Here is a 72,089-nt window from a genome sequence, read left to right on the forward strand (position 1 = left end):
CATTCATGTGTCACCATAAAGCATTTAGAGGTTGTTTTTTATTTATTTATTTATTAATTTTTTAATTTAGATGTTGCTTACCAGAGCTTTACCCACAATGTATGCTCTTACAAGCATGTTGTGTAAAATATCGATTCAAAGGCAGCTATCCTTCACCTAATATTGTAGTGGTTGTGCAGTCATTAAAGAAGTGGAGAGCTGAACATTGAAGGTTCAGTCTCCCATTAAGGGTCTGGCCTTTGTGACATTGCATGACCTTGATTTAACCCCAGATGGTTTCATGGGAACTATCTCTCTAAAACTATTTGGACAAATATATTAATAATTGATGGGAAAAAAAAATAATAATAATTGATTAGGTCAGTTGTATATCTTTTAAGGACATTGATCTCTTTCTAACGTGAAACACTTTTCACAATAAGGATGGAATTTGAAGAATTTGAAGCGATGTCATGTAATATTATTCATTAACATATACATATTCAACTTTTGCTTTAATGACAACAACAGCATTTAAACTGAAATTAACAAAATCTGGGGCCTGTTTCATAAAACAAGTTTACCAAATAATCCAGGTTTATTTCAGTAAGTCTGATTTGTTGCCAGTTGATTTGGTTCAAAAAAATAAACTAACTGAAATAAGCCTAGCTTATTTGGTAAACTTGTTTTATGAAACAGGCCCCTGGTGGTGATGTTCTCAATATTTTTTATAAACGTTTTTTCCAGAATCAATCAATCAATCAATCAATCAATCAATCAATCAATCAATCCATTTTTAATGTGGTCTTGAACCCAACTGTACATGATCTACTGTAACTAACTTGACAAAATGCTTTATATATATATATATATATATATATATATATATATATATATATATATATATATATATATATATAGAAATATTAATTGGATGCAGTTCCCAATAAGTGCTTCTTAGGTGTACTAGATTTGCACATTATACTGCAGACCTGTAAAATGTGCAGTTTTCACAAACCATTGGAGTAAAGGCATTTCTCAACTCAGTTGTCTGCCCTCTTGTTACCTATCCCTAAGTGGCACAAATAAATAGAGACATTACTCATACAAATAAGCCTTTTTTTTTTTTTTTTTCTTGATTTGCAAAACATTACTTTAGCAAATCTCTACGCTCAAGCTTGAATCCTTAAAAGCTCCATGGACCCATCGGATGCTGATCATTTGCTGCTGCGTCTGCAGTCAGTGTTCTTTCATATAAGAGCTTAAAAAATTAAAGAGGCAATGCATTGACTCTCTTGTTTCCATTTGGTTCCATTATTGTGAGACATTGTTTCTCTCTGTTGTTGACAGAGAATGTAACAGTTCATGATCGGAGCCGTTCTGCAGAAGTCACGGTGATCACACTGACGAGTACATGCAGCGGCCATTACAGAACTTGTCTGCTCGCTTTCTTTGCATAGCCTGACAAATGGAAGTGGCCAAAAAGTATAAGGACACCCTGCCTTCAGACGGCAATTCCATTAGAGGACATGAACGTTGGGTGAAGTGTATAAAATGGATTTGGAAGATGGTTCACTAAGTGCAGCGAAAACCTTCTCGGCTGCCTTGTCTCATTTTGTAACTCCTCACACATAGTGAGTGGGTTGTCAAAGAATATCAAACTTGTTGGGGGGATTCTTGTGTGCAGAGAGTTCAAACTAGCATTGTGCCTAGTGCTTAAAAAGATTGAACAGGTATTGTTTTATCTTTTAAGGTGATGCCGGAGAGTGTCAACTTTTGTCAACAGTGATGTCCACCTGCACTTTGAAGGTAGAGTTCAGACAAAGTATGCAGTAACATAATGGCAAAAGTCAGCACTTTGATATGCATAAAACACATGATTCCCTTTTAAGCAAATTCAGACTTCTTTGGGTTAATGTCAAAGCAAAGGGGATATTGTTAGTCAAGTCAGGTGTAAAAAATTACATTGCAATTTATATAAGTTTATTAAACTTAATTTTTAGAGAGAATAATTAACACGTTATATAGTTCTAACCAATCTAACCAATACAATTTGGTTACAATCAATATTATACATATTTTTTTTTTTTAGAAAACGTCTCGGTTACGTATGTAACCCTCGTTCCCTGAAGGAGGGAACGGAGACGTACGTCAGTAGTGACCGACGAATTGGGGATATCGCTAGAGAGCCCCTATCAGCTTCGAGAAAACTAAAACAAGCCAATGAACATTGGCGTGCGATATTTGCATAACGCACCCCTCCCCATCCGGGGCATATAAAAGGGAGAGGAGATGCAATCGCACTCTGTTTTTCGCTGAGGAGACAACTGGTGTCCGCACTGCAGCGAGGGTACAGAAACTGTGGCGACGGGACGTACGTCTCCGTTCCCTCCTTCAGGGAACGAGGGTTACATACGTAACCGAGACGTTCCCTTTCAGTCGGTCACGTTCGACGTACGTCAGTAGTGACCGACGAATTGGGATCCCAAATAAAACGCCACAGTTACGAACCCCTTCCAGTGCCCAGCACAAGCTCTAGCCACCCGTCGCACCAGGGGGACGGAGAAGGGGGCGAGCTTACGCCGGGAAGTCTACTGCTGTTCCGAAATACCCACTAAGTAAACTAGACTACACTGGGAAAGCGAACCCAAAGGGGACGCTGCGGAGCCACTACCCACCCAGAGGGGAAGGAATTTACGTGGAACATATGGCCTGGCCCGAAGGGCAGAACGCATACATGTCCCTGGGATGGCCCCACCTAAGTAGGGGGAGACTCATCTGACAGGTGACAACAGAACTCTGCTAAGGGAAGACACGGACTCACCGTAGGGAGTAACCGTGGACCATGCACATATGGAATCACTCGCTTAGAGGGATTACAACATATGGAACCCAACCAACAGACAACACCGAAGGTGGATGTTGGTCTGGCATCAGACACTCCGCAATGTCCGAGCCGAAGGGGAGGCGGAGGAACTCAACAGGGTTCACCGATCGGGGAACACGACTGGAGTCAAAAATGCACGTATCCAGCCCAGAGAGCGGGAATGGCATTGCAAGCCGACACAGAGAACAGGTTCAACGCGTCTACCGGCTAGTGGAAGCGAGTACACGGGAAGAAACCGGTTCCACACGTAAGCTATAAAACCTAGCAAACGTGTTTGGTGTCGCCCAGCCCGCAGCTCTACAGATATCTGTCAGCGAGGCGCCCTGAGCCAACGCCCAGGAAGAGGCCACCCCTCTGGTGGAGTGGGCTCTCAACCCGAACGGGCAAGGCACGCCCTGGGAATCATAAGCCAGGGCGATGGCATCCACAATCCAGTGGGCCATCCTCTGCTTGGAGACAGCCTTCCCTTTCTGCTGGCCTCCATAACAGACAAAGAGCTGATCTGAGGTCCTAAAGCTTCGAGTTCTATCCACGTAAACGCGCAGAGCGCGGACTGGACAGAGCAAAGCCAGGGCTGGGTCTGCCTCCTCCGAAGGCAGCGCTTGCAGGTTCACTCGCTGATCTCTGAAGGGAGTGGTAGGAACCTTGGGCACATATCCAGGCCGGGGTCTCAGGATAACGTGAGAGTCACCAGGTCCGAATTCCAGGCACGATTCGTCGACCGAAAATGCGTGCAGGTCCCCTACCCTCTTGAGCGAGGCCAATGCAACCAGGAGGACGGTCTTAAGGGACAGTACTTTTAACTCAACTGATTGCAAGGGCTCGAAGGGATGATGCCGAAGGGATGAAAGAACTACGGAAAGATCCCAAGAGGGTATGGAGGGGGGACGAGGCGGATTCAGTCTCCTCGCTCCCCTCAGGAACCTGACGACCAGATCGTGCTTCCCCAAGGACTTCCCATCAACTGCATTGTGATGTGCGGCAATGGCGGCAACATACACTTTGAGGGTGGAGGGAGACAGCCTTCGCTCCAGACCCTCCTGCAGAAAGGAAAGCACGGATCTGACCGAGCATGATCGGGGGTCTTCTCGGAGAGAAGAGCACCACTCAACGAACAGGTTCCACTTCAACGCATAGAGGCTCCTAGTGGAAGGAGCTCTAGCGGAAGTGATAGTGTCTACAACCGCCTGCGGGAGATCATTTAGAACCTCCGCATCCCGTCCAGAGACCACACGTGGAGGTTCCACAGGTCGGGATGCGGGTGCCAGAGGGTGCCCCCTCTCTGAGTCAGAAGATCCTTCCTCAGAGGAATGGGCCAGGGAGGGGCTGCCGTGAGGAGCATGAGGTCCGAAAACCATGTCCGGGTGGGCCAATAAGGGGCCACCAACAAGACCTGCTCCCCATCCTCCCTGACTTTGCACAAGAGTTGAGCAAGAAGGCTCACTGGGGGAAACGCATACTTGCGAAGACCCCGGGGCCAACTGTGTGCCAGTGCATCCGTGCCGAGAGTACCTGCGGTCAGGGAATAGAACCACTGGCACTGAGCATTCTCCTGGGAGGCAAACAGATCTATCTGAGCCTCGCCGAAGTAATGCCAAATCAGCTGGACTACCTGGGGATGGAGTCTCCATTCGCCCGCAAGTGGAGGCTGCCGTGAAAGCTCGTCGGCTGCACGGTTGAGCACACCTGGGACATGACTGGCACGAAGCGACCTCAGATGCTTCTGACTCCATAACAAGAGATGGCGGGCGAGTTGCGACATGCGGCGGGAGCGTAGACCACCTTGATGATTGATGTACGCTACGGTCGCAATGCTGTCTGAGCGGACTAGAACGTGCTTGCCTGTCAACAGCTCCTTGAAGCGGCCCAGCGCAAGACGAACTGCCAGCAACTCGAGGCAATTGATATGCCAATGCAGCTGAGGCCCCGTCCAAAGACCTGAGGCTGCATGCCCGTTGTACGTGGCGCCCCAGCCTAAGGTCGAGGCATCTGTGTGAACCACAGCGTGCCTGGACACCTGTTCGAGGGGAACTCCTGCCCGCAGGAACGAGGGGTCTGACCATCGAGTGAGGGCACGGCGACAGCTCGGTGTCACAGGAACACGGAACGTGCCGCGTTGCCACGCCCATCTCGGGACCCGGCCGTGGAGCCAGTGTTGGAGCGGCCTCATATGAAGCAATCCGAGCGGCGTGACCGCGGCTGCGGATGCCATATGCCCCAGGAGCCTCTGAAACATTTTCAGTGGGGCCGCTGTCCTGCACTTGAGCGTACTCAGGCAGTTCAACACTGACTGGACGCGCTCCTCTGTGAGTTGCGCAGTCAGGGCGACCGAGTCCAGTTCCATACCGAGATAAGAGATCCTCTGCCCGGGGGAGAGTTTGCTCTTGTCCCAGTTGACCCGAAGACCCAACCGGCTGAGGTGTGCCAACACCAGATCCCTGTGTTCGCACAACTGCTCCCGCGAACTGGCTAGAATAAGCCAGTCGTCGAGATAGTTGAGAATACGAACGCCTTGTTCCTTGAGGGGAACAATGGCCGCCTCCGCAACCTTCGTAAAGACGCGGGGAGACAGGGCCAGCCCGAAGGGCAGGACTTTGTACTGATATGCCCGACCCTCGAACGCAAACCGTAGGAAGGGTCTGTGACGAGGCAGAATCGAGACATGAAAGTACGCGTCCTTCAGGTCTATAGCTGCGAACCAATCTTGGGGACGGATGCATTGAAAAATGCGTTTCTGCGTCAACATCTTGAATGGCAGCCTGTGAAGGGACTGATTCAGGACTCGCAGATCCAAGATTGGCCGTAACCCACCTCCTTTCTTCGGTACAATGAAGTAGGGACTGTAAAACCCTGACTTCATATCGGCTGGAGGGACCGGCTCGATTGCATCCTTCGCCAGGAGGACAGCAATCTCCGCCCGAAGAACAGGAGCACTGTCCAGTGACACCTGAGTGTAGTGGACACCTCTGAACACCGGGGGACGCCGGGCGAACTGAATCGCATAGCCGAGCCTGATAGTGCGGATGAGCCAGCGGGACGGGCTGGGAAGCGTTAACCAGGCTTCCAGACGCCGAACGAGCGGGACCAAGGGCACCACAGGCGCACCGGGAGTGGGGCAGCGAGGCAGAATACTGGGACTCGACTCGGACAGCACAGCGGCCCGAAGTGGAGTCAGATTCTGCGGGGTGACAGCAACGATGGGAGACGGTACACGTGGTACGGCCTGCACCATCGGGGCGCCCCCTACTGGCGAAATGAGAGGGGGCTGCGGACACCAAGGCAGAGCCCCGGGTCCTGACAACCGCGCCCTCTTGTGACCTGGAGGATGAAAGGGAAACAGCTCTTTCTGTGAAAAGGTGGGTACCGCTGGACTCCGGAGAGCCAGCGGCGGAACACATACAACAAGTTTCTCCCGGCCCTCCCCCGGGAGTGGAGGGGCAGATGGAATCCCCCCCTGAAGAGCTGCTACTTCCTCCTCCAGGTCGCCCGCTTCAGGATCGCGACTTCCTCGACCTCTTACCACCTGGCTTGGCTTGAGCGGGCTGGGCGCCCCGGCCGGCGCCGGCTCCCTGCTGTTTGGCTGGTGGAGGCTGCTGCTTGGCCAACTTAGCGGGAGCGGAGGACGACGCGGCCGGGCGCCCTCGGCGACGAGCAGGCTGAGGTTGCGCCGCCGGCGGGGTGGAGGCAGCAGCGGGCCGGCGGGGCAAGACATGTTTAATGGCCTCAGCCTGCTTCTGGGCAGCAGAGAACTGTTGGGCGAAGCTCTCTACTGCGTCGCCGAATAGGCCAGCCTGGGACACGGGGGAGTCCAGGAACCGATATTTATCGGTCTCCCTCATGTCAGCCAGGTTTAGCCATAGATGGCGCTGCTGGACTACCATAGTAGCCATCGCTTGACCAACGGAGCGTGCTGTCACTTTAGTCGCCCGTAGGGCGAGATCGGTGGCAGCTCGCAACTCCCCCAACAGATGCTGGTCAAGACCACCCTGTGGCATTTCCGATAACGCTTTTGCCTGATACACTTGCAAAAGGGCCATGGCATGCAGGGCGGAGGCGGCCTGCCCACAAGCTCTATAAGCCTTCTCCGTCAGAGAGGAAGAAAACTTACAGGCTCGGGACGGAAGGCGCGGGTCACCACGCCAGCCGGCGGCCGTAGGGCACAACTGCATCGCTACAGACCGTTCGACTGGAGGGATTCCCGTATAGCCTTTAGCCTCTCCGCCATCCAGGGTGGTGAAGGCGGACGAGGGGCCTGGCCTCGAACGAACACTATACGGCGTCCGCCAAGACCTGGTCACCTCGTCGTGCACCTCCGGGAAGAAAGGCATCGGGGCGGGACGCTGAGGACCAGCGCGACCCGCCCCGAGGTACCAATCGTCAAGCCGAGAGGGGCCGGGACAGGGTGGAGGGTTCCACACGAGCCCGACGCTCTCGGCAGCCCGGGAAAGCACAGCCATCAACTCAGGATCCGACTCGGCCACAGCCGCCACCCCGTGAGACGGGGGCTCAGCCGAGTCATCCTCTCCCGAGGACTCATGCTCGCCTTCCGATACCGTGATCGACATCTGGTCCTCCGCAGGTGCACCGAAGGACAATACCGGACGCTCCGAAGAGGGTCCGGCGTGACACGGCGGTAACACCACTGGCTGCAGTGCTGCAGAGGCGGCAGGGGCCCGCGGAGCAACACTCGGCGGGGAAGCCCTAACCGTGACCCTCAAGTCACCCTGCCTACACGCCGACGAACCGTCACCCCGACCGGAGCCAGAGAAAACGGCCGCACGGGGCATAGGGGAGGGGACCCCCGCTCCCTGAGAACCAAGGAACGAGAGTCTCGACCTCAGCACCGCGATAGTCATGTTCCCACAATGAGAACATGAACCATCTACAAACGCGGCCTCAGCGTGCTGAACGCCCAAGCACGTGATACAGCGATTGTGCCCATCAGCAGGGACCAGGGAACGACCACACCCAGTAGCGCACAGACGAAATGCCATCTCCCCAGATGCAGGGTTCGTCTGTAAAGTCTAATAGAGGGGGAAACTCACAGCTCTTTTGTGAATGAGACACACAGGGAGTGTCACGAAGTGTGGTAAACACACACACACGGGACCCGGCCAAATCGCAGACCAAACAATTGGAATTACAGCGGAACGCTGTTTCACAGCCGATGTTGCCGCCCGGACCCGGAAGCTCGTGGACTCACTGCAGTGTCGTTGCGCCAAACACGGTAAGAACGCTGTTTCTTCTTGTTTTAAAGATCTTCTTAGCTGTAGGACACCAAAGCTTGGCTCCGAAGCGAAAGACAGAGTGCGATTGCATCTCCTCCCCCTTTTATATGCCCCGGATGGGGAGGGGTGCGTTATGCAAATATCGCACGCCAATGTTCATTGGCTTGTTTTAGTTTTCTCGAAGCTGATAGGGGCTCTCTAGCGATATCCCCAATTCGTCGGTCACTACTGACGTACGTCGAACGTGACCGACTGAAAGGGAACACATTTTTAAATGTTATCAATGCATTCCATTCGTATTTGTGCAATAGAAATAAAATGAAACCTGTTGGTCCTATGTTTCCAGCTTATGCCCCATCTCTTTATTTGCTCCTTATTTTGCATGCTTTCTTTTTCACCAATTTGTGAAGCTTTGCCAAAAATTTGCTCACAAAATGACTTTCTACATTCCAAGTCCTCTGAAATTTCTTTTTAATTGAAGAGTTGATATCAGGTTTAGGGAAAATGCATGTTTGGAATTTGAACACTAATTTGTATTAATTGTTCATTTAATTGGCACAATTGGAATCACATTCAGAACTTTTTTTTTTTTTTTTCCAGCTGATGAATGATAAACACATTGACAGCCAATCAAAATCCATCCTGCTTTAAAAAGCTTGAGCATTCAAAGTGATAGAAATCAAAACTGCAGCACACGCTTAGAATAAACAGAGCATTATCATCCACCATTGTAGCCGTTAATATAGTTATAGTTATTTTAGGAGACATGAAAATGCTCCCCTGATTTACCAAGGAAAATTGCAGCATCTCTACAGATAAATGGATTTGATCCCATGATCACAGTTTTGTCCTCAGTTAAAGATAGAATGTTCTTATCAATTAACTGGTTAGGTCACTTGATGCATTTCACCTTGCAGGAACTGTCCCACCAGAGACGGATTGGATTTGCCCTTTCTCTGTTTCTACTCACCTCTCTCACCCCTTTTTACCCTATCATTTCACACCAAATTTCTTTTCCTATCCATTCTCTCTTCACTTTAAACTTTGATTTCCTATTGTTAGCCTAGAAGCAAAAGTCTTCTCTGTTAGATAGAACCATTTGTATCCTTGGTAACAATTATGTTTTTTTTTTTTTAAAGAAACCAGCAAGACACAAGTTATACTGTGAATCAATAAATTCTTTGTCGACTCTACCATCGCTTTTATAAAAGTGTAGGGGAAAAAAGCAATACTTGCTCATGTTAAATGCATCATGAAGGACGACAGTATATTCAGCCTTGTAAAATTGAATTTGAGCAACATGTGGGCAGTGATCGTAACATCTTTCGATGAGGCTCCCGCAGAGGGCAACATGCTTCTCCAACGCATCTCCACTTCTAAAACAAATTTAGCTTACAACACCACTTGGGAAGTCATGGACTCCTATTCCATGCAAATACAGAGGTGAACACCCATAAATATTTCAACGTTGACATCAGATTATCTTCTCTCCGTGTTAAAAAATGGATTCATTCAGGGGGTTTTTGAAGTGAGCAGAGGATAGAATAACAAGGCCTCTGAGGATGATGTTTTCTCATGTTCTTCAGCTTTAATAAAACGTTAGGTCCTATCACATCTGCACCTTTCAGAGCACTAACACTTGCTTACCACTGCCTAACCTTTTTCCCCCCCTCTCCTTCACAAGGAGAAATTCAAACTAGCATTGCTAAAAGATTTACAGGATCATGCAAGTTTTACAATGGTGAGTGCTGTAATGGGTTTTAACCGCAAAACTCTGCGTCCTTGTGCATGTCAAAAAAGAGAGAGAGGCTGTGCCACATATAGGAAACAAGGACTCAGGTTTCTATAAAAGTTGATGGTATGGAATAATGACACAGTGTACAATACATTTTCACTCAGTGAAAGGTTGATTGCCATGTGAATAGTCTAGTTATGCATATCAAAAATGACCATTCCATATGAGTAAGACCATTAATATATGAATAATACAATTAACAACAACACATTACACAGGATAGTAAGTGGTCCAGTCTCTCTACCAACAAAGCTCAGAATAATTCAACTACCTTCAGGTGTCATTATGTAGTATGGCTACAGAATTAATCCAGTTTTCATTCCTGGACAATGAATTGTGAATTTTCAGTTATAATACCTGCTCAATATAAAAATAAACAAATACAAATCCTAAATATTCAATTCCATTCAAATGTATTTGTCGATTTTCACAAAATAAATCAGTCCAACACAGCTTTAAAGGCAATATAATGGTGCCTTACAAAATGAGCAAGCCAAAGGCACTATAGTCTGTGGCAATCAATCAATCAATTAATCAATCAATCAATAAAACAACACATCAATAAGCAAGCCTCCTTTCAATAACTATGACTAGCTGTGAAGTGAACTTTGGCAGGTGAACAGAAAAAAGTATATGACTCTAACCATGTTGCCATATATACTTATATATTGCCAATATTATATATTTATACATGCATTGCGACATCCTCTGTGTGGAGGAAAAATGCTATGTTATGGTTTTATTTATTTATGATTGCCATAAATGATTTGCAGTACTAGTGGAACCAATAATTTTAGTGACGAGTAGCCTACAGCTAACTACAGCAAAGTATCAAGCCTGCAGGCAAAATCATCGGTGGTCTGATTGTCTTGGTTGGTTTCTACAGACAACTTGTGATGGTTCTGAACAAGTACTGCTCTCCACTCAGAATTTTCAATCAAGCATCAAACCATCCTTCAGTCTCGCCCTTCCAATCCTGCCCAACTACTTCTGAAAAAAAAGTTTTTCTTTTGAAAGCATCACAGTTTCCAGCACAACTGTTTTCAACATTGATAATAATAAGAAATGTTTCTTGAGCACCACAAGCTTTGCCAGTACTGGAATAAATATAATTTTATATTATAGAAATTGTAACAACAATACCTTGCAGCATTACTCTTTTGTATTTTTTGATTAAATAAATGCAGCTTTGGTGAGCATTTATATGTATTATTAGAAAATTAGAAAAGTATGTGAAATAATGTGTGTAAAACATCATTGTGGAACACCAAAAAGCATATAATTATACTTGCCAAACACAATACCTCTAGTTCTGATTATGAAGAAGGCCTAAACTCTCGGTGCACGACACAAAATCAATTCCTGACTCCTTCGCCTAAAAATATCCTGGACTAACCTTCTTGTAAGAGCAAAAACTGGTCCGAGATCAGTTTGTGGAGTCATTTTTTCTGAGCCATTTCAGCAGCACCTTAGAAGGAGCCAATAAATCACCTGACACCCTCGCGCCACGTAGCCACATATTCCTGCACTGATTAGCAGGAAAGACTGTGGCAGAGCGCCGGACAGTGGGATATCAAACCGAGCCAGGAGAGTCTGTGTGTTTGTTTTCGGATTCGCTCAACCATTTTACCATGTCTGCTTGTGTGTCTGTGTGTCCGTATCCACTTGTTTGTCCCATTATCCAGACTTCCGGAGTTCTGTGTGACAAAGTGGGCATGTCAGCCAGAAAGATGGCAGTGAACACAAATGTTTCAGTCAATTAATAATGCAACAAATTGCACTAGAGAAAGCCAAGTAGGGCAAAATAAAAATATCAGCCAGTGAAAAATATCAATTCAATCCGACAGCCCTTCATGTACATTTTATGTGTGTGATAAATGAGAAGGTCGTGTTTTAATTCCATACGGGTGTCCGTTGCAGATATCTGGTGTCAGCTTTTCTGGCAGACAGTTTGTAAGTTTGTTTTTGACAGACACTACCAAAGCACTTAAAATGTCAACATAGATGATGTGTACATCCGCCCATTTATCAAAAGTCTGACTTCTTTGAAAATGGACAGTGTAGATTCTGTCGGATTAGTGGGTGGACACAAGTCACATGTCCAGATAGCACTCTGAGGTCACATTTTTGACTTTGCTCAGAGGAGAAACTAGTGGGATGAAAAATAATCAGGTCATGACTCCTTGTGAGGCAGAAAATGGCACATGTCCATTACAAAGAAGCAATCCATCACCTACTACTCATTTAAGCAATTTCCCTCTCTGTTGTCTAACACACCCTTAGGGTGTTTACACACTAAAGAAAGCTTTGACGGAGAGTCTGATGGATAGGACTGCTTAAGACGTGCTTAGATGGTGTGGTAGCAGCCGGGTCAGTTTGAAATCAAGTGGGAATAAAACAAATTGTATTGGGAAGCACAACTGGACCTGCCTGTCTCAAATTCTGAGTAAGTACCATCCCCATTGAAATCAATGAAGTTATAGGGTTATCGGACCAGTGTCGGCACAAGGATGAAGGTGCATTTGAAATCTATAATGCAGACCCTGTCAATGCCTCATCATAAACTCTCATTGGTCCCTAAAGCTGTAGCTATTACATTTGATTAATATGTTTGTTTGTTTGTTTGTTTGTTTTTAGTGACAGCACTAGTGCAGTAAGAAGCTTGTGTAAAAAAAAAAAAAAAAAACCACATTATTCTTTTTTCAGAAGTCTTGATTTTATTTGAATGTTCACATTTTCCAAAGGACAAAAAAACTGAGCATTAAAATGAAAGAACATCAGAAAAAAATGAAGGCCATTACTTCTAAAAATACTTTTACATGGTAACTTTACATTTACAACAAAACATTTTCTCCTATATATATGTAATTACTTTTCTGTGAATAGGAGAAGCACACTTTATATCAGTGGTTCTCAACCGTTCTGCATATAATCATACGTGGTTATGGGATGCAATCTCCAATTTATTTTTGTCCTCTATCTCCATCCTGAAGCAAAACCATTTGAGAAGCATAGATTTATGTCACTGTTAAATGTTTACTGATTGCTTATCTTTTGGCATTGTGTTCATGATGTCGAGACACGGTTTGAGTCAAGAATAATAGATAACTGTGTATTTATTCAAATGTTTATACAATTAAAAGTGAAACGTGTTATTTCTGCACCCTTACCAGCTCCACACAGAATTGACCCTTCGCAAAGACCCACTGTTTTCATGGCGCTCTCACGTCACACATACAAATACAAACACACAAAAATACGTCATGGAGCAAAGAGGACAATGACAATATGCTGACAGATAAGACAGAGGCAGTTACTTTAAGTATAAAAGAAAGGCTTAGCTTTCAAAATTTGTCTTTAAAAAAAAAGAACGAAATTCAAACAAATACCATTTTGTGCCTCTTTAATTTGTTGTGACAGATAGCTTTAGCACCTCAGTTCAAGCGACAAATAAACCGATAATTTCTTCCTAGTTTTTTTTTTTAGGAAAAAAAAAAAAAACATGAATGAACATCAGAAGTTATGTTGTTTCAATACACACCATTTTTCAAGTTCAAGTCCACCGACATTAAATCTACTAACTCTCCTGTCAGGTTTATGGCAGATTCTGCATTATGATTGGTCAGGTCATCTGTCAATCATACTCCAGGCGAAGGGTGAATTGCAAAAATGGTGACTGGTATCAAAATGGACAAGAAAACAACAGTGAAAGCTCCATAGATTTTACATTTTGATTTTCAAGAAATCAACCTATGAATGGCTTACTATACATATATCAAGCTCTTTTAGGTGAAAAACTTTCCATTAATGGACTGTTCCCTCCTCCTATACTATCTCTTGTCAAACCCAGCACTATTTATCTTGCCACAAACTTTCATGCATGACATCACTGCTTGTGGAAGGGGACTTATCTCATAGTTCCTAGACAATAAGCCTAAAGAAATAAATTATGCCACAGTTCCCAGCATAAGTCAATGTGGAAGTGCAGGAGGAAAATTAATCTAAATTAATCTAATGGGAAAGGCATTTCATTCTCTGCTTAAATAGTGTATAAAACAGATAATTAATACATGCACATGATAGTCTCTCAGAGCTCTCCCTCTCTCTCCTTCACTCCCTTGTTGGAAATATTTGTCTCCCAGATGGTATAAAGTTACTAAGCAACAGGCAGCTGGGCAAAGGATGGTTAATTTCTTTTAAGTGATTATCTTCACAAAGCTCTTCTTCTCTTAGGGAGGACGCAAAGGACATGGCATGAGATTGAATCATTCACCCTTCTGTTTGCAGTTGTTACACACGGTTTATCCATATTGATGTTGTGGGTAAAGGATCAGTATTTCTCTCAAGACAAAAAAAGGTGATAAAGCAGTTTAACTTAGCCATTGCTTAAGTGAGATTCAGCCAAAATGGAATAATATTTTAACAACAACCGAATAAAACTTAATCATAGCTCAAATTTGAAAAACTGCCAATGGCATAAGTTCATTCTGGCTTTGCTCCAGACCCTCATATTAAGAAATATTCCATAATAAGTGCATAATGTTCACATTGTTGATGTTATAACCAATTCAAAGGCACTGCAACCTTTATAACCTCTGTCATGGTCAGAAATGCTAGATCCCCTGCCAACAAGATGGAGAAGCTAATGATGCTAAAGAGGAAACAGTGCGAGTACTGCAAATACCAACATATAGGGTTATTGGGAAAACATGCCTCTAACTACATTTTTGCAAAACTCCAAAAACCTTCCTGTAAATACAATTCAATGCAGGTCCCAGTTGAAATGAAACTAATGGCAATAAAACACCAACAACTTTTATTCCGTTTCACACAAATTATCATTACAGTGGCAGACTACTGATTAAAAGAGACTTGTTTTCACACGGTTCCTTGCACAATACTATGTGTTATGACCTCAAAACACTTCTACCATAAGTGTATGATTGCTTGGTTGTTTCAGCAAATGTGTTTCAATCTCACATTTAGTTTTGTTAACACTATCGGATAGGTTTAGAGTAAGATTTAGTGTAGGTGGTAGATTAATGGTTAATGACAGAGCATTAACCTTTTAGTGCCACTCACCGGACATTTCATTTCCGATCTGCTGCGATAGTTATACTACAATCGTAATAAAACATGGCCACATTCACCAGTTTAGAAAAGTGAATGCGCACTCTCACATGACATTTCACTTTGAAATGCTGTAAAATTTGAAAGAAGCAACACCATATCGTTTTGCACAAATGTCGCCACAGGCACGTTTTTCCAATGAGCCTATGTTGGCAAGAGACTATCATTCAGGATGCTATCATTGAACATTTCCTAATCAGAACAGCTGAAAAAGAGAGGTAAAAACAGCCACAGAACAACTACTCACACCAGACACTGAGCTGCCATTGAGCCTAGCCTGCAGCAATGGTGTGTACGCGGAAGTTTTCGAATAGTACTCTAACAGTGGTAAATGTCACTCCCACTGCTGATACACTCTCAGCGTGTTATGCCACTCACAACAGGTTGCACATACAAACTCTATTTTAACCACCATCGGCTCATTAACTGGCCTTCCTGGTGCAATAACACTTTAGATTTCCCATATACTGGCTGCAGGTTGTATGGGAGTCAAGGATGTGTTCACCTCCAAACAACCTTATACACCTTATTCAGTGACCACAGAGAGCAGTGAAGGGATGATCAGCTGAGGTTTAAACGCCTGGGGCAACCTGCGACCTGGAAGCACTTCTGAATGAGAGGAAGAGGTGCCTTAAGGGCAGACGATAACGAGGAACCAAGACACAAATAGAGGTAGCTGAGGGTGATGGGGGTAAGGTTGCCTACAGGAGGACCATGTAGGACAGGCAGTGTGAAGAACATGAAATGTGAAAAGTACATTGCCAAGCCCTGACCCTGTGCTCCATCATTCCTTGGACCCTCTTTAGGGTTCATCTATGAGTTACACATCATCTACTGCTGGATACTACATTTGGAAAAGAGGTGAACACTGTATGAGTCCTTTAATACAACCCAAGACAAGCTAAGGACAGTGCAGGTGGACATTTCTGACAGGTGGACACCATCTAACCTGGAGGCCACAATTTGTACAGCTGCAGAACTGTGTGTCTGAGCTGCTTGTAAGTATTATTGTTGCTCCTGTGTACAATCTCCACACCTGATTTTTTAAGTATAATTCTGAGAAATACCATCTGTAGAAGCTTCCGGATGGCTCTGCAATCACTCTGAGGGAGAGGAGGAGGTATAAAGGGGTTTGGTTTTCAATTTGTGTTGAGTGTTGTCAGCTCAACCAGCTCAAGAAAGTCTACATACTGTACATGGGGTGAACACTAATGTCCAAGAAGGCCAGAGCTAACTCTATTTGCAGGTTCCTTGACCTTCTGTACTTCATGGGGCAGTAAGACAGGGGGATCCCAATACATGCGATCTCATCAGACAGGCTGTCTCGCTTGTTGAAATGCGGCCCAACAGATTTAACCCACAGACATGGTGGCTGAAGGAAGAAAGTCTGCCAAGCAATTCAATTAATATCTCCCATTCTCCTCATATGACCAATATTGCAGTGTAAATAACCAAATCTTAAGCTGATTGTAAATATGGATAATAAAGTTGTAAATATGGATATTTTTCTTACAAAAACACATTGCTTTGCTTCAGAAGGCCTTTATTAAGACCATGTAGTTGTATGGATTACTTTTTTTATGGATAGATGCATTATTTTTGTCTTCACCCCATTCTCAACCATTATAAACCTTGGAGGACTAAGGATATTTTTAAATATATCTCCAATTGTGTTCGTCTGAAAGAAGATAGTCATATACACCTAGGATGGCTTGAGGGTGAGTAAATCATGGGATAATTTTCATTTTTGGGTGAACTATCCCTTTAACACTTTTACTAGTAAAGACATAATGTTACTCACAACAGATTTCTAAAATGCTGCTCTTTTTAAATATACGGTTTCCAAAAAGTATTAAGCAGCACAACACACAATAATAATAAATAATAAGACATTTTTATTGAGATGCAAAACAGCATATTAGAATGATTTCTGAAGGATCATGTGACACTGAAGACTGGAGTAATGAAGCTGAAATTTCAGCTTTGATCACAAGAATAAATTTCATTTTACTTATTTAAATTCAATATTTTTTTTACTGTTTTACTGTTGTATTCGTTACCAATCCCCAACATTTTCAATGGTAGTGTATGTTTCAAAAAAATGTTTTGGTAACACTTTACAATAAGTTTCATTAGTAAAACATTAGTTAATGTATTAACTAACATGAACTAACCATGAGCAATACATTTGTTACTGTATTTACTAATATTTGTTAACTTTATTTAATGAAAATACAGTTGTTCATTGTTTGTTACTTCACAGTGTATTAACTAATATTAACATGATTTTTAATAACGTAGTAAATGTTGAAATTAACATTAACAAAGATTAATAAATTCTGTATAACTGCAATTCATTCATGTTCACTAATGTAGATAACTAATGTTAACTAATGAACCTTATTGTAAAGTGTTACCAAAGTTTTTGTTTGATATGGTATGCCACTACTTTGTGTAAAGGTGATTCGGATATTTAAAAAAAGCTGTCTATTTAGGTGGATCAACATATTTTTGTGTTTTTGGCATTAACCTGTTTGTAAACCTCTTGTGTGTTACACTACGTGTTATTTCCACTGATTTAATGTCTGTAAATTTAATTGTGGAGTGGGCTGGGGGTGGTAATGTAAACTATAGGGACAATTTGAGCTACTGAAATATTGTCTGAAATGATGGAGAGCTGCCGGGCATCAGAGTAGCCTCTGGCAACATATTACTTTTTTTTGGATGTCTTAGTAGTCAAAGCAACTTCATATTTGTGCTGAAGGGAAAGCAATATTTTGACTGCTGGCTTTTTTTTGGCACATGTAATTTCAATAATAAAATCACACATGCGTCCAATCATAATATATCTGACAGTGATTAGTAGTGACAGATTAAACGGCATATGATCACAGTCTGTCTAATCACTGTCTGTTTACAGAGCCATGTCAACTAGCAGCCGCAGGCTAGTGCTTAGTATAGGTTCTCTCTCCCCACCCCCAGAAAAGCTGACTGAAATTACTAAATAAGATAAGATTTATAATAGTATAAATGTGTTTTGAAAATATACTATGATGGTTTTAGGATGTGCTTGTTACAAGCAAGGTTCTTTTGTGTGTGTGTGTGTGTGTGTTTTTTTTTTTTGTTTTTTTTTTTAAAGAACACAGCTCCATTAATCCATTTTAACTTCTAAAAAAGCTTTAGACAGAGGTGTTAAAGGATTAGTTCACCCAAAAATGAAAATGATGTCATTAATGACTCACCCTCATTTATTCCAAACCTGTAAGACTTCCGTTCATCTTCGGAACACAGTATGAGATATTTTAGGTTTAGTCCGAGAGCTTTCTGTCCCTCCATTGAAAATGTATGTATGGTATACTGTCCATGTCCAGAAAGGTAATAAAAACATCATCAAAGTAGTCCATGTGACATCAGTGGGTTAGTTAGAATTTTTTGAAGCATCGAAAATACATTTTGGTCCAAAAATAACAAAAACTACGACTTTATTCAGCATTGTATTCTTTTCCAGAATCCTTTCCATTGAATTGATTCCATTGAATTGATTCCATTGAATCCTTTCATCTGTCAGCGTTGGTAATGCACTTTTACGCCACCGTGGTTGTTTTTGACATCCGCGACATGCACACTTATGCACCATTTAAAAAATATAGCAATACCAAAATACAAACAATGTAGAATAGCTTGAATACAGCGTGCGTCTCCCTCAGACTGTAAACGAAGCTCGGGCGCACCGGATAACACGTCAGCAGCGTCTTACATCAGCAGCGTCACTGCGGAGTCGTGAACCACACTCCGGAGCAGAAGGGGGCGGTAATGCACCAATAAGCTGGATGCCAACTGCCGTAAAACAGGAAAGAAGAAGAAGAGTCGTCGTGAACGCGGATTGGCAACAGGCCCGGAAGAGAAGACAATGCTGCATAAAGTCGTAGTTTTTGTTATTTTTGGACCAAAATGTATTTTCGATGCTTCAAAATGTTGCGGATGTCCTAATCGCCAAAATCAACCACGGCGACGTGAAAGTGCATTACCAACGCCAACAGATGAAATGATTCAATGGAATCAATTCAATGAAAATGATTAAGTCATAGTTTTTGTTATTTTTGGACCAAAATGTATTTTCGATGCTTCAACAAATTCTAACTGACCCTCTGATGTCACATGGACTACTTTGATGATGTTTTTATTACCTTTCTGGACATGGACATGTACATACATTTTCAATGGAGGGACAGAAAGCTCTCGGGCTAAATCTAAAATATCTTGATGAACGGAGGTCTTATGGGTTTGGAACGACATGAGGGTGAGTCATTAATGACATAATTTTCATTTTTGGGTGAACTAACCCTTTAATCTAGTCCATGGTAAAATTCCTCTTTTTTTTCATTCACATCATAGACCTACACCTAAGAGTATACTATAGTGCATTTACAAAATAAAAGTCCTCTAAAATGCTGTTAATATGAAACAAAAGTTTCATCTGAGTTTACTACTGTATTGAGGATTATTTCAGAGTGAAACGGTTTATCGAAGAAGAAAAACAAATGGGACAGGACTTGATTTCAAATATCAATTGCTTACTGGAATGGAGGCATATGAATGCAACTACCTTAAAGGGGTCATATTCTACAAAGGCCCTCCTTCCGAAAAGCCCAGTGTGTTCTGATTGGCCAGCTGAGATAGTGTGTATTGATTGGCTAAACGCCTCAAGCATGTATCAGAAATGTGGCCACCTATTATAATCGCGAGCTTGGGCGGGCAGTATGTTTATATTTGACATTGTGACATAGACATTTACTGAAGTAATCACTGTGTTTTAGGATGGTCTTTTTGTTCTCTTTTGTGGGAAACTTTGTAACCTTGCAGATATGCACAAACAGATACATTACAAACTAAAGAACAACATTAAAAAAGACATTAAAAGGGACCTATAATGACCCTTTTACAAGATGTAATATAAGTCTCTGGTCTCCCCAGAATGAGTCTGTGAAGTTTCAGCTCAAAATACCCCACAGATCATTTATTAAACACTGTAAAAAAAAAAAAATCTGTTAAATTTACGGTAAAATAACGTATTTCATTAACTGATATAATGTTAATTTACCAACCTAATGAAGTACTAATATCTGTTTTGTACCTTTATAATACACTGACAGTCAACAAACACAGTGGTGATAAGAGTCACATGATGAATCAAAGTTCAACACAAGCAGATTTTACACAAGCTGAGAAGGACAACACTAACATATAGAAGGTGCACACAGTGTCATTCACACACACACACACACACACACACACACACACACACACACACACTAAACACCATCATGGTAACATGCATGAAATTTTAAAAATGCAATAAACATTAATTTAACAACATTAGATGTAACATAAAACCCTAATGTACATAACTGATTAGAAAAAAAATAGAAAAACTAAGAAGAAATTTCAATGAAAATATATTAAAGGGCACCTATTATGCAAAATTCACTTTTACATGGTGTTTGACCATAAATGTGTTTTGGCAGTGTGTGAGCAAAACCACCCTATAATGAGAAAAATCCACCCAGTGTTTTTTTTTTAAATCTCAATAATTCATAAGCACTGTCTCAGAACGCCCTGTTCTAAGATTGTTCTCACTGTAACGTAGAATTGCGCTAAGCCCCACCCACGTGGTTTGATTGACAGTCTGGTTTTGGCATAGACCCCGCCGTCGGTGATCTGTCAACCATCCTCCATTGTTTCAACGACAGCCGGTAATGTCTCTTAAGAAACATAAGTGTTCTGTTGTGGGATGTAATAATGAACATAGTAGTTTTCACTTACTTCCGACATCAGAGCCACTGAAAACGCAGTGGATGAATTTTATTTACGAAGGAAAGGCGCCACTCAAAATCCCAAAATACATTTATGTTTGCGCGAATCATTTTTTGACTGACTGTTTTGAGAACGAGGGTCAATTCAATGCAGGTCTTGCTTCAAAGTTAATCCTCAAGTGTGGATCGTTGCCTACTGTTCGCGATCCAGCGTCACCTCCAGAAGAAGTAAGTGTATTTAATGTTTTTTGAGCAAATAGTCATTTCAGTCGATGTCAGCCAATTCAATAACAAATGCGTCTAAAGTTGTTGTCGTTGTCGTAGAATGTCTGTGTATATAATTTAAACCTTGTTTGTATAGTGTATCTAACGTACTTAGCAAACGTTATCACAGTATTTGTGTTTGTAGTTTCAAAAAATTGTGCGAACGTTATCACAGTGTGTGTGTGTGTGTGTGTGTGTGTGTGTGTGTGTTGCACATCCATAATTGCAAAGGGGACGCGATTAAAACTCTATAAGTACATAAATGTATCAAATAACCATTCAGAGATGTCCTGCTCCATTTTCAATTGTGTTTCTTCTGCCGGAGTCTCTTCATCATCTGGGTCTGATTCCGGTTCAAACATGTACGGCTGAATGCCATACAAAACTGCGGGTCTCTCATTCTCAGCCATTCTGCTTCTACCGACTGTTTATTGCCATAGGTATGCAAGTTACGCCCTCATCCAAAGGCAGGGCGGGGATATGCAGCTCATTTATATTTAAGGTGGTACACACCAAAACAGCTCTTTTTAAAACAGGCCCCAAAAATGACAGTTTCAAATGGTTATAATAAATTAACTATGGGATATTTTGTGCTGAAACTTCACAAATACATTCTGGGGACACCCAAGACCAATATTACATCTTGTAAAAAGGGGCATAATAGGTGCCCTTTAAATGTGAAGTGTCACGCAGGGAATTGTGGGAATGTCAATTTACGGTTTTTCACTGTACATTTTACAATGAATTGTTATATTTCACTTCCAAAAACTGTGAATTTAACGGTATTTTACCATAAAATTACATTAAATGTACCGTTACAGTTATTCACTGTATAGTACGGAAACTTTATGTAAACCAATTGACAGTTTTTCACCACAGCATTTTTATAGTATTTTACTGTTAAAATCACGGTCATTTTTTACAGACAAATTTGCCTCCATTTTGGTGTGAACAAAAACATGCTGTTTTTTTGTGTGTGCCTTTAAATGCAAATTAGTTGCTGCTCCCCACCCCTATCCAGAAGAGGGCGGAGCTTTACAACATCAAAGCTGGAGATTCTCACCCAGCCAAAATGACAATCGTCAGTTACGGTGTTCAGCCTTACATTGTTCAAACCGGATTCGGACACTGATGGAGAGAATGAATGGTTAGTGGATAAATTTATGTAGTTGCTGTGGAGTTGATTCAACTCATCGACTAGCATGTGCCGTTATGTTAATCTTTTGTGCAACTCCAGCATTACATTGACCCTCATTTGTGAAGCAGTCCAGCGTAAAATTATGACATGGTAACAACACTCTACTACAACATCTCTTCCTCTTCTCTAAAACTGCAACATTACACACTAACTAAAGTTAGAAATGTGAAATCATAATTAACCACCCCTTTAAATTGCAAATATTGAAAAGCACTATATCCTCCTGAGACCCTGTCCATTGACTTGTCTCCTCTGTAGTGGACCCAATGTTGTCATGAATGTTCTTTGAATTTTTTGAGCTACTCTGTCAATTCCTGCTGTACTGTACAGAGGACATCCTGGGCTTTCTAGTGATATGTCATTTGATTGGCTGGTGTGCTAGGAACTACACTGCATCCAAAATGGCCGGCATACGAACAAGCACATTTTATGGAAAGGAGAGAGGTATGTAAAATATTGCTATTTAAATGTTTTTATTACTATTATTATCACATATTTTTGTTTATTATATTTTTGATTTGTTTATTAAAGTGACAGGAATAATACATTTAGTTTTCAAAGCAATTGTTTGTGTTTCAAAATATTATCCTTTTTTATGAATGTCAATTATAGTGGACACCAGGACCATCTTAATGTTCTTAATGACTGCATGTTGTAGGAGACAGAACTGAAGCAGAGAGGATTCTTTATAAGATAGATGAGGGAGATTCAGACTTAGAGCTGTCAGATGAGGATAGAATTGAGGATAAATTTGAACCTAACGTAGAAGAAGATGCAGGAGACTCAGGTGAGCTGACTGATACATACACAGAGACAGAAAGGGATGACCAGGAAAGACGTCGCCCTCTGTGGACCAGGAGTTACACGTATTAATTAATTCTTATTTATTTAGTTCCAGGATAAGTTATTCAGTTCTACCAGTTAGCCACTGTTATAAGTGTAGTGTCCATGCACACACACACACACGCACAAACACACTTTATCAGTGAGGCTTGAAGATTATCCATATGGGATCATGAAATATGCAACATGGTTATAAAAATGCAAAGTTTGTACTTACAAGTGTTCAGTAAGAGACCTTATCACACCCATAACACAGAGAATTAAATAGATTTGTTTGAGGTTTAATTATTATTCCCATTAACTTCCATTTATTGGTGTTTTTCCCCATCATAATAGATTCACACTTGTGCTACCTGAGCGTCCCGACTGTAAAGTACTTTTCCCAGTACAATGACAACACAATTTTCGAGAATTTGGCTGAATTTACAAATCAAAGAGAGCTACAAACTAGAGGAGAACCTCTAAATATTACTCCACAAGAAAGGAGGATTTTCTTTGGCATTTCGATCCACATGGCCTGCTTAGGATATCCCAGAATTAAAATGTTTTGGTGCCAAAAGTGCCAGTTATCAGCAGCAAAATAACAAGGGATAGGTTTTTCAAGCTGAGAAACTCACTCAAGACTGTGGATGACCTGGCTATAACAGAGGAAACAAAGAAGGCAGATATTCTTTGGAAAGTCAGGCCATTACTTGACCGTGTGAGGCAAGGCTGCCTCAACCTCGCAAAGACACAGAATGTCTGCATTGATGAGCAAATCATCCCTTTCACAGGCCACTGTCCTGTCAGGCAATATGTTCCAGGCAAGCTAAACCCTACTAGCCTAAAGGTCTTTGTCCTTGCTTCTCCAAATGGTCTGATGCTGGATTTTGAAGTGTACCAAGGCAAGAATACATTCACTGACCAAAGACTGGGAGTCAGACCAGCAGCAGTCCTACGCATGGTTGAATCTGTGCCCACTGGAAATCATCTATTTTTCGACTGATACTTCACAACAATCAATCTCATGGATGCATTGCTGGCAAAAGGCCTTCCAGCAACAGGAACCATAACGAATAACCGAGTCCCAAAGCAGAGCAAACTGCCAAGTGACAAGGTGATACAAAAAGAAGGGGAGAGGAGCATCACTGTCTCTGGTCAGAAAGAGTCCTGAGCTGGCAATCACAAAATAGTATGACAACAAATCAGTGCTAATGGCTTCCACAGTTCATAGGAAATAACCTTGAGGATGTCTGAAACAAATGGAGAAAAAAAAAAGAAAAAGTCCATATCCCGGTGAGAAGACCTGCAGTGATCAAGGAATATAATGACAACATGGGTGGCGTGGACTTGTGTGACCGCATGCTGAGCTTTTATGGCATGTCAAATGGGTCAAAGAAATGGACATTGTGTGTAATTACTTTGATGTTGCCATCACAAACGTATGGATCCAATAATAGTCTGACAGCAAAGCACTCGACAAACCAGCAAAGAACACCAAACAGTACCTGGACTTTAAATTGCACCTCGCTGAAGTGTTGTTGGAATGTCCAGAACTTGATGATAGCAGCGAAAAAAGTGAAGAAGAGTATGAGCCACCAGCTAAAATGAGGTTCCCCCAACTCAAACCATCTGCATCCGCAGACTAGGAGCCACCCATGTCAGAGATGGTAGATATCAACCATGCAGAAAGGTGCAGAAATAAGGGCTGCAAAAGCAAGACGTACATGAGGTGTACCAAATGCAAGATGTTTCTCTGCATTACCAAAAAGAGAAAATGCTTCCAGGAGTATCACCAGAATGACAATTAGTTTTCATTTGTTTTTATGTTGAATTTATTCTTGGATTAATATCACTCTACAGCCATATTCTGTTCTTTTTTTTTTTTCTGTCTTTTCAAACCAAACTGTTCCAGGACTTTCACTGCTAAGCAAGCAGTACAGAATGAAAAATGTTCTTTTGTTTTCTTTTTATGTTATGTTAATGTTGGATTAATATCATTCTACAGCCATATTTTGTTCATTTTTGTTTTCTGAGTTTGGCTGTCTTTTCGAACCACTACAGAGGACATGCTGTAAAATTAAAAATAATATTTAAAAACTCTGTGGAATTTTTTTCAACCCAAAAGAAGTAAGAAATCACACAATTAAAAAAAAAAAAAAAAATGATGACACTTTTTTCCCTCGGTTCTCAGGAGGATATGACACCTTTAACTGCACCACACCCATACATAAAACAGAGAGTGAGTCGTATCATTGTAAGTGTGAGTCATTAAATTTGTTAAAAATAACAAGAAAAAACCTGACTACCTCCAAAAGTGTTTTGTGATTAGATCATAAAACTGTTTGGACCCTGTTTATGCATGGATATAGCACTGACCTCTTGTGATCACCTGAGACAGATGATAATACCAGGTGTAAACGGTTAGGAAGACAATATGCTTTACAATGCTTGAGCCTGACTTCTGAGATCAAAACAGAGAAATTTGCCTGTTTTTGTTTATTTTTTGCTGTCATGTGTACATCAGCACCCAGTTGAAGTGAGACAATAAAGGCTGAACTCTGCTCTTTAAATGAGACATTTCTCATCCTCCAATTTCATCTCCTAAACTGGCGGTGTGTATTACACATTGTGTGTGGACCCATTAACAACTTGTTTCAAAGGAGTTTTCTAAATGCCATGTCTAAGGCTCAACTGCATTACAGAGGTTTTGTTGTCTTTGTCATAGATGGGCACTGCCAAACAGTGTGGCTGACCAGGACTGGCAACACATAGCATGACTGCAGTGAATCTATACTGCAACGCCAAATGTTTGAAGCTACTAGAAAGACAAATTTTCAAAAGCCAGAACAAAAAATACCTCATTATATGATTTTTTATCTGGTGATCATTTAATAAATGAATCTGAAGCAGACTTGCTCAAAGCATGGTGCCTGAAAAACATCACTGTTCTTATACAAGAGCCAACAATAAAAGACATAATGCTTCCTGATGGTTTAAAAGTTGGAAAAGTGCTGCCAAAATCGGCACAGTAACAAACCTGTCCTACTTTATTAAGTATTAACCCAGTGGCAGCCACTGTGAATAGCTCAATATAATGTCCAATAGAACTTTCAATGCTATTCCTCGGATTTGTAAAGCCTCTCTTAATTATGATGAATTAGACTATTTCGAGTAACAGCTTGCCCAGACTCACTGTTCCTTGATGTGAATAGGCTATTGACCTATAGGTAAAACAATAAATCTTGCCTTTCATAGCAAAAGGCCACTCTCTGCGCTGCATCAAATATAATTAATACACCTCTTTCTGCTATATCATTGCAATCTTTTTATTGTTATGGACTGAGGGCCTCACAAACAATCTGTCAATATACAAGCCCACCTGAAAAATTCCCTTCTTCACAATTTCTGTCAGACAGGTTTGGAACAACTGCTACTTTCAGATGTCATACAAAACATTACAAAGCTGTATATCAAGACAACAGTACCTTTCTCAGGATATGAAGTGATGCTTGCCATAGCTGGTGTGTTATAGCCCTGACAAATACTAGGGGTGAAAAATAAGCTTCTGTTGTAACAAAAAAAGGATGAAAACATTCATTATCCACCTGCTGAGGCAATCACAAGAACACAATGCATGCACTTTCTCACAAGTTGCTTTGCTATGACAGAAATTAATTGAAATAAATGTTTCTTGGTCAGTCACTCAATCAGTGAAGTTTCTACATTTAGGAGAACTGCAATCATTCCAGAAGAAATAAGAATAGTACTGGCTTGATTGAGCAATTTAAAACCACTTTTTAAGGTGTCTTTTTTTTTTTTTAAGTTAAATGTGCGCTCAGTGATTTTTTGAGTTTTGCTCATTAAAAAAGAATAGTATTGAAAAGGGACTTAAACATGTTTGATATGCACTCAATCTCCATATCTATCCCTTAGAAAAAGTGGCTTTGTGAAACATTGACTTATTTAGGGTAATTAATATCACATCACAACAAGAAGTATTGCATGATTGTGTGATTGTTCAAGTATGTAAACCAGTGTTTCCCAATGTTTTTCTTGCCACAGCACAGTTTTGATAAGTAAAAACTCCCACAGCCACCACTATGCACTAAACCAAAAAATTGCACAAACATGCATTGCTTCAAATGGCATAACAATGCTGCATCCCAATTTGCATACTATCTGTCCTAAATAGTATTCAAAATTAAAATACATTTTGGCGTGCATTACTGGAAACCCCCACAAAAACCTCATATCTCTTTACACCATGGGAAAAACGAACTATTCAAATTAACGCATGTAGACTTTGTTAGTGTTACGGGTGGCTGGTAGAGAGATGAGGCAGATACGGATTTCCACGATAATAGAGACTTTACTTCAAACAATGGCAATGAACAACAGACAGACACCTTAACAAAACAGAGAACGGACGAGGAGTGAAGGGAGTGAGTGCAATATAAAGGGAGTGCTAACAATAGAGTCCAGGTGCAGGTGATGAGTGATGATGAGGAACTGACGAGGGAAGTGAGTGCAGGTGTGGAGAACAGGAGGATTCTGGGAAATGGAGTCCAGGGAAACAAGGGATCTGTAACAGTACCTCCCCCTCCCGGTAGGCGCGTCCTCGCGCCGTAGATGTAACAACCGGGAGGGGGGCGGGCGCCCTGGAGACCTCAAACCGGAGCAGGGGAAGGAGTAAACTGGAGTGGAGGTCTCCAGGGCAGGTCCAAAAACCATGGCGGGTCAGGAGCCGTGGGCAGCCATGGCGGGTCAGGGGTTGAAGGCAGCCTTGGCGGGTCAGGAGCCGTGGGCAGCCATGGCGGGTCAGGAGCCGAAGGCAGCCATGGCGGGTCAGGTGCAGCGGGCAGCCATGGCGGGTCAGGTGCAGCGGGCAGACATGCAGCGGGCATACATGGCGGGTCAGGTGCAGCGGGCAGCCATGGCGGGTCAGGTGCAGCGGGCAGCCATGGCGGGTCAGGAGCCGAAGCCTTCGAGGCGTTGAGCCCAGGCGTCGCTGAAGGACTGGCGGGTGATGGCGGAACCGAAGGCTCCGCCGACCGAAGCGCAGCCGGGGCTCCAGAAGGCCGCAGTGCAAGCAGAAGGACAGCCAACAAAACGAACACCGGGGGGAGTGAGGAGGCCAACTGAATCCGAGGGACGGAGTGACGGAGCGGAGACGGAGGAGTGAAGTCCAGAGGGGAGGGCAGGCTGATGAATGACCAAGGTGTGAGTGGAGGCAGGATGGAGACTGGTGAAGCTGGAGGACTGATGGGCAACGGTGGAGCAGAGGGAGGTTGGAGCCGGGGTGAAGGTAATCGCCCAGAGGTCCGAGGTGGAGATCTGGGCGAGGGGGCTTGAGGTGGAGGTGCAGTATAGACATGACTTGGAGGAGGCGGGAGTGGGAGGCAGGGTGGGAAAACAGTCTTTGGGCTGGAGAGTTCAATCACAGAGACCATACTAGGAGCGGCTGGCTCGGCGGCGGCGGCTGGAGCGGCAGGCTCGGCGGCGGCGGCTGGAGCGGCTGGCTCGGCGGCGGCGGCTGGAGCGGCAGGCTCGGCGGCGGCGGCTGGAGCGGCAGGCTCGGCGGCGGCGGCTGGAGCGGCTGGCTCGGCGGCGGCGGCTGGAGCTGAGGGCTCGGCGGCGGCGGCTGGAGCTGAGGGCTCGTAGGCGGCGGAGACTGGAGAACTTTGCTCGGCGGCGGAGACTGGAGAACTTTGCTCGGCGGCGGAGACTGGAGAACTTTGCTCGGCGGCGGAGACTGGAGAACTTTGCTCGGCGGCGGAGACTGGAGAACTTGGCTCGGAGGCGGAGACTGGAGAACTTGGCTCGGAGGCGGAGACTGGAGAACTTGGCTCGGAGGCGGAGACTGGAGAACTTTGCTCGGCGGCGGAGACTGGAGAACTTGGCTCGGCGGAGGAGACTGGAGAACTTGGCTCGGAGGAGACTGGAGAACTTGGCTCGGAGGAGACTGGAGAACTTGGCTCGGAGGAGACTGGAGAACTTGGCTCGGAGGAGACTGGAGAACTTGGCTCGGAGGAGACTGGAGAACTTGGCTCGGAGGAGACTGGAGAACTTGGCTCGGAGGAGACTGGAGAACTTGGCTCGGCGGAGACTGGGGTTGAGGGCCATTTCATCCCCTCAAATACAATTAAAATCCCCACAGGCACTGGAGCTGGCTCTGTGGGGACTGGAGCTGGCTCTGGAGATACTGGAGCGGGCTCTGGAGATACTGGAGCGGGCTCTGGAGATACTGGAGCGGGCTCTGGAGATACTGGAGCGGGCTCTGGAGATACTGGAGCGGGCTCTGGAGATACTGGAGCGGGCTCTGGAGATACTGGAGCGGGCTCTGGAGATACTGGAGCGGGCTCTGGAGATACTGGAGCGGGCTCTGGAGATACTGGAGCGGGCTCCGGAGACATTGGGGCCGCTTTCTTCCTCCTCCTCCGCTTACTGGGCCCAGTAGCGGAATATGGGTCCAGCCTGGGGCAGGCAGGGAGTTCGCTGGAGCGGTATGCGGAGGAAGCCGGAGGTTGACTGACTGGCCCGGCCAACCGTGTTTCTGGATGGACCGGACGACAACACTGATCCTGAACCTCTTTCACTAAGAATTTGGAGCCATTCAACCACAAAATTAAATTGATAGTTTCGCTTAAGGAGAAACAAAAAACAGGTTCATCAAAACGGATAGTGTCGTCATCCAATCCATCCAAAAACAGGGAGATCAACTGAGCGTCGGGCCAGTTAGACAAGTAAGCAAGCTCAACGAACTCCTCCACATACCTCTCCAGCGAACGTCCTACCTGCAGGAGCCCGATAATGCGTTCGCTGGCTGTTAGGGTGAGAGGCGATGGAGGAGCTGGATCCAGGGAGCTGGGGAAAGTCTCCATTTTTTTTTCGTGGAAAATCCGGTCGGTTTAGGTCCGTTCTTCTGTTACGGGTGGCTGGTAGAGAGATGAGGCAGATACGGATTTCCACGATAATAGAGACTTTACTTCAAACAATGGCAATGAACAACAGACAGACACCTTAACAAAACAGAGAACGGACGAGGAGTGAAGGGAGTGAGTGCAATATAAAGGGAGTGCTAACAATAGAGTCCAGGTGCAGGTGATGAGTGATGATGAGGAACTGACGAGGGAAGTGAGTGCAGGTGTGGAGAACAGGAGGATTCTGGGAAATGGAGTCCAGGGAAACAAGGGATCTGTAACAGTTAGGTGCTTGATCTTTACTCCTTGATCTTTACTCTTTTATTTCCGAATAAAAAGTGTTAAAAAACTACAAACATGGTGGATGTGCGAGTCCCCCACTATCAGTTGACTATAGGCAAGACTTGACGAATCTGATTCGACTATGTCAAACCGTAGTCTGGGACACCCCTAATTTAATGTGTAGTATATCATTGAACACAGCACATTTAGTGACATATTTACCATTTGGCTGGACCTCATGTATGCCAAAATATCCTTCTTGATTGCTTAGCCAAAAAGGGAATGCATGTGGAGCATAGCACCAGCTGAAGTACTGGTACAGTACTCAAGGCTTACTTCGATGATCAACTGTTTTGAAATGAAAATTGTTCATTCGAAGAAGCTGGAAAACAGGTGGGGATCGGTTGCTCCTGTTATCAGCAATGCATACCAGTTATAGTTCATTAAAACTGTGTTATTTCCTATAACATTATGCATTTCCATGGTCACCTACTGCACAGTCTTTCTATTAAAAAAGATATATGCACATAGCATATCAATACTTTGAAAAATTCAAGAAAATTCACACAGCAGTTACCTACTCCAGGTACAAGAACTGGACTACAGTAAAATAATTAATTGCTTGTCACCCATCTGGCACAATTACGTAGCTCTCCAAAGGCTGGGGCGGGAGACCATCTGATGTTCAGATTGTGAGGAACTCTGATTTCCTATCCTCCAGGTACCACCAAGCTGGAGATTAGGTCAGAGTTTAACTTGAAATGTTGTGTTGTGTACTGTACACAGTGTACAGTAGTCAATCTTTTCATAGTATCATTACTATATATTTGTTAACTTTAACTCCCTATTTTTACAGAAATCATTTCAAGACATGTAGTCCACATGTTGTATTAGGCTAAATTCCCATATGTTTTGATGGAATATATCTGTGTAGTGTCCTTATCTTAGTTATATTTTGTCATTTCAGATTCGTGCCGACAGAGATTTCACTCTATAGGATGACTTCACTGTTCTGGGTGCACAATTTATAACGCCATCTTTCACAAGGGGGAAAAAACAGTTGTCAGCACAAGATGTGGCAAATTCTCGTCAGAATTCACAATGGTAAGTACTGTTGAGTCAGTAGTCTGTTCTCCAGTTCATGAATGCTTAAGGAATCAGACATTAGGTATTATATTACTTTTTATAGTTTTATTGGATCTAAAGTAACAATGAAGGTGTAATAACAGATATATAATAATATTATTATTATTTATTTATTTATTTATTTATTATTTTTTTTTTCTGCAGAGAGAGTGATAGTTGCCTTGAAGAACTGGTACCACATTCTGGATGGCCCACTTCCTCTGCACCTGGTGAAGAACATGAAGGATGAGAGAGACAACAAGCAGAGGCAATAAATGACCGGATTGTACATGTTTGCAGGCATTAATGAACATGTCTGGCAGTGTTATGTACAACAGAGATTAAATCTTAAAGGTGCCCTAGAACCAGTTTTAACAAGATGCAATATAAGTTTAAGGTGTCCCCTGAACGTGTCTGTTAAGTTTCAGCTCAAAATACCCCATAGATTTTTTTTTTTTATTATTAATTTTTTTAACTGCCTATTTTGAGCCATAATTATATATGCACCGATTCAGTGTGCGGTCCCTTTAAATCTCACGCTCCCCCGCCCCGAGCTCTTGACTGCCTTAACCAGCATAAACAAAGTTTACACAGCTAATATAACCCTCAAAATGGATCTTTACAAAGTGTTCGTCATTTATACTGCATGCATGCATCGATTCCTGTGAGTATAGTATTTATTTGGATGTTTACATTTGATTCTGAATGAGTTTGTGGCTGTGCTCCGTGGCTAATGGGCTAAAGCTAACATTACACACTACTGGAGAGATTTATAAAGAATGAAGTTGTGTTTATGAATTATATAGTCTGCAAGAGTTTAATAATGAAAATAGCGACGGCTCTCTTGTCTCTGTGAATACAGTAAGAAACGATGGTAACGATGGTAACGATGCTAACGAAACATTTAGAAAGATAATTTACAAATATCACTAAAAATATCATGATATCATGGATCATGTCAGTTATTATTGCTCCATCTGCCATTTTTCGCTGTTGTCCTTACTTGCTTACCTAGTCTGATGATTCTGCTGTGCACAGATCCAGATGTTAATACTGGCTGCCCTTGTGTAATGCCTTGAACATGGGCTGGCATATGCAAATATTGGGGGCGTACATATTAATGATCCCGACTGTTACGTCACAGTCGGTGTTATGTTGAGATTTGCCTGTTTTTTGGAGGTCTTTTAAACAAATGAGATTTACACTAGAAGGAGGAAAAAATAGTATTTGAGACTCACTGTATGTCATTTCCATGTACTGAACTCGTGTTATTCATCTATGCTGAGGTAAATTCAATTTTTCATTCGATGGCACCTTTAAAGTAAGGGTGCAATTAGTCTCGTGTAGCCCGACCTTCAGACTGACGACAGAAGGTCTGGACTTTCATTGGCCAAGGACTGCCCAAGAGGACGTTTGACTGAGACATAACACAACCAATCACAGTTTGTTTTGTTCTGCGTCATGTTTAGGAGCGTGAAAATGTAAAGTCGATGTCCCAACAATAACAGACCGGCGTGCATTTAATAAATTATTCACTCAAGAATGTTGTGTGAGTTTACTGCAACGATGGAGCCGCAAACTTCATATACTTTTAGACCATTTAGCTGATCCTGGTAAGCGTTCATTTTAACAGGTGTAAACACGACAACATTCTTTTTCCATGAGGGGGCTTGGCATCACGCCATTTTCCGAGGTGGACCATTAAAGACACACATGTCTCCCAGACATCCTATAGAATTCAACCAATCAGATGACGACTTCGAAAGTGTTTCCAGTTAAGTGTGCCATATGCATCAAACGTTCAGCCAGCGATCCGTGGGTGTGACGTCTTAGGCTGAGACTAGGGTGCAATAAATGTTTCATAATTGAATAACAACAGAAATAGTAATAGTAATTTAATTGGCTGTTCCTTAGGGCTAAATACATTGTGTTATTTTCAAAATACAATTTTTTTTTACACAAAAACTGATTGTTGCATTCTGAATGTACTCTAACTGTTGACTGATTTACTTCAGTCCTGCTCTACTGATGCACACCATATCACACCACCTCTGCTGCCTGATGTAGTTTCTCCTCTGTCTGATGTCTCACCTCCTCTGCTGCCTGATGTACCTCCTCTACTGCTTGTACTACTATATGCACTGCTACCACCTGGACTGTATTTTGCCTCCTTGGCCCCAACATGTACATATGTTAACATTGTCTGTGTTGTACAGTTTTATGAGCACACTTTTTTAAATCCCTAAAACTATTGGTAAGAAGTTACAAGTTTTACATAGTTGTTAATATTGTAACAAGGTGTTAAAGTATGTGTTACAAATAACCAATGTGTTTTGGCTTAGAAATCGCCTAGTACTGCCAGGCCCCATTACATACGCTGTGAGCCCACAATGTTGAATATAAATATATGCGTCTAATTTAAAAAGAACAACAGCCACATGGGAACACGACTCACCCAAACTGAAAGAAAAATATAAACAGTAGTTATGGAAATACAACGTATGAAACATATCAAGCTTAATATTCATATGCACTCCAGATAGGCTACACCACTTACCCTGCCATACAGTCGCAATGTCCTGACATTACAGTTCTGTCCCCCTGCACCGCAACCCAGGTCTGATGGGGCTTTTCAGTAACCCTCCAAGAAGGCTTCACATCACAATGAAATAAATAAATGTTGCTCCCTGATATTGTGTGATGTAAAACCACTCCCACAAAGCCACTGGTGAAAAAAACTGTGAGCCTCCAGGGACCTGTAATTCTTCATGTTGCTCTGCGAGTAGATTCCTGTGTGATATAGCACATCTCTGAATATAGGCTTAATAGCACTGAGTAACGTCGCTACTACAGTCACAACCGTACATTGAATGTATTCATTTAACATGCGAAGACATACTAGTCTTTTATATCATTAACAGCTTTAATGAACATAGGATAACAATATAGACTATTGAATGACCCTGGGATACTGATATTACAGTCAGATTGAATAATCTAAGATTAGCTGTCTCTTACCTGGAGACACAATCAGGTAACATAAAATGTCAGGAAACACACCTCCGTCATTCCGTTTGTCCAGTCACAGATACTGTACGGACAATCCAACCCAATACGACTCAGTTTTTCTATGTATCTTACTCTGTTGAGCAGCAGAAGTGATTCTGCGTAAGCCATACCGTGTTAACACATTGCTTTTACAGTCAGGGGAAAGGATTGTTTTCCCCCACTCCACGCCCCCAGCTATGACTAGACACCGACCAAGTCTATTAGTGTGTCCTAAATCTTATGGTGATGATACACGTGGCAAATTTTTGAGCAATGTTGCTGGGCGATGTTGCCATCAATGGGCAACCTGGTGAGACACAGGGCAACTAATTAGGGCAACGGACAGTTAGCAGCAACCAATCAGAGAGGAGCAAATCTACTGCCAACCCAATAAATACTTTATTATAAACACTTGTTCGGCACTTTGTTTTTATTAAATATAAATGCCTTTCCAATCTGATTTGAGAAGAGAGAGTTCGGCAAAAGGCGGATTTGCCATATGCATTACAGCCTACACCAAATGTTAAATGTCTTTTTAGTATTTAACTGAAAACATTCAATGATTAAAATTACACCTGTTGGTATTTTAAGCATTACATGAGGTAAATTCCCTGTTTTGGGTTGACACATGACAACATACCAGCGTAAAAAGATATAAGTTCACTCTCCTTTTCTTCGCTCCACTGCCGCTGAGAGGCCGCCATCTTGTTTTATTTTTTTTCTGAAATCGGCTGCTAGCATTCTGATTGGAGGATCTCAAAAAATTGCAGGATCTCAAAAAGTATCCAGATATAAATTTGTTGCTCATTCTTAAAGGTAAAGTGCCCAAGCAACATTGCTCGGCAACACTGCCAGAAACACTGCTCAAAAAGTTGCCCCGTGTATCATCACCTTTAGAATGTTAAAATGAGTATTCCAAAGATACCTGGATGGTCTTTTTCCGCTTAGAATCCAAAGTGTAGATCCATGCACACTCCAACAGCTAATATTGCTCACAAGGATTTGATTAGAACTACAAACAAGAATAAAAAAAATTGTTAAAAAAAAATACAAACATGGTGGATGTGCGAGTCTGAAAGTTTCAAGTAGACAGGTTTAGATAAAGGGGTTTGAGTGATTTTAATAATCAGTACATCTAATCTGACAAAAAGATGTTTATTTAATGTTATCTACATTTTCTTTCATCTGCAACAGCATTGTAAACTTTTATAAAGATACGTTTGGTCATTAACTTTTAAATGCATCATTATGCAAACTGCAAACACATGAGGAGAGTTCTCTGCATGAAAGACCCATGACTGGCAGATATACACACTCAAAAGTATGAGCTTTTTCTTTACAAAAACAGTGCATACTTTTAGGGCATAGTGTATTTGTTCCTGATCCCAACGAATCTTTTGACTAAGACTCGCTTATAAAGACAGTCACTTGCTGCAATACCTACTTGCATAAAGCTTTAACCTACAGAAAGAGTCTTTTATTTCACTTATACTCTGCTTTTACTATTGATTTCCAAGATCCTATAAGTAAATGTTAAAAATGTTTGTTTTCCCCTCTGCTATGTCAGGAGATTTTTAGTTCAGCTTTACACACATTAGCATGGCCATGCATAAGCAAATGCCTTCCTGTTTACTTTGAAAGCTTGAAAAAATGCCACCCTAGCAAAATAATTAGCAACCAATGTGTGCGAGCGTGAGAGTGCATTTTTGTGTGTTTGCTTAATTAATACTACAGAGATCCTAGCCCTGGACAGAGATGCTCAAGCCTTTTTAGCATTTTTGTAAAGTTGTGCACAACATCACATTATTATTGTTTGCATGCTGCTGAATTCTCAAGATTTTAACTCTCTGGAATACTGCAATAAGCAAGTTATTTGTGAGTTTATTTGGAGATTTTCTTGTTTGCTTGATGTCATAAACACCAAAGGTACAAGCAGAACATAGAAAGACTTTAATGACTTTTATTTGTTTTTAGGATACCTCAATGTCAGTGATACCTCAAAGAAGTGATACACTTAGTGTAAACAGCTTTTACAGTCTTTCAACTACAGAATATAGTAGCAATAAATACTTTTTTAGAATTAAAAGTGGGCTAGTATTCACATCACTGTCACTTGAGATGTCTGCAAAGGATATAGCAGAAAGGACTGAACAAGATATGGAAATAAAATTATCAACTGACAAAAAGTAATTTTCCAATAAGTTACCAGACATTGAAAATTGCTCAATTTGGAAGAATCTCAGTTAACATACTATAAATAAAGATGTGAAAACCACCTGTATTCTTCTCTTAATTGTTTGAGGAACCTAAACTCTTATTCTTTCAGGATTACAAAGGTAAAAAAAAAAAAAAAAAGTCTGCATGGATGCCATTGGGCTAAGTGTCTGAAGCCAGCATAGAAATCAAACACTCAGAGAAGAAGTTGTAGTTCACAACACTTTGGTAAAAGCACATGCCAAAATATGCTACAATTTCAACTAGACAGATGGAGATTTTGAGAACTCAACATTTCATTTGATACACTTTCTGTGTGGAACGTTAATCACAGAAATTCTTTGATGATGAGTGATGCTTGGAATGAGTTTTTGCTGAGACAGATTTTCTACAGTTCTTTCCGACAGCAGAAGGATGTAAAATGACATAAGATATTAAGTCTTGATTTCAAAGAAATCCAGTGAAGTTTAGTGAGGTGAATACTGAAAACAAGAAGAAACTAGCAGTGGGCAAGAAAAATGATCTTAATTCAAAGGATAAACAAGTTTACTTTTCTTAATCTATAGGCAAATTTTGTTTGAGGCAAGACTTGATATATTATGACATTTTCTTCTCAAGTAAATTTAACTTGTTTTAATAATGTTGGTGAACACAAAAATACTGAGTAAGAAAATTATTTACAGTGTATATGATATTTTCTTTTGAATGTCATGGTAAATGTCCATCCATCCATCCATCCATCCATCCATCCATCCATCCATCCATCCATCCATCCCATCCATCATCTGTCCATCCCTTCATCTATGGTAAATGTCCATCCATCCATCCATCCATCCATCCATCCATCCATCCATCCATCCATCCATCCATCCTTCCATCCATCCATCCATCCATCCATCCATCCATCCATCCATCCATCCTTTCATCCATCCATCCTTCCTTCCTTCCATCCATCCATCCATCCATCCATCCATCCATCCATCCATCCATCCATCCATCCATCCATCCATCCATCCATCCATCCATCCATCCATCCATCCTCCAAAACGCTTTTCCTCTCTATGGTCGCAAAATAGTGACAGAGCATTTTGTTTGTATTCCCTTACATCTACCATCTTTTCTGGTTTAAATATGACTAGAAATGTTACTTTTGTATCCTGGAATGTCAGTGTGTGTGGGAATCCCATTATGAGATACCATCTTCTCTCAAAATGTCTTCTCTCAAAATAAATAAATAAAATAAAATAAAATAAAATAAAATAAAAATTTAGAAATACCCAAGGCATTAATTAATGCACTCAATCAGGTGAACCATACTTTTTTTATAGGACATGTATTTTGGGGGACTGTTTCATTCATTCAATCAATCAATCAATCAATCAATCAATCAATCAATCAATCAATCAATCAATCAATCAATCAATCAATCAATCACATTATTCAGATCACATTATTCAGATCGTTATGCTCTGTTCTGTTGAGCTGGTGCCATTTTTTATTTTCATTTTTTATTTTTTACCTTCAGAACTGCAAAACATCAAACTAATCCAGAAACAATGCATATGATTGCCATCTCCACTTATTCCCCTCAAAATTAATAACAACAATAATACATACATAAAATATTCATCCACAGAGGAGAACCTATCAGCACATCATTAAATCCATCTCCAATGTTCTCCAAGACCATCTTGTAGTTCCACAAATCTGATCTCCCTCCTAAATCTAACAATTCTTTTTCCATTTATCAGGCCCTTATGACCTAATCAGAGAGTAATTATGAATTTGAAAATAGAGAAATGGGAATAAAATTGGTAATAAGCATGATTAACATTTTGACAGTGGCCTGTGATAGCAATATTGGAGCATTCCCATTCGTCATGGATAACTCAATCATCTTCTTTATGTGTTCAGAAAATGGAGTCATTTGCATATATACCAGCTTCAATTTGCTCAAATAGATCATTTCCAGTTGCTCTTCTGTTTGTCCTTAGTGTCTGTTCGAGGTTAGAATCTAATAGACATTTATTGTGGTGAACATCTATCAGTAACATCAGCCGGCATCCTTGTAGGCCTATATGTAAATACACAATCTCTGTCTCATGTCAGCTGGACATTACTTAAACCCAGCTGATTTATACCTGAAGATGAACTAATGATAAATGCCACAACAATACTGTATGTTGTTACAGTTGAGTCAAATAGCTATTAGACGAAGAGAAAGATGAAATGGATCACCCAAATGTTGCAGTAAGCTACAGTAGTATTTCATTCTGGACACAACCCATGGTCACAACAAAACCATAGATAGTATGTTTATCTACTTGTCTACATTTGGGTTGTGAGAGATATCCTTCTTGACTTTCTGGCTCTACAGTGAAGGTTAAGCATGGAATTGTCCATTCACTGCTGCTCAAGTGTGAAAAGTATCTGTTTAGATATACTGGAAGTGTGAAGTGGGTCACTGCGCTTCATGCCTGGCCCAGGTCTGGCGATTAGTTAGGACTGCCTTTCTCTGGGGTCCTTGGATGGTAATGAATGTTTCTTCATGCTTGCCACTCAGTGCGTCGACATTCGTGCCATTTGATCTGTCTTCTGCTCTTTCTCAGTGCTGGTGTGCTCAAGCAGAAAACCTGAGCACATTAGCTCTTTCACTAGGCCATGTGATATCAACTGAAGAAAATAAATAAATAAATAAACATGAATGTCATGGACAATGTTCTTTTTATGCACGTTGCACATTACCTCATTTCTCAAAGAGTCTGAAAACGCTTCATTCGAAGATACAGTCTTTCTAAGTCCTCCTAATCTGCTCTGATTGGCCAGATGGCTCAGTCTGTTGTGATTGGTCAACCGCTTACAGCGCGTGTCAGAAATTAAACGCCTACTACCACACCTGAATTCCAGCACCGGAGGCTTCTTCAGCATATGATACACAGTGATACAAACAGTAACAATGGCATATTTTTTCAGTATCAATTCCAGCGTGAGTCCTCATTCTTTGGAAATGCATGCAAAGTGGATTTGCAGAGCTGAAAACAGCATCTTCTCGACATGTCAACAACATGAACCAAACTCTTCCAAGCCTCAGCTACAACTAAAGTGTTTGAAGGCGAGTCAAAGTAGATGTTGTTCGATGGCAACCAATGTAAACCATTGGTTGGCATTATGCAAATTTGTTATATTGTTACATAGGCATTTAACAGGAAGTGAGACTGGATTTGCTGACAACTCGTTTCAGCAGTTCAGAATCAATTCTTTATTTTTAGAGAGTACTCAGACACAAATAATCTGAAATACGAGTTTAATTTATAGAATGCAAACGTGGACTTTTTTGCAGAATTTAATTTGTGAAGCGTTTATGCTATCTACTCTGTGCATCACTGATAGCACTGTTGTTCCTCACTCAGTTTGTTTCCTCAATTGCTTGAGTGAGTAACACTAAAAGTAATTACAGTATAGGGGGCGCTGATTACATGTTTGCTTGTGATTTCTAAGTCAGACACGATTCAGACCATTGAGTTTTGCAGAGCTAATGATGCTGCTAATTAATTCATTAAGCCAAACAGCATTGTGCAAAATCTAACACAAACAGACGCCTTGGGGAACTGCATTATTAAATGCGAGAAACCGTCCTATCCGGGTTCGAGCAGAGGTGAGGCCCGTGAGCTGGAGCAAGAGTCGAAACAAGGTTTAAGATCAAGGGTCTTGGCTGATGGAGCTATGGGGATTGTTGGGGGATAGAGAGGAACTCTGATCTAGAATGGTACATTGGGTGAGTTTGCTGTATTGCCGGAGGCAAGGGGAGGGAAGAATTGGAGGTCGTGTGACCCTGAACACTGACTTTCTCGGCCTGTGGTGTCCTGATTGGGTCAAAGTCAGAGAGGCAATCAGGAAAGCACACAGTCAGCAGATGAGAGGCTGAGTTCATCGGCATGGTGTCTGCCTGAAGACTCCATGGAAGAGGTGAGCAATCATGTCAGAGAGGAGAGAATAGGAAGGTAAAGAGACAAGAATGAAATGTGACATGTAATACTCTTCTGGGTGATATATAATCATCACTCTTGGTACACTGCAATATTTTAGCAGATGAAAGTGTAAAATATCACTAAATGCTCTTGCACTGTTTGCTTAAGTAACATAATAGACTTTCTGCATGATTATGTTCACTGAATGCATTTCAATGGAGCAAAAGATGATGTTCATTGGACAAAAGGCTTTAAATTTCATTGGAAATGAAGAGCATCACGAGGGCTTCAGATTCAGATTTGTTCACTCCTACTCTTACTATGTGCACATTGAGCAAATTTTGCGTATGCATGGTATGCATCTGTATATTCTACAGAATTCATAACATCAGAGTACTTAATCTCTACTGTAATGGATGAACTGTAAGTAAAACTATGGAAGATTGTTTCTTCCATAGAATTAAATAAATAAAAAAAATCAATATATAAAAAAAAAAAAAAAAAAAGTCATCGCAGCTTTTTAAATTCCGGGTTTATAAATTGTGATTCAGACTTTATTTTTCACAATTCTGAGGAAAAAAGTCTGAATTAAGAATATATATATATGATTTTTTTATCTTTTTTTACTCATAATTTGACTGGACTGATAAGAGTTAAGACATTATATGATTTTACACAAAACTGAATTTATATATATGAATTCAAAAGAAGACACTTGTCAGATTATTGTAGATGTGAAATAAATTATGAAAGTGAAATAAATAAAAAAAGTCATAGAAGTTTAAGTTTATGAAAATGTAAAAATATAATTGTTTATATTTTATAGTAATATATTACAAAACATGTTTTACTCTTAAACTGCAAGAAAATAAAATCCAAAAATGTCAACATTCCAAATTTAAGGTTGGAATATTTAAAAAAAAATAGCTTTCAGTAAGATTTTGTTTGGGCGTAGTACCAAACTTTTTCACTATATGACACCCAAGCTCCATATCTGACCATTTAAGAGCGCCTCCATTTATTTGAGTGATCTGAACCATATATTTCCATATTTTCATACATTTTATGAAGTAGACATCCTATTCAGAAGTAGTACGGGTAGTTTGGCAGTATATGATTTGAATTCAACCTCTAATAAACACATAATCAGAACATGTGTGTTCATTATAGCTCCATTGTTCTCTTGTGTTCTGCCTTCTCACGATAACATTGCATTAATACACCTTCATTCTACATGTTATATGGTTAATTTGTACGTTGTAGTGTTTTTTTTTTTTTTTTTTTTTTTACCTCCGCTGGGTGTGTTCTTAAACAGTAACGTTAAGGCGGGAACACACCAGTTTTTGTTCGTTGGCCGACTAAGTTTTCTCAGTGTGTTCCGCACCGTCGGCTGAAATTGGTCCTCGTCTGCTTTTTTTTGCCCGTTTCGAAATGTTGAATCGCCGTCGGAGCTCGTCGGTCCGTCCGGCCATCTGATCATTCTGATTGGCTGTTCTGATACTGCAATCTGCTGGTTCGGAAAGGCATTTCATCTCACGCAGGCGCAGAACTGACATGCTACTTGGCCGTCAGCTGTCTAGCGTTGGTTTGGTGTGTCAGGGCAACTTTGGACACAGACACTGCCGACGTGACGTGAGCCAACCCCGCAGTCTGCTTTCGTCGCCACTAGCTCGTCGGCGTCGGCTTGGTGTGTTTCAGCCTTTAGAGAAAGACAGTCTTGCCAGTTGCCACTATAAATCGCTATTTTTCTGCACTTAACAGGTGAATTTTGCCAAGATATTTTCAGAGATGATAGACAGGATGTTATAGAATGATAATATAATGAATACCCAATTTTGACAAAAAAAAAAAAAAAAAAAAAAGACATTTGACCTATTTTTTGACTTTACTAAAAACGTTCCATCACGACATCCGACGGGTTTTCCCAGACCGCATCACGTACATATATATATATATATATATATATATATATATATATATATATATATATATATGTCACAGAACATGTATGAACACTCACAATGAGGAGAAAAGCACAAATGTAGACTTCAATGACGAAATAAACAGGAATCAGTATAGTTGAACTATTATTTCCCAAGGTGCACAATATGCATGTCCATATAGGCTCCTTGTAATTCAAATTATTGTATGGTCATCTGTCATTTTTACACATTCATAAACTGGGCATAATGCTCTGCAGACACCTATAAAACCTATCTTAGTGCTACACTCAATTCATTGCATCTGCTTTCACCCCTTTTCTCCACTTGTCCTACTGAAATGAACAAATGGCATGCTCCCATTAATTCAGCCACTGTCAATCAGCAGACCTTCATTCACACTCAACTTGTCCAGTCAGTGTAATTATGTGCTTCTTCTGAAGTCAGTCCAGAAGGCATGGAAAGGCCACCAGAGGAGTCGAAATGGAGTCACGTGCATGCAAGCAAGTAGCTTGAAATTTGATAAAAAATATTTCTCACACAACAATTTTTGTTTATGACCAAAATGCCACTTTTGTTAAAGTGCAACAGAAATGATTAATGACTGTTTAGGTTTGTTTATTGGATTATGCAGACGGTGAATTAATACAGCAGTTTGTAGTGATGTCTTTCTTTATAGTCGAGCTTTCCTCTTTCTAGGTCAATGTTTGAGAATTGCCTAAATTTCATGTCAGTTGTATTGCCCAGCAAACATCATATCATGTTTTCCAGTTTATAAACAGATTTTAGGTCACGGATGATGGCTCCAAACAGAAAGAGAGTAAAATGAAGCTCTAATGAAGCGTAGATAGCGACTGCATGCTTCAGCGCACAGATTCATACAGCACTGAGATTAGCTGACAAAAACAGCCACATTCATATAGAAACACTTTCATATTGTTTTATATATGCATAAATATGTATACTTCATCATTTTCACTTACCTGCTGCTTACAACTGTACCACATCAGGATGACTCAATGGGTGTTGGTATAGACATAAGGTCGGTTTAATATTTAGTGTTTAATAATATATACTGTACCTCTCTCTTTAATAAGAGATAATAATAAGTTGAGCTTCTTTGTTTAATCTCAAGTTTTGACAGTTCTGGATTCAACCAGAGACACATAAAGACCTAACAGGGAGTTTATTTATAAATTGCATGCTTGTCGTACATTTAACAAAAGTAAAAATTTTATAGTGGAATTTACCACAAATTTATTTTCAATTGATTTATTTAAATCTCAAATAAATATTCATAAAGTCATAATGTCTGTTTTTTTTTTTTTTTTTTTTTCTAGATTTAACAAATCACAATCTTTTCCAGTACCCCAAGTTGGGAAACATTTTGCTGTAGTACTATATAGAGCAAAGTATAATCGCCATACCGCATGATCAGGCCACATGATTATTCTCATCATTTCACATTCCTTTTTGTCTTTTTGTTCTCTCTCAATCTACATAACAATGCGTTGTATTTCTATCTCACACCCATCCACTCTCTATTTCTCACTTTCTCCCTCTTTGAGGCCCTAAAATGAACTGCTGACGCTCCTGTGACTCGCTTGCCAGTGTCTCTTCCTCATCTCTTTCTAAAATGACATTTCCAACAGCTCCGTACACCTGGGATGTCTCCTCCATCCATTTGCTTTCTGTCTGTTTGATTAGCGCCATGTTCTCCGGGATTTCAGCTAGGGGAGAAGCTGCTCAACTCGGCAGAGATCTCATGGTTGAGACTCCTAAACTATTCTGCTAGCCTTTATCATCAATCTGTCATTTTTTTTATTACTTGCTTCCTTACTGTCATGCTTCTGAATGATGTCCTTTTCTTGCTGGATATTTTCTGTTACAGGCTCCTAAATGTTTGTTGATCCAATCACTCAAACCGCATTCAGAGGTAGTTAGAATAGCACATGTCCACATTGCATATGTTTCTGTTTGTTTGCATTTGTTTGTGAAATCTACTAGCAATTTCTGAGAGACTATCCCCCAGTTTCACAGACAAGGCTTAAGCTAGTCCTAGACTAAAATGCAAGTTTGAGCTGTTTTAACTAAAAGCAACTTGCACTGACATATCTTAAAATATGACAGTGCCATTGTTTTGAAACTATAAAACTGTTTGCGCTACAAACTGGCGTATTTTATTAAATAATTAATAATTAAGAAAGTATATTGACATAATATGATAAGAAATACCAGTTTGCAATATCAAGCAGCATAACAAGCTGTTTTGTACAGCTAAAAATAACTGAAAGACACCAGAAGCCAGGCACATTAAATTTACAAATGGCCATGCCCGCTCTTACCTGAAAAATAAGGTACATACACAAAGACTAATCACTTAACAAGACACACCTGAAAGTAATCAACACAATAAAACAATAAGAATGTGACATGAAACAAGAGAACTAATCAGAATCTGACACAAAAGACTAGGGAAACACAAGACATGGGCTGCGTTCCATTCCAGTTTTAGACATGCACTCGCAAACTTCCCTAAGCACTTCCCCTCAGGGGAATCCCTGCCACCGTTTTGTAGTGCGTTCCACTTTGTGGACGAGGGAAGTTTATATGGACAGACCCTCGCTCCCTTGATTTTGACAGAGGGAGTGAGTATACTTCATATGTACACTTCACGTAGGTCCATATTCCACAACGCAACATGATTGTGACGTCACTGCATATCGCGTTTAATTTACTCCACCAAAAACAACTCTATGATATATATATATATTTTTTTAAATGTCTAAAAAAACCCAAACACACCTATATACATATAGAATGCTGCATTAAATAGTTTTTTAAGGGAAAAAAAAATGTAAATAATAAATCAAATCCATAGCAGATTACAAGTGATCAAGGGCTTAGGATGTTCCAATTCAGCCCACTGCAAAGGTTCCGCCAGTAGTGGGCACTCGTGCAACATAAGCAATGACATACATCCAAGTCAACGAGACTGAGGGAAGTTAGCGAAGAAAGGGCATAAAAAAACAACTGGAATGCAGCCATGATCACATGAGGGCAAGGAAGTCACATGACAGGAAACCAGTGGAAAGAAATTCAAAATAAAAGACATGAAATACGAACATGAAACAAAACAATACATATATATATATAATATATATATATATATATAAGGGTGTGACAAGACAAGATTAAAATGTGACGAGATAGCTGACATGTGATATTGCCATGACAGAATGTGAGGGTGCAAATAGGATAGAATATGCCACCGCTACATTTACATTACGCCATCACTGTTGTTTTGCTTTTCATAGAAATAACCATTTGTTGCATATAATTCTGAGGATTTGTTGCACAAGAACCTAAGCGTCTGACAAATGTCTTATCATGTAGAATGTGTGCTCAGCACTGCCGTACGATTGCAAACGCAAAATTAAAACGCGAGCGTGCATTCAAACGTGATTATAATACCCCACATTTTGAAAGTGGCTCGCTGATGCAAATATTTCTCAATATGAAAGCTATCTTAGGCTGGGTTGTGTAGTTGTAACCACACTGAATATTGAGAGAGTAGCCTACTTTGATTATGATTGCACTTATTGTTTGCACTTAATAATACTTAGAAAACTGTTGTTTATTTTTATTTATACATTTTTTATTTCTATGATTATTTTTTTTGGAATGGAGTTCAGTTAGGCGGTTAAATGTTGTAGAAGCTCATAATTTATGTACAGTAAGGTCTGAAGAGACTCATGTGGAATCATTCAGGAGAGAAGCCAGTCAGCTGAATTTGTGGCAAACTTTTACAGTGCTTGAGTATGGTCGTCTTTTACTGCATATGATAATTCATACTCAGAAAGTAGAACTGAAATAACATTCATTACAATGATTAGTTAAAACATTTCAAATGCACCTGCAGACTATTTTTCTAGTCATATATTTAGTCATTCAGGATTTCTTCAAAATACTGTGAAAAAATCTTGAACTCAGTCTCCTGTCTCCCCTGTCTCCGTCTCATCACACCCCTAAAATATATAAATATACAAACACACACACACAAAAAAGACAAAAATACTGACTTCCCGAAAATATACAGATCCACAACTTTGGTATTTTTGTATAAAAGCAGGATCAAGTAATCACTCCATCATTGCCATCCAAGGTCTCAAGCTTTAAGTTGCACTTCTCAGGTTATACCATAGTTTTAAGCGGCTGAACACGAAGTGAGGATAAGTTTTTGCGTTCTCAAAACAAATCAGCTACCTGATGCTGCATTAAAAATAAATTCTTCTCAAGGCTGTAGCTGTGGTATCGCCTGCTCAGCTGCTGTTGCTGCAAAGTTGAGGAGATCTGTAGTCCTGTGAGTCATTATGCAGTCAAGATCCAGTTAGGAAATGAACAAGGTGTACGTGTGATTTGAAACGGCATTGACTCTATTGATTCGACAGCCATTTGGGAGCCAATTTCTTTTTTCATAAGCAACCGAGGACATTTAATGCATGAATGATACTCAAGAAGATACTCAAGCAGCAATACAACGAAGGAAAACCAGCAACATAAGCTGTTTCAAGGCCCCATTTGGCTGTTCTATATAAATAAGTTATGGCAAGAAACATGCTGTGTATGTCATGACACATCCCTTAACAAAACCATCAGTCCTCCCACCCTCCAAGTATAGACATTTTGCTGCTCAATCCCCCAGTGATGCAGAAGTCATGCAAATGCAGAATTCTGTTGTTTTGCACTTGGCATGGCTCTTTTGGGATTTGAGCTGCTGTTTGGGAACTCCAGGTGTTGCACTGTTGTATTTGCTCTGTAAAAATTAACAATAGTGACTTCCAGCTGAACCATGTAGAAGGAAAACATCTGCTCAAAATATCACTTACTATACAAAAGACTATAAATCTCCCCTTCACCCATATGTGTGATGCGCATGGCCATTTGATGCTCTATGGTCGACATTTCATGCATAAATTATGCAGGGTTATAACTATTAAGGAGTCACGACTCTTCTAACTTAGCTATATTCAAATATTTAAACATGGTTGGTTGGTTGGTTGGTTGGATGGATGGATGGATGGATGGATGGATGGATGGATGGATGGATGGATGGATGGATGGATGGATGGTCGGATGGATGGATGTATGGATGGATGGTCGGATGGATGGATGGATGGATGGATGGATGGATGGATGGAGCTTAACTGTAATTGTACTACTTTAAATGATGAGTAGCTTGCAGTTTCAGAAACCACCCAACAGTGATTGTATAGGCCTGTCCCCTCAACATTATATCTTAAATCATTTTTTTAAGAGAAGCAGGTCCAGTATTTATTGCTATTCAGGCTTGGATCATTTCCTAGTGTCACATCAAGCCGTAGAAGCACTTTGATTGCTCTATTCATTTTGGCCTACAGAGGACAAAGCGACTGAAGCAGCTATTTAAGTCATTTAACATGACCATATTGGCTTATTTCAAACAGATAAAGCTTGTGATAAATGCACTAAGGACAAATAGCTTGCTTCCAATTTATCATTGTCTTCTTACAATTGTAAATTCATTGTAATGCATGAGGATGGAAGAGACTTTCGATGGAGCTAGACACAAAATGGATCTTGAAGACACTTTCTTTCTCACACATTTCACCTAGTACACACACATACACAAGGGAACAAGGCCAAGTGTTTTGATATTACTGGAGATTGTCTCACAAGCCTCCTGGAGATCATGATGTGGACTACAAATTCATTTCACCTTTTGTTTTGTATTTGTTTTCTCTTCTTTTTTCTTTCTTTTTTTTTCGGACACACAAGTTGAAAGCTTTGAAGACACTTTTTGAAACAGACACAATAGTGTATGACATAAAAACAGTGCAAAGAGATCCAGCGTTCAAACAGATTCACTAAGAACATTTCTAAAGCATACACTTTTTCTCTCCAATAAAGATTTAAAAAGTAAGCTGTAAAAAGTGCATTGCATCATCTTACCCTCACTGTGTAACAGGTGAGTGAGCAAAGCAAAAATGTTGAACTTCAGAAAAAACAACCTTTTATATTTCATAGAAGGAAATGCCCCTGTTAGCAAGAACTGCCCTATTCAAATTGAACTCATGAATATTAATGTAATGTATTCCTCACTTACGCTGTGAGTTCTGCCAACATCAGCTTTCGCTGGAGACTTTGATGTTTCGAATGTAAGAGCAGCAGAGATCCGTCTCTCTTTGATAATGTGAAACTTTGTAACATGTTTGGTGTTAAAGTTAGCAGTTTAGTGAGAGAGAGCTGTTTATGTTGACCCAGACAACCCTATTTTAGAATGAAATATTAGCATATTTTACACTGTATACTATATATTATTTTGTACAAACTGCTTATGGAAAAGTACATGATAAATGTTTTGACCCAGACACTCCCATAATGAACTGGCATAATGAACTGACAATCATTTTCATGGATATACAGCAGATTTTGTGACTCAAGTACATATATTTTATAACTTTGTACTTAACACAAAATATGGTGGATAATTACTAAATCTATTGTGTATTTAGTTTGATTGCTATGCCAGCTTCTTGGTCCTTTTTAATTAAAGCAATATTTGCTGTTCAGAGTTAATCCCATGATCCATACGGAGCACAGACAATGGCAACAGCACAAAAAATATGACTACAAAAATTGGATCAGACCATAAAAAGGAGTAAAACAGATTGACAAGTGTCTATTCAGTAGATTTGGCCTGTTCTGGGCAAAGTTCCATTAGAGTAAGAGGGCATCATTTATGGTAAGAGCTGCTCTGCCAGTCTAAGACAAGTACCATAATAGTGCAATCAGAGTTTAGTAAGTGAAATGAGCCAGCTGAACAGATTTGGATTTCTTACTTTTATTTTTTTTCCGATAATGGCGCAGAACAGTATCCCTGCAGTGTTGTTTGCATCAATGATTGTGTTTGATTGACAGCTCGCTCTGTTTATCATAAAGTCCTCTGAGCTTACGCTCATGTCACTGGCTGTTGAAAAGCCCACAGGCTATGCTCCACATGAATCAGATGGGTCAAACCCTTAATGTGACGCTCTCACAGATGTCACTGCTATTTGTTAATTGACAACAGGGATAATAAGCATGGACTTTGGCTTCAGAGAGCAGAAACAAAACAATACCAAATCTGACATTAAAACTAATTAATTTCTGGTCTGTCAACAAGATTTTTGATTTCCAGTAAAAGATAAGAGAAAGACCTTTTTTTTTTTTTTTTTTTTTTTTTTAATTATTTTATTTTATTTTATTTTATTTATTATTACACATTTTTTTACTGTAACAAGGCATCAACAATGAATAAAAGTATTAAAAACAAAATGTACTAACCACACTGGAGGAGTATTTGCATATAGCGACAAAATTTGAAATGAATTATGCTAACATTAATCATTATTAATTCTGTTAACCCCCAAGGCCCTTTTTAATATCTCCAGAAATAAAACATTTAATATTTATTCTAGATTTATAGGCATTTCTATAATGTTTTTAATAATTTTATTTTTATTCTTTATTAATCATCGATTTATCATTTCTAATTAGGTATTGCATTATTTACAAACCAGTTATTCATGTCAGTGAATGTCATATTCATGTCATATTTATGTCAGTGGTTCATACGATCGTTTAGAAACTGTAAATGATTAATAAACTATTTAAATGTACATTTTATTACATACATTTTATTATTTAGTCATAACAGCTAGTGTGTTAGTAAATGCTTTATTAACACGTATTCCTACTGTATTTCATGATTAATTCAGGTAGTTGTAAAACATTTAGTAGTTGACAGTTAACTTTTTTTGTGATCTCATCCAGGACTTTTTATGTCTCATAAAGCTTTTACAATAACATATTAAAAGTTCTTCTGCTCGTGAGGCATGTGTTTTGCGCAATCGCTCCAGCGACCTCGTTCAGCTCCCACAACACTCGGTCCTGCTCTGCTTCATACTACAGTAACGTTAATAATAACATCCATGAACATGAGTTCTTCCCGATTACAATCCCTATTCTTTTGCACCGTTCGTTGATGTGAAGACCAAGTCCCAAGATTCTGCTCTAAAACTTGGCGTCATCAAATTTGATGTTTTGAATAGGCTTTTAGCGACCTCTAGCGGACAAAATTATTACATATTGTACCTTTAAAGGCTCGGTTATCTTAACAAACACAACACAGAGCGATACAGAACATAGAAATATTTATTTCAAGATGCAAAAAAAGAAAAAAAAAATGAAATAACATGAAAAAAATCAATATCAAATAAATAAAAAAGGCAACAAGCAACAAAATGAACAAAAAAGATCAAAATAAGAAAGCAAGTTAATATAAATAAAATGAATGTCAACAAAAAAAAGGGAACAAAATTAACAAAAACAAAGAGAGAGAACAAAATAAGCAAGAAAGTGAATATAAATAAAAAGTATGCAACAAAATGAATATACACCAACAAAATAACCAAGAAAACGAACAAAAAGCAACAAAGTGAAGAAAATAAGCAAAATATTTTGTTGTATTAAGAAGGTTTTCTTGTTTCAGTTTCATGGCTGATGAAAATTGAGAAACAGTTAGGTCTTTTCACACTTGAAATAGTTAACCATGCATCATTGTAAACCCCGGCTAAATGGAATCCTGGGTTGCCTTTTGTAAGGGAACTTCAACTCTGCGCTGAATTGCGCTATGGGGAACGTCACTTGTGACTCGTGTTCGAAATGCCAAAATCACAACACAAAATATAACTGTAGCTTTAGGTTGGCTAGTTTTCAAAACATGCAGACCACTTTATGGCCGCTATTTTTGTAGCCTCCTATGTTAGAGTAGCTTCTCAGTTAATACTTCGGTTTGAGTTGGCACCCTTTGCTTCAGTTATTTGTGTGCAGGACGGCATATCTGCCGCCTGACACTGTTTGCTTGCGGTACTTTATTTTCTCCTCATATTTGAAGGTTTCATGATGAAGCCCAAGCTTTGCTTGGCCCAGTAGGCCTTAGCTAGTGGCTAGGCTAGAGCTAGGTTAGGTGTTTGTTTGTTTACATTCTCCTGTTATTTACTATCCCCTTTGGTCGTATAGTTCCTAGTTCTGGCCTCCTCCTGATGGAGTTGGTGGCCGTTTTTGCCCATATTCCTCTTCATATTTTTGTATGTAGGTGCTTTAGTCAGATCAACAGCTAAGGTTTAGGTTGCTATTAGCCTTCCTGGTGCTGTTTGTCTCAGGTGGCAGGCCCTTATCTCTGAGGAGATTGTGCGTTACGCTAGGCCTCACTGTTCAGAACCTTTCATGCTTTAATGTTTTCACATGAACCCCTTGTATTATCAAGTTTGATTTAATGGTGCTAAGCTTCGTAGCTTCCGTTTTTCTTGGGTTCAGTACAAATGTCAGATTTGTCCTGTGAAAAACATTTATCCTTGTAAGGATGGCATGTGTGTTCAAAGCATTTTTTGCTTTGGGGTTCTTAGACTTTAGCCCTACATATTTATGTGAGCTTATTCTAGTGCTGCCACAGGTTAACACCTGTTTCTGTGATAGCAGGCTGTGACTGGCCTCTATCTATGAACATGGTACCCTCCTGAAAAATCCAGCTAAAACCAGCCTAAGCTGGTCAGGCTGGTTTTAAAGGGGTTTTGACTTTTGACCAGCTTAAACCAGCTGAACACCAGCTAACCCAGGCTGGGAGACCAGCTTGACCAACTAAGCCAGGCTGGGAGGCAAGCTAAAACTTGAGTTCTGTGGCATAGTGTGTACTTCTCCTACCTTGGGTCTTTCAAGTACTGGCCTGTTGGCTGGCATTTGTCGTAAGTTACCACTGGTTGTTGCCATGTGTTCATGGAGGTTGTAGGCCCTCATCAGGGCCTCCTTTCGGTCTGCATGTTGGCACAGCTTTGTGTGGGTTTTTTGTATGTCTCTTCACCATGGGTGAGTCGTGATTGCACTAGCTGATGCCGCGTGTTTCACGAGTCATAAGCTTTCACAGGCCTCCTTTACTATCACACTGGAGTTTGGCTTTGTACTCCTCTCGCTTAGAGAGTAAAAGGTGCTTTTACTGAGTACATTTCTGAGTGCATTTGCTTCCTTAAGGATAACACTGCCACGAGCTGATGCCACATGTCTGCTGAGGTTATAGGCCCATGGGGCCTTCTTTAGTGCGTGATGGCGTACGCTGTACTCCTCTTGCTTAAAGAGTAGAAAGGTGCTTTTACCGAGTTCACTGCTGGTTGGATTGTGTTGGACGGGCTGTTTTCGTGGGCACTCACAGCTACTTAATTACTTGGTGGTCATGCTTCCAGCATGCTATGTTACAGGTGCTTGGCCTTACGGGCCATCCCGGAATATCGCCTCGTGTTGAGTTTCTGTGGAATGCTTAGTTCATTATTAAGAACTCTAGTTATGTTGTAGGCCCTTTGTTCCGGCCTCCATGACTATGTGCCCACAGTAGGTCTGTCAGTTAGGTTGAGCTTCGTACTTCCCTTTTGGGTTGACTGTGTAATTGTGCTTAGCTCCCTAAGCTGGTCATTGGTTGTAGACTTCTGTGAAGTCTTCCATACAGACTGGACCCAGGCTGGTTTGTGCTCCCCTGTACCAGGGTTTTTCTAGTGTACAGCCTCCTCAGTGCTTTATCAGCCACTGAGTAGATCCTAGGAAGAGCGGATTTTACTCCCCTCAATACCGAAGGTTTATAGTGCTTACCTGAGTTCTTCTCTCCGGGATGCCCATCTCTTAATGGCCGCTAGCTGACGCTGTGTGTAATGGGTAGGCCCTCGGGGTCTCCTTTGGGAACATGCTGGCATGTACCTTTTGCGTTTCTTTTGACAAGAAACAGTGAAAGGAATTCTGTCGCTGGCTGGCCAGGGCTCCGGCTGACTCATTAACCTCCTCTGTAGTCGGAGCTTGATACTTCCCTTTGGGTTGACTGTGTAATTGTGCTTAGATCCCTCAGCTGGTCATTGGTTGTAGACTTCTGTGAAGTCTCCTGTTCAGATTGGCCCCAGGCTGGTTTGTGCTCCCCTGTACCGGGGTTTTTCTAGCGCACAGCCTCCTCATCGCTTTTATCAGAAGCTGAGTAGATCCTAGGATGAGTGGTTGTACTCCCCTCATACGAGGGTTTTTAGCGCTCAGCTGAGTTCTGCTCTCCAGGATGCTGATCTCTTCGTGTGGGTTTGAGTTGCTTACTGCCTTTTCGCAGTCGCTCTTTCCTGCTCTCCTCTTTGGAGTTTGCGCTTGGAGATTCTGTGTATCAAACAAGGTTGGCCAGGCTAGGTTTGGCTTTGTTAGATTAGTAAGGCCTCCTTGGTGGCATTTGGGGGTGATTTTGATTTTGTCTTTTACGGAAGGCCTCTTTTAGGCTTAGCTTGGACTGTTGGCCGTAGGGAATGCTGTCACTGACAGCCTTGGAGAATTGCTCCCGGTTTTTCCCTGGAAAACTGCCGGACGTTTGTCCAGACATTTTGGGCATGCATTCTCCTCTAGCATAGTGGCGTGGGTATATCGTTCCCCATAGCACAATTCAGCGCAGAGTTGAAGTTCCCTTTCGAAAGGGAACGTCTCAGGTTACGCATGTAACCATGGTTCCCTGAGAACAGGGAACGAGACTCTGCGATTTCCTGCCATGCTTCGGGATGCCTGCTGAACAGTCCCTCAAAGACGAAAAGATGTTGACTACTTCCTCAGGCGCTCCCTTTATACATCACGGTTCGCGCCGTTTGACATCATAGGCTGTACCGGCCAATAGGATTGGAGTGTTGTGATTTTGGCATTTCGAACACGAGTCACGAGTGACGTTCCCCATAGCGCAATTCAGCGCAGAGTCTCATTCCCTGTTCTCAGGGAACCATGGTTACATGTGTAACCTGAGATGTTTTCTTGCTTCACGTTTCACACTGCTTATACTTTACCATTCATTCCACTGTTCATTACTGCAAGATGCTCAGAAAACAAACTCTCAAACTCACTTTTATTTGTTGTATTTTTGCACTCCCGCAATCCAGTGTTGGAACTGGTAAGTTTTTATTCAACAATGTTTACACTTTACAGAAATGTATTTTTATACCAGATTGCAAAGGCTTAGTTTTATTTTACTGCACAGTTATGTTTTCTGGAGGTGTACAGAAATTGTTATTTTCTATGATATTGCAGATGTTTTCTTTTTATTTATTTTTTATGTCATATCAAGTGTACAGTTGCACAGTTTCAATTTTTGCATCCTGAAATAAATATTTCTATGTTCTGTATCACTCTGTGTTGTATTTGTCTTCTTCTTCTTGTTTAGAAGATAACTGAGCCTTTAAATTTCCTTTGTAAAAGCTTTATGAGGCATAAATAGTCCTCATTTTAGATGAGCTCACAAAAATAGTTAGTTGAAAACTACTAAATAATTCATACCTGAATTAATCATGAAATACAGTAGGAATATGTGTTAATAAAGCATTGAATAAAGCACTGACTATTAGTATATGTCAAAACAATATGTATAAATGTACATTAAAATAGTTTATTTATATATCAATTACTCACACTTTCTAAATGATCTTATGAACAACTGACAACTCCTAAATAACTAATTTGTAAATAATGCAATTCCTAATTTAGAAATGATAAATTGATCATTAATAAAGTATGAAAATACAATTATTAAACACATTATAGATATGCTTATACATCAAGAACAAAGCATTTATAGCTGTATTTATAAACTACTTACTAATGTTTGTTAATGCTTTATAAATGATGAATTTAATATTTACTAATGCTTAACTATGATTCATAGCGTGCAGTTATTATAAAGTGTTACCGATATGTCTTATCTTGTGTGAGTAAATTACAGTATAATGTTACAGTCTTTCATTTTTTGGGTCTCAAAGAGCAATAATGTCTTTTTTTTTTCTAAATAAGGAAAAAATAAGTAATTTTGAAATTTTGATTATTGATTATTTTGATTACTCCCACACTCTTTGATTATTACTATCATACCTAATTTATTGGGACACAAAACATAAATACAGTCCTAATATAATGTATTATTGGATGCTCACTTTCCCACCACTGTCCTCTTTTCTCTCTCTCTCTCTCTCTCTCTCTCTCTCTCTCTCTCTCGTGTTCTGTTCTTTTCTCAGCTCGGTGAGGCAATTTGCCACCGTCGTCTCACAGGAGCAAGGAGAACCTCTCTGGCTGCCCTGTTCGGATCCATTAGTGATGCATTGGGATCTCTCACTGACATTCAATCCAATCACAGAGCAGACTCCGACCTTGTTGTAATCCCACTCCAGTAAGGGAGACGCCACTGTGGGCCCCGGTGCACTGCCTGTTGGGCCCCTGCAGTGGACTCTGTCTCGTGAAATGAATTGGTCTCCAAGGGCGGCATATAAACAACCTCTAGAAGCCTTTAATTTGGAGATCTGAGCCTTTTACCCCCTAAATCCCAGCTTTTAGCAGATTAAATATTTAAAAGATGGGTATTTATTGTCTTTTTCCCCTGGAAGGAGACGGAGAGTCTGCTATCCTTGTCTGTCCGTCTTTCTGGGTATCTTGTCTTTATTTAAGGACATTCAGTGACATTTGGAAGAAAACAGAGATGATTTATGGGTTTTATAATACTCGTGATGAACCAGAATGAATCAAATGCTTCATTCTGATTTCGCATACCAGTGCAGGTTTGTCTCTTTAAAAATGACAACTCATTAAAATGTCTGTATATGTAAGATGTTTCTCAATACAATCCTCCATCAAGAATACCCACAACCCTCATCAATTGTTTTCTTAACATAACTAAACCAAAAATCTTTTATAAACCTCAATTAAATTTGTAAAGAATCATTTTCACTCTGCTTTTTCCATACGACAAGTGATGTAAGTGATGTGAAGTGATGAAAAATGATACATATCATTAGTTGTTGTGCTTACCATCTCAACTCTTTTTTCTACTTCCTCACAAAAGTGGAAAGAACTTATGCCACATTAGCTATTAATTATGATTGTATAATTATAATTCTCAGTGCTGATGTGCATCTGCTTTCGGGAATAATTTAAATCATTTTATGAGCTTGTAAAATTTTATTCATCTACTCCTTAACCAGTATCACTCCAGATTCAACTGCAATGTTACTGGTGAGAAAGCAAACCAATTGTCAGCCCACTGAAGATATCAACTCTAATAACATTTATTTAACATTTTATAATACTCCATAGCTCATAATAATATGGAATGGATTATGTATTCATAAGAATGTTTGAACTTGAATTCTTAAGCCAACACTGGTGATAAAACAACATCTACTAAAATATCAAAGATATTTTCTTTTGCCAATTTTGATGTATTTTAGTAAAGAACCAATTTTAGTTCTGCTGCTGTAAGACATTTACTGATTAATTTAAATCCATTTATATAAATTTTTTCTTATTTATTGTTTTTTTTATGTGCAAATAAATATAAACAGCTCAGTATGGGTTCATTTGTACTGTATCTGTTAGCATCCCAGAACTAAAGCGATGCCATAAGGAAATATTTATTGATTGCTTGAGGAATTGAATTTTTCTTATTTGTATTTATTCTTTTCTGTGTCATGATTTATGATAACGGTGATCTATGAGATATTCCCAGTGTGTCTACTGAATCCAGCTCTGCCACATTTATTTAAATATTCATTCAATAATGGTATGTTTCACAGAAGCTTTGTTGACATCTCCAATCAGTCACTGCTACCGAAAGCCCTGAATACTTCAGAAAGCTTTCCACATCTGCAGTGATGCATGTAGGCCTACGCCAGTTTACTGAGGAGTTGATAAAAGCTACTTATAAAATCTGCATGAGTTAAAAATCTGTCAAAAATCCTACAGTATAGTGTGTTAAGGAAAAAGGAAATGGATGTGGCTGCCAGGAAACTCTTATAGGCTCCATATTTCATTAGTAAACTAAATACTTTAAGAAAGAATCCAGTGATTTTGTTTTGCAAAAATTGGTTGATTTTGATGCTGGTCTATAGCGTCCTATGAACATGGCGAGGTGATTTAGGGCCCTATCATACACCTGGTGGAATGCAACGGCAGGCGTGACACAAGTGTTTTTTGCTAGTTTCAGCCTCACGCAGTGAAAACACAGAAAACATCACTTTCATGTCCAGCACCACGTTGTTTAAATAGCAAGCGCACTCACGCCCATTTGTTTGCCCATTGGCGTGCTGGTCTGAAAACGAGGTGTGTTCAGGTGCATTGTTGGCGTGTTGCTATTTTGAGGCAACAGAAATAGACTGCACCATTGATCAACTGAAACCTGGCCTAAAGACAATGGTGCAGTATTTTTTTTAATTCATTTTTTGTTACTTAAAGTGTGCGCTAGTAATATGTGCCTATAGCGGGTTCACAACGTGCGTATACACTCTACTTGTTACACACACAGGGATGTGCAGCAGCACACAAACATGCCAAATATTAAAAATAAAAGGATTACAATGTAAAAGGTTGTGTACAAGATAAAAATGCCTACATGTCATAATGGATAGTAAATGGATGTATCAGAATTACCTATTTGCAGTAAAGATGAATGAAATTGGCTAATTATTTGACCAATCGTGGCAATAGACACATATATTTAAACTGACTCTTCAGGTTGAGGGTGTCTATATTTTGCCATGCAAATAGCAATCCACCATGGTGCAAGTATACCTGGCTTTTAAAGGGAATGGGAGATGACACTCTGTTTGGTTTATTGCACGTTACACCCAAAACCCACCCATGACTCATTAAGAGACTAGGTACATCCCTTTTGTACCATGTGCCAACCATTTTTTTCCATCGTTAAAATAGCAAAAGTGGATTCAGACACACCTTAAGTGCACCTGCGCCATGCGCTTCAGACCATGTGCTTAGATTGTTAAAATAGGGCCCTTAATGTTAGACATTCAGTTTTGAGCAGTTAAAAACCATCAAAAGATTCCTAGTACACTGTAAAAAAAAATCCCAGTAAAATTTACAGTAAAAAAACAGCAGCGTGGTTGCCAGAAATTTACAGTAAAGAATACAGTAGCAAAGTAAAAAAAAATCTGTTAAATTTATTTGTATTATTTGTAAATTTAAATGTATTTCATTAACTGATATAATGTTAATTTACCAACCTAATGAAGTACTAATATCTGTTTTGTACCTTTATAATACACTGACAGTCAACAAACACAGTGGTGATAAGAGTCACATAATGAATCAAAGTTCATTACAAGCAGCTTTTCCCCAAGCTGAGAAGGACAACACTAACATATAGAAGGTGCACACAGTGTCATTCACACACACACACACACACACACACACACACACACACACACACACACACACACACACACACACACACACACACACACACACACACTAAACACCATCATGGTAACATGCATGAAATTTTAAAAATAAAATAAACATTAATTTAACAACATTAGATGTAACATAAATCCCTAATGTACATAAATGATTAAAAAAAATGAGAAAAACTAAGAAGAAACAGAGTTATTTCAACGAAAATATATCAAATGTGAAGTGTCACGCAGGGAATTGTAGGAATGTCAATTTACGGTTTTTCACTGTAAATTTGACAATAAATTGTTATTTTTCACTTCCAAAAAATGTGAATTTAACGGTATTTTACCGTAAAATTACATTAAATGTACCGTTAGATCTATTACAGTTATTCACCGTATATAGTACTGAAACTTTATGTAAACCAATTGACAGTTTTTCACCGCAGCATTTTTACAGTCTTTTACTGTTAAAATCACGGTCATTTTTACAGTGTACAGTCTTAATAAACCTTTAGTAAGTTCCTAATACATTCGTTAGATGACAATAAAACCTCTTTAGCTCACTTTTGCAGAGATAGGTGTGTGAAATATTATAATCTTCTGTTCATAATCATACACCTACAGAAGAAATGCTAGTATTGTATAGCACCGTTTATCCTCAGTAGCTTGGTTGTTGAGACATCTTTGTTGACATTCTAATATCTGACAAGCAATGACACACTTGCTATTTGGTTTATTTATACAGCATCTTTTGAGCGTCTGGCAAAACACCTTTATCAAGAATATAAAACATCTGACTCTGAAAGTAGGGGAGAGCAGAGGACAACCTAACCCTTTTTGACTTTCTCAGTTGTGGTTCAGAGTATTCTTTTTTTTCCCAAATTAATTTCACACATGACTAGTATAATTATGTGGTCCTTTTTCATTATTACAGTGTATACTTTTTTCATTATTTACCCTGAAATAATGGAAGCGTAATGTGACAACATGCCCCATAGATGGGGCACATTGAAACGTTTAATGCTGCGTTCAGGCTACATGATATTTTTGTCTGTTACGATAGCCACTGTGTCAGATTATGTTCCTAAATCCGTGTCGTGCAGTGGACAAGAAACGTCAGACTACATTTCACCAAAATGAAAAAGCATTGTCAGAATGTTTTTCTGTGACTTTTGTAAGAACAAGTGTTTTCTTTTCTTCTTTCCGTCATGGAGTAATTCATTTAGAATGAAATTGTTTGATATTGGACTGTGAAAGTACACCATCCATAGAAATTTCATAAAGAAACCAGTAACAATAACACTACAACTGTAACACCAATCACCATGCTATGCTTAACAGCGAGACAACATGGAACCTGCTTTTAGGACGAGAAAAATCAATGTTTAATTTCCACTCAGCTCATGTTCTGTGAGGTTTAAGATCAACTTGCCCTTCAAAAACCCCTTCAACTAATGTTTCAAACTGAGAGTTTTTTTTTTTCCCCTTTAAAAAAAACGCTTGATTTTTATTTTACTCAGGTGTTTAACATCCTTCATATATGAACATCGAAGTTCTACCAATTACTGCAGAAAACTGCATGTGGCATATATGAGACCTCAGACCAATTACAGCTTTCAGCTGTAGACTATCTATCTAAATCGCTCACAGTTTAGAGCATAGATAGATGGATAAATAGATAGATAGTTATTGCATTTGCATCGTATTTAATTTTTGCATTTAAAAATGTGTGTTTCCAGCTTTTTATTATCTTTAGTTGTATCAAAATGACAGATGCTGACATTTTGAACATGCACACAAATGCAGAGTCTCGCAATCAGTCATGAGAAGAAGGCTGCCATCCTTTTTACCCTGCAGTTCTTGCCTTGGAAAATCCTTGGCTTGGCTATTAATTGTATTCACTTTCAAACACTTGTAAATGAGCTTCACATGACTAATTAACAGCAAAATGATGCATTATGGACACACACTGACTTCTTTGGCTATTTCTCTTTGCCATCGAAATGATAAAGAGCGTATGAGAAACACTACTGTCCTTGTTGTTTAATGGGGGGTTTATTGTTGTATATTAAAATCTCCCCAATTAATCCTGGTCCAAGTCTATATCCAACCCAAAGTCCTGTCAGAGCCCTATTTGTCTTCATAATTGTTTTTTAACAATGGCTGACAGAGGATTTATGGTGGGTAAACACTGCTTTAGAGATGCCAGACACCACCAACAACTGCTTATGGTTCTGTGTGACAGAAATAAATAATTTAAAAATTAAAAAACTTAGAAATGACTTTGATCTTTCAAACAGGTCAGAGATGGTCCTCTTTTATGTTCTTTTAAGTTCTTAAAGAAAAAGGTTGTAACAACAGAATACTGTGAAAAATACTGTAAAAACAGTAATAATGTGAAATATTAGAACTTAGAATAACGGACAGTAGGTGTTCTGTTTTGTGGCTGTTCAAACACATTCAACCTCATGAGCGGCAAAGCTATCCGTTCAAATGCATTTTCGACTACCTCTGGAAGCTCAAATCTTAATATCGGGTGTAAACAGGGCCCAAGATACTTTTTTTAAAGGATCCTTTACTGTTGATTTTGTTCCTTGCTGAATAGCAGTATTCATTTTTCAAAAAAAAAAAAAAAAAAAAAAAAAAAAAACTTTAATCTCATGATTTACAACCAGTGTTTAGAAGGCATTAAGTGATTTTAAGATGCATTAACTTGTTATAAAACTAATAAAAACTAACATGTAATGTCTCTGTTTCTTTCATTCTGGACTAGAGTTTTAGCTTATTATTCACATTTATCGGGCAGCCTGACCCAAGAATGAATTGAAATAATGAAATAACCACCATTTAACACTCTGACAATCATCCTCTGAATAGGCCCATTGCCAGTAGTTACCCAAAAGGAGGGTTAATCTTCTTGCTATAACAGCATTGATTGGTACTAAATGTGAGAGCCGGGCTACTATTACACAGAAACTTGCCTTGAGGAAGTAAATCCTCATTTTATGGACAGGACCCCTCTTGGTGTGCATTAAAGGTTTATTAAGATTTTTTTTTTTAAGGTAATAAAGATCGGGTTTGAACATAAATGAAGTCTTAGATCATCTGTGGAGAAATATAAGTGAGAACACACCTAATTATTTCACCATATGAGGAAGTCAGGAACCTGCAGGACGCCAATTAGGAGTACCATAAGTTATTTTATTCTTTCTTCAGAAATACCATGGGGTTTTCAATGTTTTTAACAATATATTTCTCATTTCATTCACCTTTTTCACTTAATTGGAAGAAATTCAATGTCACAATCATTGTAGCCAGTATAGTAGAAAATATTATATATAGAACCTTAAAAGAACATTCCACTTTCATTTTCCAACTCCCCTAGAGTTAAACAGTTGAGTTTTACCATTCAGCCGATCTCTGGGTCTGGCGGTACCACTTTTAGCATAGCTTAGCATAGTTCATGGAATCTGATGAGACAGTTAGCATCTTGCTCAAAAATGACCAAAGAGTTTCAATATTTTTCCTATTTAAAACTTGACTCTTCTGTAGTTACATCATGTGCTAAGACTGACGGAAAATGAAAATTTGCAATTTTCTAGGCCGATGTGGCTAGGAACTATACTCTCATTCTGGTGTAATAATCAAGGAACTTTGCTGCCGTACCATGGGTGCAGCAGTGCAATGATATTACGCAGTGTCTCTCGCAAATGTCTCCATGGTTGCAGGGCACAGTCACGGTCACATGCAGTGCGTAACATCATTGCGCCTGCTGCACCCATGGTACGGCAGCAAAGTTCCTTTATTATTAAGCCAGAATGAGAGTACAGTTCCTAGCCATATCGGCCTAGAAAAACGCAACTTTTCATTTTCCGTCGGTCTTAGTACACGATGTAGGCATTAAACTGTAAACTTGCCCCTCAAATCCGATTGGTTGATTGGAATGTTGTTCCAGGATCAACAAAGATGTTGATCCAGGAACATTTTGAAATTGGTGAAATCATGTTAGGCATTAGGTAAGTGTGAGGAATGAGATGTTGACTAAAAACAACATCAACAGCTACTGAAACTGAAATTGCCAGTTGTTCAATCCTCAGAGACTCACATATACTCAGCACAACTTAACACTCCAGTAACGATAAGTACTGATGACAGTCATCAAAGGTTGTTGTTCTTCATTTATTCTTTTACCTCTAAAGGTTTATATTTAACCTGACTTCCCTGAGCATTGTGAAAAAAAAAAGAAAGAAAGAAAAAAAGATGGTTTAGAATGGGGTATAGACTGTTGGAGAGTTTGTTATTATGAGGAGGCAGAATTACGCCAGCTGCTGTAACACAGTGGTTGTGCCTTTTGTGTTTTTGGTCCATGCGCAATAAATCCCTAAAGAGATCACCTGAACTGACTGCTACATTGAATCGTATCTCAGTGCATGAGCAGGCACCTTGGGATACGTGCTAACAAGGAGAGCAAGGCAGACATGGAACACATAGAACACAGTCTTGTGCTCGGAATTAACAATTAAAAACAGACGCCAAAGGGATTACACTCAACTATTATGGAACAGCTCTGGCGATGGAACGCTACAGGAAACAAGCTCCTTAATACAATGAAAGCAGGGCAGAGAACAGAGAAGAACTACACTGGCTTTTTTTTTTTTTTTTTCTTTTCTTTTGTTCCTTCTTTTTTTTTCTGTGGAGACAAAACTTTAAAGGCATAGTTCACCCAAAAATTATTATTTTACATCATTACATACCCAGGGCATAAAATACGATAATAATGAAATTAAACAACATTTAACTTCAGTTACTTTTATTGTATGCACCAAATACCTTCCTTTGGGAAAAAAAAAAACAAAAAAAAAAAAAACATACAGGATAATAATATAATATAATATAATATAATATAATATAATATAATATAATATAATATAATATAATATAATATAATATAATATAATATAATATAATATAATTAATATAATATAATATAATATAATATAATATAATATACATTTATTTTGGATGAACTATTCCTTTAAATTTGGCCTTGCACCTGAAGAAGTGTACAGCCACTATTATTAGCCCAATTAATCTTTCCAACTTAGAAGGCCCTGCTCTGTCTGAAAATAACAGATATTTATCATAGTTCGGTTATGTTGTTCTGGAAGCCATTTAAGGCAATTATGAACAATCCAAATGAGAATGATTAAAAAGTAATAGCCAAAAATGTGCAAATCCAATCTGAGTGCATTTTATGAAATGGGATTTCAATGGATGAGAAAAGCATTAATAAAAACTCTCTGATGTTGTTTGGTTTAATGTGAGAGTGAGCTATTAAATAGGAATGCATCATACCAATAAATGCATTTATTTTTGCAACAGACACATTTAGGAACATAATGCTCATCTTAATCATAATGATAATGGCCCTTTGATAGCTTAAATATTTTGGACGATTACTTGCTTTTCTGTCATCACCCTTATTTTTACATCAATTGTGTGTTCTATTTAAAGTCAGATCTGAATATTGCTTTTTCCTACTACTTTTAGTTATAATGTGTTCTGTTGTCTTATATTTGAACCATACCATGCTACATTTTATAAGTATTAGAATTATTTTATAAATATTAGAAATGGCATTCTATTGCACTTGAAGTTAAAACTTCCACTGGACTTTGAAAATGAGAATTAAAATTCCAAAAAAATAAATCTAATGGCGCACAGGGCTGAATGTCACAGTCCGGCTTGGATTATATGTATGTGCATGATTTTATTTATTTATTTATTTTAATTAGGTCCTGAATTGTAATAAGACATTTCTGAATGGACCGTTTATCATTCCAGTGATCCATTTTAAGCTTGTTTTAATGAGGGTGTCATATATGAGCTCACAATATATAACAAGTCCTAGAATAGTAAACTAATCTTGTATTAGTATGCCATTAAATTAAAATAAACATGAGAAATACTTCAATGCAAATCTGATCTTATCCATTACAGTGTAAAAAGTTATGTCAGGCATAAAAACAACTTGGCTTGATTCAAGTCAAAAATACTATTTAGTAACTGCATAAAAAACTACATTATGTTACACCAACAAAAGTCATTTTTAAGAGTCGGATCAGGTAGAAATATCATTATTAGTCAGATCAGGTAGAAATATTAAGAAAAATATGGAGCACTTTTGAAGCTTTATCTGTAAATCCCTGAGCTTGAGGAACTCAAAAAGTAGAATTGAATCAGCTCATCAGTGACCAGCCTCAAATAGCTGTACATTGTGAATTTACAGAGGGCTGTAATTCAGAAACCGCATATATTCAAGGACCAAGTCAGTCATATTGAATAAAAAGGGCAAGGGTATGTTGAGTATTGACTGATTGACTAGTTATAACAATAATCCTCAGACTGTTTGCAGTAGTTAAAAATAATAATAATAATAATAAAATATTCCTCTACTACAGTACATAATATTTACATTCACAAGGATGAAGAGGCAAATCTAAGTGAACAAAAATATGCTAATGATGCAGGTACAGTACTGTACAAAGAGAGAGTTAAGAGGATTGCTTTTTCTTTTCTTATTTTTTCTTTTTCTTTTTTTTAAGTTCCGTGTTTCTGTAGTGTGGAAAGCAAAGACTAGAGCTAAATCATTCTTGGGATTTGTAAGAACTGGCTCAATGAAAATTCCCAGGTAGTTAATTCCCAGGGAAGGATAATAACAGTCCTAATGAGCTTCTAAGCCTGGCGGATCCCGGCTTTCAGGCGTTTGACGCTCCAGCTTTGATCCTGGACCTCTGTTTCAGGACGCTCATGGGGGTCTGTTCTACCTAACGCTAATTCCCTAAATACGCTCATCTACAGGATTCATGGCTGGGCTACAGCACACAGTGGTGCAGAGAACGAGACACGGTTATAGAGTATGAACCTCAGAGCGCATCAGACATGAAGGATACAGTAGATGACTTGAGCTTTGTGTTCTGTTTAATGATAAACCAATGTGTTTTACTTGTACCTAGTTTCCTTCATTCAGAAAATATCTGGATACTTGCAGGATGGACAGTGGCAACACGGCTGTCAAAACAATTTCAATCACTAATTAATTGTTCTATGTAAACTTCTATTCCTAGAGACAACATTTCCTGATAATTTACTTACCCCCATGTCATCCAAGATGTTCATGTCTTTCTTTCTTCAGTTGAAAAGAAATTAAGGTTTTTGATGAAAACATTCCAGGATTTTTCTCCTTCAACCGTTTCAACCGAATGTTTTCATCAAAAACCTTAATTTCTTTTCGACTGAAGAAAGAAAGACATGAACATCTTGAACATTTTATGAACATTTTAATTTTGAAAGTGAACTAATCCTTTAAGCCTACTACCATCCGTCTGTTTGCATCTGTAAAATTCTTTTAAATTAAACACATCAAGAGTTTTTTTCGCCTTAATGTTATAAGTATGTAACATAGTTTGTAGATGTGGGAATATGTAGATTTGGGAACATTCAAACAACATTCAAACAACTTTAATTCCAAAATAAACAGATACAAAACGAAAGTAATGCCGGCAGACCCTTTCGGACATCTGCCGGCCACACAAACATAATAAAACATGAAATAAAGTCCAGGCCTGGTCCTCTCTCGTCCTTCACTGTCGTCGCTCCTCCTTTTATGCTCCCGGAGCTCCTCTGTGTGAGACTCAAGGCCGGTGCGCCTCACAGGTGGAGCTCGTTAACTCTCACGTCGCCGGCCTCGCGCCGTTCCCTCACGGCTCTCGCCCGCCCTGCTCGCCACAAAGTACATTATATATTATAACAAATGCCTGCAGAGGGCACCAAAAGCCTGCTGATTTTTGTTGTTACACAGCATAGCACGATCAAATCCACGATCAAAGCCAATCACCATAATGAAAAATATATTATTAGTTAAATAATAATATTCGGCCACTTTTTTCTTTTTCTTTTTTTTTTTTATAGAAATGCTACAGCCACTGTAATTTCTTCAACGAGAATATGTGGACATCAAACATGCAAAGACAGAGCGAGATTTTAAAATTGTATTGATGTATTATGATGTATTGGGCTCCATTGAAGTCCACTATATGGAGAAAAATCCTGGAATGTTTTCATCAAAAACCTTATTTCTTTTTGACTGAAGAAAGAAAGACATGGAAGGATGACATGGGGGTGATTAAATTATCAGGAAATTTTAATTTGAATGTGAACTAATCCTTTAAAACAAACACCATCTAAATGTGTAGGGTTAGGGTTAAGATTTATTTCCATTAGAGTAAAAGACATGGACCACAATTTTAAAATTGTCCACAACATGAAAGAAGTATTCCATTAGCACCAAAATAATTAAAACGATTTTTTGATTTGATTTGTGCAGATTGTTAAAAAAGAAATGTGTGAGAGCATTATAGGCTATATGACATGTTATAGCTAGATATGACAGCACTACTGCAACACACATTACCGCAGATGAGTAGCCGAGTATCTCTTCTGCAAGCCAACGTGCAAACTGTCTCAAATTAAACTGAAAGTTAGTCCTCCCAGATACTAAAACACAATCATTTTCATTAAAAGTAGTGAGACTAAATGATCTTACCATAGCGCTGATGCCGCCCTCTCTCCTATTGCCGTCTTTGATCTTGAAATTAGCTGATGATAAATAAAATGCAACGCAAATCTGATGCTTTCATAATGTGAAATTTGCTTTTAACTAGGTGGGAAGAATTGCATTCATATTTGTTTAGTGGAGACATTTATGTGGCCAAAGGTAAATGGAACCATTTTAATAAATCAGACAGGTATCCGATAAGTAAAAATGCATAGAATGACCAGGTGCAAACAGGCCCTATGATTCTCCCATTCTTTTTCTATGAGAACAAAATTCTCAGACAAGCAATTTGCCTGCATGGTGTCTTATTTTTCAGGGACTGACAGCCCGAGGAGAAAGCCACCCCTTGCAGAGCTGTTCCTTGTCCTGCTTGTAGCAGTTACCTCTATTGCCACATAAGCCCAGTCAACTAGCTGCTGTGAGCAGCCATTTTGGATCCTCTGGGAGCCCCGTCTCCCCCTGTACTTCCTCTTCCCCACAGCTTCCCTCATAAATGTCTCTGCCATAGTCTCTCTGGCCCTCACCGCTCTCTATCTTCCCCTCCCTCACTCCCCCTGTTCCTTCCCTGCTAACGAACTCACTCTGCCAGGGCTTACCGCAGGCGTCTGGGCCTAATTATTCCCTCTTGCCCCACACCTGTGAGATGCCTGTCCATTACCTCCCCTGGCGGTGAGTGGCAAACGTCTACGGGGCCATTACTTGTCAATCAAAACTCAACCTGATCACAAAATGCTGCCGGTCTTCAGTGAGCCCTCGTACTGCCATTGAAAACTGTCAGCCAAAGTGCATTTTTATTGATTTCTCTCATTTATTTTTATCCTCTGATTGTTATTGTGTTTGTCCTGTGCAGTTCCCACAGGAAAACAGACCAGAAGCAGCACTAGTGCCAGGAAAATTTGAGAAGTTTGTTGGCTGACATCATAGATGGTAGTTTTGAAACAGTTTTAGATTGGGGCTTGATTTTAGGAGATTCGTCATAGTCTAGATCTCGGTTTCAAAACCTAGTGCATTGCCTTGTTGACTAATACCAACAAAGGAGGCACCCTAATGCTGCCAATGCACTACATGACTTTCAAAGTCGCTGAAATGCTGTTCTTTTCACAATAAGCAACTGTCTGTCATCGACAATGTCAGTTCACTTCCAATCAAAACACATTTCACACTACAGGACTTGGAATGAGGACAGGTCTAGATATTTAACCTGCTAAACATCTCTCGGCATTGACTACACATTTTTCTCAGAATGTATCTTTGATCTTTCAAATATAGTGATCATCACGTTTTTGGGCTTATGTCGAGAGTTAAAAATCTAGGCTAAACTCATTTACAGGTACAACCTCACAAATGACAAATTTCAAATCAAAATAGCACTTCAAATGTGAAGAGAGAATCGACTGACAATCAACGTCATTAGAGTCAGGCATTAGCATGTTGTTAATAGCAAAACGCCAACATCTTAAGTTAAGGAACCTCATAAATAACTGATTTAGAAAACCATACATAAACTAAGTTATAAAAACAATACTCAAATAAGCACAAAAATGCATAGCACACATTTATTTTTTTTAAATTATGCATATGTTTTGCAATAACCTTCAAATCAAGACTTCAGAGCACGTAGGGTTAGGCTTTGGAATATTTTCTCCACTATTTGCTTTTTTGCTCTAATTGTGCTGACTATAGCTAACTGTTCATTTGAAAGCATTTGAAACAGTTTAAGGGAATAATAAAATACTAAAACAAGGAATCTGTCTGTAAGTTTAAATAAGACAGAATAAGCTGAAATGTTTTACAACCCGAATTCTGGAAATGTTGGGACGTTGTTTTTTTTTTATTATTATTTGAATAAAATGAAAACTAGAAGACTTTCAAATCACATTAGTTAATATTTCATTCACAATAGAACACAGATAACATAAATGGTTAAAGGGAGAAATTTTGACACTTTTATCCACTAAATGAGCTCATTTCAAATTTGATGCCTTCTACAGGTCTCAAAAAAGTTGACACGGGGGCAACAAATGTCTGAAAAAGCAAGAAATTTTGAAAAGAGCCAGCTGGGAGAACATCTAGCAACTAATGAATTGATATCAGGTCTGTCACATGATTAGCCATAAAAGGGATGTCTTAGAGAGGTCTCTCAGAAGTAAAGATGGGCAAAGCTGTGAAAGAGTGCGTAAAAAAGATTGTGGAATACTTTAAAAACAATGTTCAACATCAAATGGCAAAGGCTTTGCAAATCTGATCATCTACATTGGATGCCCGTGGTCTTCGGCGCCCTCAGACGACACCGCATCACTCATCGCCATGACTGTGTCAATGACATTACTAAATGGGCCCAGGAATACTTCCAGAAACCACTGTCGGCAAACACAATCCGCCGTGCCATCTACAGATGCCAACTAAAGCTCTATCAATCAAAAAGGAAGCCATATGTGAACATGGTCCAGGAGCGCCGTTGTGTCCTGTGGGCCAAGACTGTTTCCAATGGACTGTTTGTTTCAAAGTGGAAAAGTGTTCTATGGTTAGACAACTCCAAATTTGACATTCTTGTTGGAAATCACGGACACCGTGTCCTCTGGACTAAAGAGGAGGGAGACCTTCCAGTGTGTTATCAGCGTTCAGTTCAAAAGCCAGCATCTCTGATGGTATGGGGGTGCATAAGTGCATACAGTATGGACAGCTTGTATGTTTTGGAAGGCACTATGAATGCTGAAAGGTATATAAAGGTTTTAGAGCAACATATGCTCCCCTCCAGATGATGTCTATTTCAGGGAAGGCCTTGTGTATTTCAGCAGGACAATGCAAAACCACATACTGCAGCTATTACAACAGCATGGCTTCATCGTAGAAGAGTCAGGGTGCTGAATTGGCCTGCATGCAGTCCAGATCTTTCACCTATAGAGAAAAATAGATCAAAGACAACCACAAACTCTTCAGCAGCCAGAATGGGATCAAATTTCAACACCAAAATTCTAGAAACTCATAACTTCGATGCCCAGATGTCTTCACAATGTTTTGAAAAGAAGAGGAGATGCTACACCATGGTAAACATTAAACAACTATTTTGGGACCTGTAGCAGGCATCACATTTGAAATGAGCCCATTTTGTGCATAAAATTGTAAAATTTCTTAGTTTAAGCATTTGTTATGTTATTTATGTTCTATTGTGAATAAAATATTGGCTCACGTGATTTGAAAGTCTTTTAGTTTTCATTTTATTCAAATTTAAAAAACGGCCTTACATTTCCGGAATTCGGGTTGTAAAAAAATCACTAGATATACTTTAGGACTTGCAATAAATGTGTATTGGAGGATTTTTTAAATTTTTATTTAATATTTATGTTATTATTTTATATCAAATTTACCATCTACTATAATAAAATCAAATAAACATTATACTTTTTCTCAAAAGCTTTCTTTTGAATGTATATCCTTTTAAACAGGAGTCATCATAAAGCAGAAAATTATTGATGGAATGCAAACATTTGTCCATTCACTTCAAACAGCTGCTGTTTTCAACGACTTAATTGGTTTGTTATGCAGCCAAAATGAAAAGCTCTGTATGTATGTGTGCTTATGTATGCATGCTCATGTGCTTGTGTGTTGCTGTGTAAATAATCTGTTCAAAAATCTTTAAGGCAAATATATGATAATTTAAATAAAGTAGATGATTCAGATGTGTCTCAGTGCTTGTTGTGGCTATGAATAATACAATTTCTATAAATTAGTTTGGGACACTCTATATCTTAAGGGATAAAATGCATTTCTAGTACACAGGGGGGAATGAAGTAACTTTATGGAAATAGCAGTTATGACAGTCTTTAAATGAATTGATTCAAGCAGACATCCGAGCAGATCTTTGAGATAAGTTAATATTATTTGGTGAGTAAGGTTTTCATGATTTGCATTCCAGTTAAAGTATCACAATACCAAGTATGCTATTTATTATTATTATTATTATTATTATATTGAAAACAAAAGGATAAATTTTAAGAAGCTCTTTTAAAAACATTTGGACAAAAATAGGACTAAGTAAAAAATAATTTTTTTTATTGTTCCGTCAACTATTCATTTGAATAAATTACTAAATTACTTATTACTATTAAAGGTCTAAAAAATATTACATAAGTCATTGATAATTCTGTTGCATTTATTACAGGTTTACTTGCAATAGCAAAGCAGACACTCAAGTGAGTAAAACCCTTTAATGACCTTCATTGATTAGCAGAAGTTTTAAATTACCATATGTACTGTTCAATATCCCTCACAGCCATTTTTTTTTTTTTTTACTGTAACAGCATTGCAACATGTCAAACTCAATTAGCTGTTTTGGGAGCATATGCAATTTAATAACAAAATTTGAGTTAGCATCTACAGTATTCTCCCACCCCCTAACTTAATCCAGGTTATACAAATTGCTGCTTATATATGCAACCCCCTACAAAACGGATCTGCAAATCGGAAATGACAGATTTAGTAAAAGCAATGACCAACTGCTGGCTCACTGTCACAGGCTTTCCCCCTGTGGATTAATTTGTCACGAACA

Source organism: Chanodichthys erythropterus, chromosome 21 (genome assembly GCF_024489055.1).
Source record: "Chanodichthys erythropterus isolate Z2021 chromosome 21, ASM2448905v1, whole genome shotgun sequence".
In the NCBI taxonomy this organism is placed as follows: Eukaryota; Metazoa; Chordata; class Actinopteri; order Cypriniformes; family Xenocyprididae; genus Chanodichthys; species Chanodichthys erythropterus.